Source organism: Erinaceus europaeus, chromosome 4 (genome assembly GCF_950295315.1).
Source record: "Erinaceus europaeus chromosome 4, mEriEur2.1, whole genome shotgun sequence".
In the NCBI taxonomy this organism is placed as follows: Eukaryota; Metazoa; Chordata; class Mammalia; order Eulipotyphla; family Erinaceidae; genus Erinaceus; species Erinaceus europaeus.
Genome location: NC_080165.1, coordinates 43,014,032 through 43,086,120, shown reverse-complemented (window position 1 = coordinate 43,086,120; position 72,089 = coordinate 43,014,032). Strand labels below are relative to the sequence as shown.

General features: G+C 39.2%; 1 long non-coding RNA gene across 1 annotated transcript; it reads right to left on the bottom strand.

Annotated features, from left to right (window-relative positions):
- Positions 1-14,724: 14,724 nt before the first annotated feature.
- Positions 14,725-50,088, bottom strand: LOC132538271 (uncharacterized). The gene is made up of 3 exons (XR_009549670.1): positions 49,827-50,088; positions 47,484-47,536; positions 14,725-14,795 (listed from the first exon to the last, which is right to left on the bottom strand). It is a non-coding gene; the product is annotated as an uncharacterized LOC132538271 (long non-coding RNA).
- Positions 50,089-72,089: the final 22,001 nt, after the last annotated feature.

Genomic DNA, 72,089 nt, shown 5'->3' with positions numbered 1-72,089 from the left:
AAGCTACATTTTTAAAACATATATAATATTGTAAGCCAATGTTACCTTGGTTAAAAAATCATTGAAATTTAAAGAAAAAATCAAATACACTGCACAAAAAGGGAAAGCATTATTTATAACTATCATCTATAAAGCAATACAGAAAACCCACTCTGTAGGTGGCCTTGCTTAGATCACTATCCTTGAGTGAATATGACCTTGCTTGGGTGTGAATTATGGACAAAAAAAAAGGGCAGATGTGGAAACTAAGAAGGCCATTAGCAGCTTCCTTTCCCAAAACAGAAAATAAAAGGCTCTACTTTCAGTCACAATTAGAACCACTGAACTCTGGAGATGTCCACAGCCTCGTTTTCTATGTTCATGATGGCTCCACTTTTTTCCCCCTCTATGGTCTGATTGCTTTCCAATCTAATCCATAGCCTAAAGGGTAGAATGATAAATTCAGAAACACGGGATTAGTGGGAAAGAGTAGGCTATCAGTCTGCAGGGCACTTTCTTTCTAAAAAAGAAATAAGCAGAAAAAGGTGAAAAGGAACACAAGTCATGACAGACACTGTGAAATTTAAAGAACAGAGAAGGTAAAGGGAAGGTTGTGGGGTATGGGAGAGAAAAAGCGTTTCAGGAAAACCAGAGAAATGAGAAGATGATGTCAGCAAGAAGTGTTGCGATGAACCTTTACCCTTGACTGGCTGCTATGTGATATTTAGAACATCAGAGTTAGCAGAAAAGAATCTTGGAACCACAGGACAGAACTATGACAGGTCAGCTCCGGTCAGGAATAAGAGATTAGGGTAACATTCTAGCCCCTTGTCTCATTCACCTGGTTATTTCCAAAGTGGCCGTGTGCACCCTCAGGGCCTGCAACTCTATTTATTTGTAAGAAGTTCTATGGCAATCAAGACAATGTTTGACAAATAACGGCATTCCACAATTATTTATGAAATGAAGTGGGTGATGCATCATTTCAACTCATATTTACATATGGTAATATTTTCAAATAAAGTAGATCTGAGAAAGGTAATTGAGACTGGCCTAACAACATAAGTATGTAGGAGATTTTCTAGCAAAAAAAAAAGTGGCAGGGAGGTGGCTGGGGAGACAGTGTAATGGTTATGCAAAGATACTTTCATATCTGAGGCTCCAAGGCCCCATGTTCAACCCCCAGCATCACCATAAGCCAGATCACCAAGCAGTGGTCTAGTCTCTCATCTCTCCTCTTTCTCTCCTTCTCTCTAAGTCTTTCTCTGTATCTCTCTTATTAAATAATAATAATAGTAACAATAAATTTAATACATATATATCATCACATGTCATCTTAGGCAAAAAAAAAATGTATTGGGAAAGCATGTAATACCAAGTATCTATGACAGAACCATATCCCTATTTTATTATCACTGCTCTCCTGCTTTTTTCCATTGACCCGGTCTTCTATCTGATCCTTGGGTCTCAATGAAGCTAGATCTGATAATCAGTGTACCAAAATATACTGGGCTTAAAGGTAACTTTCAATCCCCTGACCATGATAAACTGAGAAAAAAACAGAGTTGTACAGAATGTTACATCCTGTGGTCCAGGAGGTGGCGCAGTGGCTAAGGCACTAGACTCTCAAGCATGAGGTCCAGAGTTCAATCCCTGGCAGCACATGTACCAGAGTGATGTCTGGTTCTTTCTCTCTCTCCCCTATCTTTCTCATAAATAAATAAATAAAATCTAAAAAAAAAAATGTTACATCCTAAACAGAAGAGAAGGACTCGACAAGAAGGAAGGAAGGAAGGAAGGCAGGAAGGAAGGAAGGAAGGAAGGCAGGAAGGAAGGAAGGAAGGAATAAAGAAGTCTTCAAAAGAGGAAGGAGCAATGTCCTCTTAAGCAAAACATATATTGACAAGAAACATAATGGAAGACTGGGGGAAGGGCCACAAATTCAATTCAACTATGAGAGTCCTTGGAACAAGAAACTGGCTATTGAAAAGGTTATTTTGTAACATTTTGTCTAACTTTACTTGTTTTAATCTTTGCCTTAGGTGACAAAGTTCATTTTACCTGCCATTTTGTTGCTGTTATTCAAATGTCTTGTAATTTAGTGAGGTGAATGACATCGAATTTCATTATTCATTTAGATATTTGAGGTAAAATGTCATTTTGTTTATTGGGTTTTTTCTGTCATTGTTTTTTTATTGCTGGGGCTCCGTGCCTGCACTATGAATCCATTGCTCCTGGAGACCATTTTTTTCCATTTTTGTTGCCGTGTTGTTATTGCTTTTGTTGTTGTTGGATAGGACAGAGAGAAATCTAGAGAGGAGGAGAAGACAGAGAGAAGGAGAGAACTGAAGACCTGCTTCACCGCTTGTAAAGTGACACACACATACACACACACACACACACACACACACACACACACACACACACACACACACACACACACACCCTGCAGGTGGGGAGCTGGGGGCTCAAACTGAGATCCTGTGCCAGTCCTTGCGCTTTGTGCCACGTGTGCTTAACTTGCTGTGCTACCACCCAGCTCCCGTCCTTTTTGTTTTTATACTGCTGACCTCTTTTGTTTGAAATTAAACAGACTGGTAACCTAATTCATGGCCTCCTGACTTTAAAGAAAGCGTGTGCAGCCATTACCTACAACCTAAAGCTGTCAAGAGATTGACTCAACGTTGCCTTCATTCATTCATTAAAATTAGAAGACTAGGGAGTCAGACGGTAGCACAGCTGGTTAAGCACAGGTGGCGCAAACCTCAAGGACCTGCTTAAGAAACCTGTTTCAGACCCTGGCCCCGAGCAAGGGAGTCGCTTCACAGGTGGTGAAACAGGTCTGCAGGTGTCTATCTTTCTCTCTCCCTGTCTTCCCCTCTTCTCTCCATTTCTCTTTGTCCTATCCAACAACGAAATCAATAACAACAACAATAATACCTACAACAATAATAAAAAACAAGGGCAACAAAAAGGAAATAAATAAATATTTTTTAAAAATTAGAAGACTACAACATTTGGTGTAAATTCGCCTGTTATTTACTTTCAGATTTAAGTGGCAATCTAAACCCAAATTTATATACAGGCTTTTCAGGTAAATAGACAAATATTGCATGACCACATGTCTATGAGGTACTTACAGCAGTCAAACTCAGAGACAAAAAATGGGTGATTTCCTGAGGCCATCCAAGGAAAGCATGGGGACTTAATGATCAGAGTCCCAGTTTTTCAAAATACAAAGAGCCCTGAAGATAGATGGTGGTTTTGGCTATATGACAATGAGAATGAACTTAATGCTACTAAACTATACATGTAATGTGGTTAAAATGGTTAAATTTTATATTGTATGTTCCCCACATTCTAAAAACAAATTAAAGAAGCAACAGAAATAGGAGAAAATATTGACATACCTGAGGGTAGACCTCAGCACTAGGAAGCTAGTTTTCACAGTTCTCTCCCAAAAGATAGCCAGAAATAAATAATTAACCCATCCAAGAGTCCTTCCTTTTTACACACTTCTTCAAATTCGTTGTTTGAGGGCTCAGTCTGAGTCTTCTGTATGGGTCAGGTTCCAATGCTCCCACTAATTGGATAGAGTTTAAACACTTCTCATGTTACCTCTGTTCTAACCTCTCCCATTCTTAATAAACCTCATGAGGCAAAGGCACAGGAATGAGCAGGTAGTTACAATTTTAATCTAAGAGTAGCCATAAGTGTGTCTTCACTTGAATAGCCCATATGTGCTCCTTTCTAAAAAACAGCACTCAGCCTGAGCAGCATCAGGATTTCAACTATGCTCTCCTTCTGTACCTTATTAACATTATGTAAATTAGCTGGAAAATGACACATTGATTTTCCTTGAGAGGTTCCAGAGATCAAGTATCAGTGGATGAACCCAGTTAAACTTAATTTACTAATGGGCTTTTAACTTATTTTGAAACAGAAGCTTCAGGGGTAAAATAATTCTCCATTTACCAAAAGAAGTTAAAAGGATATATTTTTCAACTGATTTAAAGAATTTCCATATTGTGAGAAAGTAAACAGAAATTACATGTATATAAATATGCATCGTATATTTTTCTTTAATTGTAATGAAGAGTGAAAATAATCTCAAAGTACAGCCCCAGGTTGAATAAGTTATTGAAAACACCTGGCAGTCATGGATCAAAATAAATGTAACTTATTGAACTTACACAATAGTATCTCTACTGTAAGATTTGAAACAGTTATATATATATATATATATATATATATATATATATATATATATATATATATATATGTATGTATTAGTACTTAAATATCTAGGAAAATTCCTACCAGTGATCTAATATAGCATTCTCCGAATTCTGGTGCCCAAAAATAAATAGGATACATTCACCCCTGGAACTTGCATGATGACAAAAAAATATATTGGACTGGAGAAATAACTCAACCTAACAGAGCACAGAACTTCCACTGTGGGACCCCAGAGGTTAGAGAGTTGATCCTTGGTACCACTTTATGACAAAGTTGAAAGGCGCTCTACTCTGAGTCATAAAAAGCAAATAAATAAATAAATAAATTTAAAATAAAATTGCCTAATTGAATGCTTCAAGTTCTATGGCCTATATTTCAGTTCTGAGCATATATTCCTTTAGTCTAAGCATTTAATGTTTTGAATTTGTAAACTGATTGAATTATGATTTTGGGTTTAAATTGTTAAAGCATTTCTAAAAATAACTTTTTTTTTCAAATATTAAGATACCTACTATATTAGACCAGACAGATCAGAATCACCTAGTCCTCTCAGCTAAGATACCATTATTAGTAGATAGTATTAAATGAAAGAATTCATGGTGAGGTCAACTATATAAAGGTAAACCCTAACTATGGGATTTTCAAAGAAAAGCAAGTTTCCAAGTAACTTAGTTATAATAACAATTACCTATTGCCTTCTTAAACTCTAAGACTGCAGGGAACTTTTCTCATTCTCTTTAAAAACTATATTTCTCCCAGTCTTGAAACATCTGTGACATTGCTTGTATTTCTTGATGCCTCTCCTCTTGATCCCTTACCCTGTTATACTGCCTCTGCTGTCCTCAACTAAATCAGTGCAACCTGTGCCACCATACTATGTTATGCTGCCATTGCCTTTTTGCTTCTGATTGTATCCAGAGATGCTAAGCCTGAGATGTCAACCTTCTAACTCCAAGAATCCACTGAGATCTCCCCTAGCACATAGGACTACCTAGTTCCATTTCAACTGATGTTGGGAAATTGTTGAGGATGTGGTTGAGCTCGGCAGGGCTTGACTTGAGGGGACATCTACATAATCATTGTTTTGCCTGAAAGATCCCCACCCATTCCATTCCTTTGATCTATCTTCTTTCTACCCTCACGGCCCTCCCTGCCTCCAGGGTATTATTATTAATCATACCAGTTAAAACCCTTGTAACAGTTGCTAAGGAAGTTCCTACCTTTCCAGCCCCTTCCATTTTTCTCTGCCCCTTTCCTAACCATGTATGGTATTGTCAAGCCACTTCCATTTCTGACATGGGCCTTCCAGTTGCCGGCCTGGAAGAGTGGGCAGGGAAGCTGACGCCAGCCATTGCAGTTTGCGTCACATACCTTAACCAGGTGTGCTACCACCTGACTCTGGGGCGTTCTGATGAATAAAGATTTGAACGGCCTCACCTCCACAAGCTTGGCTCCTGGGTCATCTCTCTCTCATATCACTAGCCTGACACATCACCATCTTTTTAAATTTTTTTTATTTAAAGTCTACCGTGTCAGATATGAGAAAAGCTGTTCCTGCCCTTTTTTTGTGGGCCACTGACTTGTATGATAGTTTTCCATCCTTTCACTTTGAGTTTGTGTTTGTCTTGTTGCATTAGGTGGGTTTCCTATAGACAGCATATTGTTGGGTTGTGTTTTCTGATCCATCTTCCTACTCTCTGCCTTTTAATAGGTGAAGTCAGGCCATTGACATTTGTTGATATCAATGATTGAAAGTATTTTAATGCCATTATTGCAGATTTTTAGTATGTTCTGATATATGGCATATCTATGGTGGTCTGACTGTTTATAGGAGATCTTTCAGAACTTCTTTCAGGGTAGGTTTGGTGATAGTTGATTCTTTCAACTGTTGCTTATCTGAGAAGGTTTTATGCCTCCATCTAGTCTGAATGACAGTCTAGCAGGATATAGTAGTGTTGGTTGAAAGCCTTTCTCATTGAGCACTCGATAGATATCTTGTCATTCTCTTCTGGCCTGTAGTGTTTGTTTGTGAAGTCTCCTGCTAATCTTATGGGTTTTCCTCTGTAGATGACTCTGTTTTTCTCTTGCAGCCTTCAGGGTCCTTGCTTCATCCTTATTCCATTCCATTCTAAATATAATGTGTCCTGGTGTCTTTAAGTCTGGATTTATTATGTTTGGGACCTTCTGGGCTTCTTGAACCTTTATGTCTTTTATGTTGCCTAGACTAGAGAAGTTCTCAGCTATAATGTCCTGAAGAATGCTTTCTTCCCTTACCCCTAATTCTTCCTCTGGTAAGCCAATAATGCGTATATTATTTATTTTGAAGCTATCCCATAGATCTCTATGGTTGTTTTCAGAATCTCTTAAACTCTTTTTGAGATCTCTTACTTCTTTTTTAGTTGTCTCTAATTCATCCTCAGTCTCAATAATTCTGTCTTCAGCCTCATTTATTCTATTCTCTCTCCCCTCTACTGACTTCTGTAGTTCATCTATTTTGTTACCCTGTTCTGATACTGTTTTAGCTTACTCAGCTAGTTGTGTTCTTACCTCAGTTATTTCAACTTTCAGCTCTCAAATAACCTTGAGATAATTAGTATTTTCTTCCAAGTCTCATTTGTTGTTTCTACATTTCTGATGGCAATTCTTTGAAACTCTTTACTCACTCCTGTGATTATTTCCTTAGCTAATGTTTGGATGTTGACCTCATTATTTTTTGCTTCAACCTTTGGGGGGGGCTTTGAGCTGGACTCTTGTCCTGGCTCATTTCTTCAATATTTCTTCTTATTGGTTTAACCATTCTGTATAGTATGTTATGAGGTCCCTCTCTTGGTCTTTTCAAATTACTGATCACTCTTGCCTGGACTGAGTTGTGTCTAAGTAAGGTACTTAAAGGGTTCACAGTTGTGAAAATTGACAGTTGTTTCAATATTATTTTAATCCCTAAATTGAAGCACAGCAGCTTTAAAAGCCTCTTTTGTTCTTTTTCTTCCCTGTAGGATATAGGAGCTTGAGGGCTTTTAAACTATAATTAGGCTTCTTAGCTTAATTCCTCACTCTGGACCAAGAGATAAATCAGGGTAAAGAGACTTCCACACCCCAAGGATCCAAAGCTCCAGGCTCAACTCAGCTTCTCTGCCAAACCAGGCAGCACTGCTGGACCCTGTGAGTTTCTAAACAAGTCCCATTTACAATCTCTAGTTTCTGAGGCAACTATTCACTATGTTCTCATCAGAACAACAACACGGAAAGGCTCCCACCACACAGCCCCACTGCTAGGCTACTTGGGAGTAGCTCTTCTCCTGAGTTTCCTGGTCAGTTCTCTGTCCCCTGGTTTAGCACAGCCACCCCCTCCAGCCTCTGAGGGCAGTAGCAATGGAGACTCACAGTTGCATTTGGTGAGATATAGAGGAGTCCTCTTTCCCTTCAGCAGTATTTGTTGTTGGTAAAACAGACTGGAGGTGGTGCCTCAACTGGTAAACTGCCAGACTGTTACCAGCTGCTTAGTCTCTCCTTAGGCTCCTCTAGTCCACGAGCCACACATTTGCACTTACCGGTGATTCAGTGGACTCCTGAAGTTGTCCTAGGTGATCTTCTTTGGTATTCCTAGTTGACCCAGAAGAGGAGAAGAGAGACAATTGAATCATTTCTAATAATCAGACCTGTGAATATGTAAGCAACTACCAATACAAATTAACATCCCTCTATAAACACTTATAATTGTTTCATTTATTTTTGCTTTATAAAAATCATGTAAAACAGATTCTTTTAGGATATTTGTGTTTTTTAAGTACAAGTTGTAATAATACTATAAAAAGTTTGTTAATTTATCCTTTCTTAAATAAATAAAAAATAAATTTAAAAAAGTATATCATTTGTGTTGCCTTAAACTTTTATAATCAATAATAATCAATAACCAACTCCATCAGTACCCAGAAAAAAGAGAGAAAAGAAGGAAATTTGGAAGTAGTAATAGGTGTAGGTATAACTTAGAAAGCAGGACCATAGAAAAAAATGGAGAAATATATATAAATATACATAGTTATAAAAATAATAGTCAATCTATATTTGTAACCTTGGGAGAATGGAGAACTACTTTGGTTCCAATGGTGGGACTGGAGACACAGGACTCTGGTGATGCAACCTGTTTGAAATTATACCCCTGTTATCTCATAATTTTGTAAGTCAATTTTAAATCACTAATAAAAACATTTAATGTCATTGAGAATGCCTTATGTAGATGGCAAAATTAGAATTTTATGACTTAATCCTCAAATTTCTCCCAAAGCAACTTTTTACTCAGGTAACATTATCATCTTCCCTCATACTGGTTTCTAGATAGATTTCCTGAAATCTTATTAGCATGGAGGTGCAAAAAGGCTTTTTTTTAAAAAAAAAAAAACCATCATTAACAAGATCCCAGAGAGGTGACTCAGATGGTCAGTGATAGAGTGCATTCTGCAATTCTGAGGTCCTAGATGTCCTAGGTTTGATCATCTATGGCAAATGTCCAGGGTTCTCTTGTCTTTCTCTCTCTCTCTCTTAAATATATATATATATCCCTTATACCATAGCCCTAAATTTTTTTCTTGTCTCATGAGGATGAATTGGGTGCGTTGGGGGGTCACCAAGGAGCTCAAGATATATTCAGTGACTTCTATGGCTTCAGCATATCATTATGTCATTTTGTCATATTTATCAGTGCCACCTTTATCCCAAATGAGAAAATGACTTGACTTGCCCCCTTTTATGTCAAGGACCACTGTAATCCCCCATAGTCCGTTTCCACTTTCTCCTGAACACAGGTCTACATTACATTTCTTATTTTCCTTTTGCAGTTTTAAAGTTTGTTACTGAGTTTCAGCTGAAGACTGTGAGAGGTGATGTACACTTGCTGGCCTACCTCTTGAAAATGCCTGCATGATTCCTTGCTCTTTCTCCTCTAGCCTGACACTTATTCTCCATTGTCCAAGGCAACCTTGGGAGGCACATGTTGAAGATTCTGGGGCCTTTATCATCCTAAATTCCCAGAATGCTACATGGAATAAGGGAAAACACATACACACACACACACACACACACACACACACACACACACACACACACACACACCACCACCACCACCACCACCACCACCAACTCTAATTCTACCACCTTCAATCTCGCTTTTGATTGTTTGTTTTTTACACCTGCATACCTGCTTTACCACTTGTGAATTGATCTCCCTGCAGGTAGGGAGTCAGAGCCAGGTCTCAAACCAGTATCCTTGCTTACACTTTGTACTGTGTGCACTTCAACCCAGTGCACCACCACCCGACCCCCTCAAGAAGTTCTTTAAATCATCAAAATATGAACTATTTGCTTAAACCACTAAAATTCAGGAATTTGTATTTTAGTCAGGGGCAATGAGTTGATTTTTCTTCTAAAATTTTCAGAAGTAAAATATTGTAACTACAATTAACTTTGACTACTCTCTCTCTTCTCTTTTTTTTTCTTTGATTTCCCTCTGATTATGCTTTGCTTTATCCCCAGTGGTATTGTAGTAATCATGAGCATTTTTTGAATCTAGTTAATGGCAGTCTATTTGGATTTATAGGAGTTATTTGTCTAATTCAAAGTGACTTTCAAGTATATGCAAGTTATTGCTAATTGGACCAGTATGGCTTTCTAGGAATTCTTCGACTACCTGTGCCAGCTCACCTGGCATCCAAACTCAAAAAAACAAGGCCAAGAAAAGTAAGAAAAAAATGGTATTAAAGAGATGCCAGATAAAAAGTAAAAATAGAGTTATTTGCTCTAGACTCAGACATATCTGCCAAATTTTTTAAAAATGAAATTATTGTAACTCATTCTAAACAAAATGAGGTTATGTGTTTTTATGTTTAGAGCATTCATTTTATAACCTTTAGATCCCATAAAACTTAAGTCTACTCTTGCAACTGAGCTGCCATACTCTAATGAAACTTTGGTGGTCCTGAGAAGCTACTCTAGTACAGAAACTACTGTCAGTCTATCAACTTCTATCATTTGGTTCTCTCTTCATACCATCAGTTCCCTCTCTCAGGAAGCATGACACAGAATCTCTGAGCCTGGACAGGAAGATGATATAGAGGCATTTCCTCATCTGTGTTCACAATAATCACTCCCAAGCAACATTCCTGGCCTTAGAATAAGCACCTGCATTCTAGCTCTCAAACAGACACAGTGCCAATTGCTGCTCTTGGGGACCAATTGTCAGATTCAATAAAACCACTTATTGTGCCTCCCTAAGCTGGTCAGGCAAGCCTAAACCTGGCCAATGTACCAATTAGGACTCCAGACATGCCCAAACATGTCTAAAGCCACAGCAGCTACCCAACTTAGACACTTGGCTTCCAGTCTTTACTGGAAAAAAAAAAAAAAAGCTTCTAGGGAATGAAATCTCAGTTATTCTTATAAGTTTGTGAGCAAGATTCTTCTCTATACAAAATATAGAAGGGCATCAGTGATTTTTCCAGGGTTATATAACCTATGAGATACAGACTAACTCTGAGATTTGAACTTTGTGCCCTCCAAAGTCTGTGAACCTGCCATTCAGTGTTTCTGTGGTCCTCAATCCTTTGAGATTAAAAAAAAAAAGGCACTTACTACAGAGAGTTGGGCAAGGTAAAAATGTTAAAATATTAACACAACTCTCAAGAATTTTTAGAACATTAAGTATAATATACATAATGTATAAAGACAAATATAGGAAAGGGAGACGGGCACCAGGAATAGATGTGAAACTGGATATTTATTCCTTGATGCACTTGATTTTTTTAAACCAGAACATTGCTCAGTTCTGCTTTTTAAAAAATTTTTTAATATTATTTATTTTCTCTTTTGTTGCTCTTGTTTTTTAGGACAGAGAGAAATGGAGAGAGCAGGGGAAGACAGTGAGGGGGAGAGAAAGACAGACACCTGCAGACCTGCTTCACCACCTGTAAAGCGACTCCCCTGTAACTGGGGAGCCGGGGGCTCGAACTGGGAGCTTTAACGCCAGTCCTTGAGCTTTGTGCCACGTGCGCTTAACCCGCTGCGCTACCACCTGACTCCCAGTTCTGCTTTTCATAATGGTGCATGGGATTGAATCTGGGAATATTTTTAAATTTTTTTAATTTTTTTATATTATCTTTGTTTTGTTTTGATAGAAACAGCCAGAAATCAAGAGAGAACAGGGTGACGGAGAAGGAGAGGCAGAGAGACACCTTCAACACTACTTCACCACCTGCAAAGCTTTCCCACTGTAGGTAGGGACCAGGGACTTGAACCTGGGTCCTCGTGCAAAGCAATGCCTGGGCTCAACCAGGTGCGCCACCACCTGGCCCTGAACCTGGGACTTTATAGCCTGAAGCATGAAGTATTTTGCACAGCCATTATTCTCTCTCCCCATCCAACCCACTCAATTCTTAATTGAAAGGGAACCAAGCAGATGACTCTATAAAGTTTTTTTATTTGAAATATTCATTAGAACTATATAAGTGGGGTGGGGGGCTAGGGGGAGGGCGGTAGCACAGCAGGTTAAGCACACATGGCTCGAGGTGCAAGGACCATCCTAAGAACCCCGGTTGGAGCCTCAGGCTCCCCACCTGCAGGGTGGTTGCTTCACAAGCAGCGAAACAGGTCTGTAGGTGACTATCTTTCTCTCACCCTCTCTGTCTTCCCCTCCTCTCTCCATTTCTTTCTGTCCTATCCAACAACAATAACATCAATGGCAACAATAACAATAACAACAAGGGCAATAAAATGGGAAAAATGGCCTCTAGGAGCAGTGGATTCGCAGTGCAAGCACTGAGCCCCAGCAATAACCCTGTAGGCAAAAAAGAAAGAAAGAAAGAAAGAGAGAGAGAGAGAGAAAGAAAGAAAGAAAGAAAGAAAGAGGGCAACAAAATGGAAAAAAAAAAAGTCCTCCTCCATGTGCAGTGAATTCATAGTGTAGGCACCAAGCCACAGTGATTACCCTGGAGGCAAAAAAAAAAAAAAAAAAAAAAGACTAAGCAGAATGTCAAAGTATATGCTCTTTATTTCCCTACAATTTTCTTACATAGAAATCACCAAATGTGTCAGTGAGTAGAGTGTATACATCCCATGTGTCAGATTCTGGGTTTGATCCCTGGCATAAAGGACTAGCAATAACCAAGATGTACTCCAAACTGTGACATCAGTTCACCCAAATCACATATGAAAGAATGATTCTTGAAACCATCATACAGAGTGTCATAAAGGGAGTATCAGTGAGAGGGACATTTGTATAAACTTTTTTCTTGAAGAAACATTGCTTCCTGAGATTGTTGCTGTCACAGGGATAGCTATTACACATCTCCCTGAAACATATATCAAAATATCTCACCCAGCACGAAATTTCATCTTCTTCCACTATAGGGCACTGAGCCTGCAAACCACTCATAACTCTTCCCCATTGAACCTTTTTGAGTCCTTAGATCTACTGAAATAGATGACAATTTATTAATGCTTCATCTCATTTTATTCTTCATTTTGTTTCTTGAAACTTCACTTATGAGTGATATTAGAGGCTATGCTTTTAAACGAAGAGGTTGAACGATTTTAACTCATTGGACACAAAAAAAACGCAGCAGAGGAGACTGCTTAGTGTTAGGAACACCACTTCATGGGTTTTGGTTAAGGAAAGCAAGCTCCACCCACTCACCCCATTACCTCCTCAAACTAACAGCAAGGATGCAAAAAAAAAAAAAAAAAAACCCTAGATTTCTACATAAGAAAACAGCAAGATCTGGAGAGTTGCTCACTAACAACTCCAAACAGTAAAGTGAAGTATATGAGAAAAGAAAAGAGGGAGAGACATTAGAGGGAAGGACTTTAAACAGGAGTCCAAGGAGAGGCATTATCAGGATCCAGGATCCAAGGTAGAAGAAGGTGACTAAGAAGAATTGTCTTGAGTTAAAAAAAAGGCCACAGTCTGAGAAAACTGACTCAGCTGCAGAACTCAAGCCTTATATATATGAGGTCCCAGGTTTGATATTCAAAACTGTATAAGCCAGAACACCCTTTTGTCTTTCAAGAAATAAATCTTAATTTTTGTTTGTTTCTTTATCATAAAGACAGGAATTGAGATGGAAGGGGGGAGGGAAAGAGAGAGTGAGAGACAAAGATAAATAGATAAAGAGATAGATATTTAGATAGATAGATAGATAGATCTGCAGCACTCATGCCCCACTCATGAAACTTTCACCCTTGGAGGTGGGGCTGGGGCTCCTTGCACTTGTGCACTCAACTTGGTGCCCCACCACCCAGTCCCTGAAATAAATAAATATTAAAGAAAGAAAAGGACACCAAATTTTTTAAATGGGAAAGTACAATTCATTTTAAAGATTTTTCTTACAGAGAAATGTAATGTTGCCAATATTACTGCCCTTTCAGTAAAACTGCCAAAAAGGTACTACTCTCAAAAAAAAAACAAAAAAAAACTGCTCTCAATAGCCCTTGATAACATGTGTTTAAGAGAAGTAGCTGGGAGTTGGGTGGCTCCTGCACTAAAAAGACTCATTGGGGCAGAAGACAGCTTTAAAAGCTAAAAAGAAATGACCAGCTTCATCTTGAGGACTCTGATGAATGAAGCTCCGTAGAAAATTCAAGAAGACTTCTGGGAACGTAGAATAACTGGGCATTAAAAACTGTTTACAGAGCAGAGTGGTGCACTTGATTGAGTGCACAAGTTACAATTCACAAAGACTAGGGTTCAAGCCCTCGGTACCCACCTACAGAGAGGAAGCTTCACAAGTAGCAAATCAGGTCTGCAAGTGCCTCTCTGTGTCTCTCCCTCTCTGTTTTCCCCTCCCTTCTAATTTCTGTCTATCCTATCAAATCTAAGAAAAATAAAATAAAAATAAAGCAAAAAAAACCTGTAGAAATTAAAGATGTCTAAGATGTGTTAGCATAATATAAAAGCATTCAATAATCTTTGAATCTGACCATGAAGTCAGAGAGTTTATGCAAGACCAGAAGCCAAGAGAACTAAAACACAAAGGCAAGGGGCACAGCAAGGCCGAGATTAACTCAGGTAACCTGCCTCCTGGTTCATAGCACTTTCCAGAACACCAGCTGTTATGGGCTGATTTTTATCATGCATGTACACATAACCAAATTTACATGCTGAAGTCCCAGACTCACATTCTCCGCATCAATTCTCTGCCAGGGGCTTCATATGTAAGTGGCAATTCAAAGAAAATACAAAAATGGGTCAACTGGGTAAAGAAAATGCAAAATATATTTTATCCTTACCTCAAAAACAAAATTACTTCCTAGATCATTGCTTCTTTTTTTTTTAAGCCTGCAAACCATATTTTGGTTATCTGATGGGTTCCTGAAATCGTTCTAGTCCTGTCTTGTTGTGGTCCCAGGTGGTCTTCTTTGGTATTCCTCAATCGTTGCTTTTTAAACTTTAACATTTGAAGGAAGACGTAAATTGCAGACCTAAGGAAGTCTGGGATAGGTTCTGAGATTCTGCACTTACAGAAATTTCCGAGGTGATGCTGAAGCTTCTAGTTCATATAACGTTCCTTGAGCAACAAGGTCCTAGAGATCTAGATTTATAACACAAAGATATTAAAAAATGTAAGAAAATAGATCCCTCTCTCCACTATCACTGGTCATCTCCATCAGGAACAGCATAATGGACCTTTTTGTGGGCCTCCTAAAGGACCTTGCCCTCAGTGTGACTCCACAATGGTAGGTACTTCCCCATTCTCTGAAGGGAGGTTGGGCTAAAATCCTCTACTAGGATTTTAGAGTCCAGCACTGGGTGCAGCCTAAAATGTTCCTAGTTATGATCACAGAATACAAGCTCAGATCTACAGGGATGCAGAGGTTACACAGGCTCCTACACTAAATATAGGCCCCAGATCAAATTGATGGGGTTTACAGTTAACAATATTTATATAATTTTCCCAAATTTGGGAACTACTCTATTCACTGATTCAGCCTTCTGGTCCTATTCCCAACTCTAACACCATCTCCCCAGACAATACCTTTGATCCACCTGCATGTTAGCTGTCAGGCCAGGCAAAGAATAGTAAAGTTGTGGTCCCCTTGAAATAGACCTATAATAGATCTACTAGCATTTTCCAAAAGTGAGACACTAAATCTCGTCTGGTCTATTCTTGCCTTTGGGTTCCTGATTATTAAACAATTTGTTCTGCTTTATATCTTAATGCTTTTTCAGCCACCAAGTTGCAGATGATACCATGACTCCAACCTGACTTCCCTAGGCAGGCTACCTCACCAATGTACCCTGGAACCACATGTCTCCAGAACCCTGCCCCACTAGGGAAAGATAGAAACAGGGTAGGAGCATGGATTGACCTGCCAATGCCCATGTTCAGTGGAGATGCAATTACAGAAGCCAGTCCTTCTACCTTCTGCTCCCCATAATGACCCTAGGTCCATGCTCCCAGAGAGATAAATAATAGGGAAGCTTTCAAGGGAGGGAATGGGATACGGAACTTAGGTAGCGGGAATTGTGTGGAATTGTATCCCTCTTATCCTATGGCTTTATCAATATTTTTTATTTTATAAATAATTTTTAAAAAAAATAAATAAAAATGTAGGACAACATTTTTTTAATATTTATTTATTTATTCCCTTTTGTTGCCCTTGTAGTTTTGTTGTTATAATTATTATTGTTATTGATGTCATTGTTGTTGTTGGATAGGACAGAGAGAAATGGAGAGAGGAGGGAAAGACAGAGAGGGGGAGAGAAAGAGACACCTGCAGACCTGCTTCACTGCCTGTGAAGCAACTCCCCTACAGGTGGAGAGCCAGGGGCTCGAACCAGGATCCAAGCCGGTTCTTGCACTTTGCGCCAGGTGCACTTAACCCGCTGTGCTACCGCCGGCCCTGAGGACAACATTTTTAAGACTTGCAGAGGTGTGGAGAGATAGCACAATGACTATGCCAAATATTTTCTTGCCTGAGGACTCAAAGGTCCCAGGTTTGATCCCTAGCACCATGTAAGCCAGAGTTGAGCAGTGCACTAGTAAAATAATAATAATAATGATTATAAAAACAACAACAACAATAATAAGACTTTTAAAAACTTGGCAGTGGCATACCTAGTTAAACATACAAGTTATTGTGCACAAGGATCCCAGTCCCCACCTGTAGGGGGAAATCTTTATATGAGCAGTGGAACAGTCCTGCAGGTATCTATCTTTCTCTCCCCCTCTCTGTCTCCCTTTTCCCCTCTCAATTTCTTTTTTTAAATTAATTAATTTATTTTCCCTTTTGTTGTCCTTGTTGTTTTTTTATTGTTGTTACTTAATTATTATTGTTGTTATTGATGTAGTCATTATTAGATAGGACAGAGAGAAATGGAGGCAGGAGGGGAAGACACAGGGGGAGAGAAAGATAGATACCTCAGATCTGCTTCAGTGTCTGTGAAGCAACTCCCCTGCAGGTGGGGAGCTGGGGCTCCAACCAGGATCCTTGCACCAGTTCTGCTCTGCTTTATTCCAGAATCTTGGGTTCTTTCTGTATGTCACTTTTACATTTAAAGCAAAATAACTCCAAAATAAATGAGAATATTGTATGTTGTCCTAGACTGTATTGTAAAGATGAAAAAACTGATACTATGATGTGAAATGATTTGTTCAAAGTTGCACAGGGTAGTAGTTATAATAGTGGCTTTCTAGCTGTCCATTTGTATGTAAGAAGTGAATGAAAACTTTCAGTGGCATGCTGCAATTCATAAAACAGCAGGACTCATTATTCTGTTTCCTTCTTTTACCTCCTTACTTACTTCACTAGACATAGTCACCTCAGGTTTCATCCATTTTGTCCTAAAAGACACAGCATCATCTTTTAAAATTGCAGGATGGGATTCTACTGAATATATGCTCCATAACTTTTTGTCAAATCATCCGCTTGGTAGACATCTACTCCTTGGCTCTTGTGAATAATGCTGCTATGAACATAAGGTTGCATATGCCCCTTAGAATTAGAATATTCACTTCCTTTGGATATATGCCTAGGAGTGGTACTGTAGAAACATAATGTATCTATTTTTACTTGAGAATACTCAGTACTGCTTTCTATAGCAGTTAACACTAGTTTGTTTGCTTACCCACCAACAGAGTAGCAGAGCCCCTTTTTTTCTCCACTTCCTCATTAGCACTTGTTATTTCTTGCTTTGTTTATGTGAGTTATTGTCACATATGTGAGATGGTATCCTATTGTGGTTTTAATTTGCATTTCTCTAATCATAAGTGGAGACTTTCTTCATCTATCTATGAACCATACATACGTATCTCTCCTTTAGAAAACTGTTGAGATTTTTACTGTTTTGTTGTTATTGTTGAACTGTATGAACTCTATATAAATGTTTGAAATCAACCCCTTGTCATGTTTGTGATATACAGATATCTTCTCCTGACTGGTTGCTAGTGTAACTATTCATCCTTGTGGAGTTTTCTTTTGATGTGTAGAAGCTACTTATTTTAATTCAGTCTCACTTATTTAATCTTGTTTTGGTTTCACTTGCCCATAGGGATGAGCCCCTGAATACATCTTTGATGTCAAGGTCCCAAAGTTCTTTCACTGATTTTTCCCATATGTATATAGCATCCATAGTATAAAACCTATGTTCATTTTTAGTTATTTTTGGTGTATGGGGTAAGTGGTTCTGTAGTATTTATTAATTTATTTATGATTGCCATTAGGATTATTCCTGGGGTTTGGTGCCTACACTATGAAACCACTGTTCTTGGGAGACTTTTTGTTTATTTGTTTTTGCCTTTTCAAATTGAGAAAAATTGAAAGCTAAGGGGGAGAGAGAAAAGAAGAGAGAAAGAGAGACACCTATTGCCATTCTTCTTGTGGGGAGGCCTCTCTCAGGCACAAACTCCCTAGCGTAGCCGCTCTGTTGTACACCAAAGTGGATGCCTGGGAGACTATGCTCTGAGGCAGCAAGAGCAAGTCGACTGGGTCTTTCTCAGTGTTCATAGCTAGAGACACAATAAGAGATCACCAGGGGAATGTCTGACAGACAAATCTGTTTATTGATCAGAGAGGCAAGGCTTTTAAGGGGTTGCAGAAGGAGGTAACTTGTATATACCATATATGGTTAAAGCAAAAAAGGGGCAGATAGAGGTAACGGGTTGGGAAAACTATCAGGTGAATGATCTAAGGAATGAGGAAGCTAGGCTTTGATGTGCATGGATGTAGGGGTTCTTGCATGTCAGGAAGGTGAGGTTTGGTTATCGTCTTATTCAGAAGGACAAGATCAAAGAAGTGAGAAAAGGAGCCTCTGATAGCATCTGTGTAAGCAGGAGAGCCATTTTGGGAATGAGGAAGTAGGGTTATCAATGGCTGGCAGACAGAGAGGTGTCCGGAGGGCAGAGAGAAGATGGGTCAGGTATGATAGCTGCTGGTAGCCTTTGAATAAGCAGACCATTTGGTTTAAAGACAAGGAAGTAAGCTATTGTATTGGGAATTTAGAGTCCCTGTGAGGCAGACAGTCTGACAGGTGAAGCTGAACCTGAAGGCCACTTTTTCTCATGCTCAATCTCTGGTAGAGAGAGGCTGACAGGAAGACTGTGTTCCTCAGGCACCCATCTTTCAATGAGAGGTTCCACCATGCTCAACCACATCCTCACAGTTTCCCTACAACCTATAACACTGCTTTACTTCACTGCTCAGGTTCAGAGACCTGAACCTAGGTCCTTGCACATTAGAATATGTGAGCTCTACTGGATACATCACTACCCAGTCACTAGCTCCAATTTTCAGTTTATGATTGTTCAGTTTTCCCAGCACTATTTATTGAAGAGGTCTTCCTATTCCAACAAATGATTTGGTCCTCAAGTCATATGTTATGTGTCCATAGATGTGTGGGTTTATTACTAGGCTTTCTTTTTTTTTTTTAATTATTTATAAAAAAGAAACATTGAGTAAACCATAGGATAAGAGGGGTACAACTTCACAAAATTCCCACTACCAGAACTCTGTATCCCATCACCTCCTCTGATAGTTTTCCTATTCTTTAATCCTCTGGGAGTATGGACCCAAGGTAGTTGTGGGATGCAAAGGGTGGAAGGTCTGGCTTCTGTAATTGCTTCCACGCTGAACATGGGTGACAGGTTGACAGGTCAATCCATACTCCCAGCCTGTCTCTCTCTTTCCCTAGTGGGGAAGGGCTCTGGGGAAGCAGAGCTCCAGGACACATTGGTGGGGTTGTCTTTCCAGGGAAGTCTGGTCGGCATCATGCTAGCGTCTGGAACCTGGTGGTTGACAAGAGAGTTAACATACAAAGCCAAACAAATTGTTGACCAATCATGGACCTAAAGGCTGGAATAGAGCAGATGAAAAGTTGGGGGGGTCCTCCATTTTGTAGATAGCTAGTAGACATATTTTAGTTAAATTCCAAAGGGCCTGTGGCTATACTAGTTTTCTTTTTCTTTTTTCCCCTGAGCCTGAAATCTGATATGCTTATGGATCCAAGTTATTGTCTGGGGAGATGATGTCATGGTTGGAAAAAAGGACCAGAAAGCTATCCTGTAAAATTAAAGATTTTCACAGGTTTATTAATCCATTATATTTTTCAGTGAGAAATTTTCATCTACTGCCTCTTCTTTCTTTGCTGTTGTTTCTCAAAATCTTGTTTATCCATAAATACATTTTAGATATTTATAATATTTATTTTGCCTATCATGCTTGTGACAAATATTTCCCTCACATACTTTATTTCTTGCTTTTTCTTTTTCTCATTGAATTTTTTTTTCTGAAATACCAACAGTTCTGTGTTTTGCCACTCTATAACAATTTATACAACCATTTCAATGCCATTATGGGCCCAGGCTTTCATTCTCTTAATATTAAATCACAAGAACCTTTTTTTAAGTTTTATATTTTTATAATATTTGTCATTCTTTCTTTATTAGATTTTTATACAGAATATACTTTACCATGCCATCATATTTCACAGTTAAGTAAATTATCTATAGGGAAACAGAGCTCTAAATCTAGTGTATTGACTAATATAACCAGCCATTAAATCCTAGTTGCCTAACTTCCTTTTTTTTTCATTTTTATTTATAAAAAGAAAACACTAACTAAACCCATAGGATAAGAGGGGTACAACTCCACACAATTCCCACCACCAGAACTCCGTATTCCATACCCTCCCCTGATAACTTTCCTATTCTTTTTCCCTCTGAGAATATGGACCCAGGGTCATTATGAGGTGCAGAAAGTGGAAGGTCTGGCTTCTGTAATTGCTTCCCCATTGAACATGGGCATTGACAGGTCGATCCATACTCCTAGCCTGTCTCTTTCTTTCCCTAGTGGGGTGGTTCTGGGGAAGCAGGGCTCCAAAACACATTGATGGTGTCATCTGTCCAGGGAAGTCCAGTTGGCATCATGGTAGCATCTGGAACCTGGTGTCTGACAAAAGAGTTAACATATAGAGCCAAAAAAAATTGTTGACTAATCATGAACCTAAAGGCTGGAAAATTTCAGATGAAGAGTTGGGGAGGTCTCCATTCTGTAGATAGTTAGTAGTCTTATTTTAGTTATATTCCCAAGAGTCCATGACTATACTAGTTTTTTGTTTGTTTATTTTTTTTCCTGAGCCTGACATCTGATATGCAGATGGATCCAAGTTATTGTCTGGGGGAGATGACGTCATGGCTTGAAAAAAGGACTAGAAAGCTGGATCCAGGAAGAGAGTAGCTCCCAAATATGGGAAAGGTGTATAAATATTGTTGAATGTAAACCCCATCCATTTGAACTGATCCGGAGCCCAAATTCAGTTTAGGAGACTATATGACCTCTGCATCCCTATAGATCTGAGCTCACATTCTGTGGTCATGAGTAGGAACGATCCAAGCTGCCCCAATTTCAGGACCCATCTTCCTCACATGGCACATAGAGTATGTTGTTCAGTCTCCCTTTGGAGAATGGAACAACCTCTACCATTATTGATCCATGTTGAGGGCAAGGTCCTATGGGGGTCCACAAAGGGGTCTATTGTGTTGTTCCTGATAGAGATGATCAGTAACAATGGAGAGAGGGATCTGTTTGACATGAAGGCCCTTCATGTATGTTTGGGAATCTCAAGACTCTCCATCTAGGGCCCCAGCTGATGGAGTGGCCTGATAGAGACTAAAGAGTCATCGTTAAAATATGCCAGTCTCTTGCCCTTATTCAGCTTTTGCAGTCTTTACTTTGACAAGGTTAGCTTTGGAGTGAGTGAGGGAAGTATAATAGGAAGTAGGTCAGGAGGGTATCTAAGACTAAATAGACACTATTTCATTAGGAACTTTATGGTGTCTTTTTAGGTCTTCCTACTTTCTTGCTTCATTTATTAACTCACTGCAGACTGTTGTGCACTTTTGCTTTCAGGTATATATTTTGCCCTAGTTTATGGATACGTGTGAGCATATGCCCTATCTCATGGGACCTGGTTTTGGGACTTTGTTAGGAAGTTGAACACCTGAAGTAGAACTAGAGAATCCTGTGAAAGGAAAGGTCTCACCTGAGTAATGAGTCTGAAAGTTTGACATTGCATGCCTGACGTCTCTGGACACAGTCTGAAATGAAGCATGCTGAAGTGGTACTAGTTGCGTTGATTAGGTTGGTATCAGCAGATACAATATCATTTGTTATGAATTAAAAGAGGCATGCAGGAAAGTGAGCCCCACCCTAGAGGTTCCAGGACTGGGGGAAATATAGGCTCTATAGAGGAAGCGGGAGGTTCCTGCTGTCTTAGGGCTTAAGAAGGCATGTTTTGAATCATTTTTCATGGAAAATGGTTGAAGATAGTTCAAGTAAATTCATGTTGATGAAACATTTGGCAACAGAGAGAATCTGCATCTTCTAGGCTGGTACAGATGAGCCTAATTTTCTTTAGATACCTCTATTAAGGACTCAATCTCGGGTAATTCTCCTTCCAGAGTTACTTTAAGCACATTTCTCAAAAACCCACCTTATCTTAAAATTTAGCTATTGGCTGGATAGAAAAGGCCTACTTGCTCCTGTCAACTCTAACTTCCTTCTGTCTTAAAATATTTTGTTTCTTGAGTACTTTTTCTCAAACATCCTGAAAGTTTTGCTCTTCTCTAAACTATACTCTTTTTTTTTTTTAATCATAGTTTTTTGTTCAACATTTCCTAGTTGGGCAGAGGAATGAAAGAATCTGATCTGTATTTCCTTATCGTCTCTCTTGGCTGTTGAGAACAGACTATAGTTACCTGTTACATATACCAAATACCAGAGATGTTCTGTCTCCTTTAGAGGGTCATCTCTAGGTCATTCTTATAAAAGGAGGGCAGTTTTATGTTGAAGTGAATGTGACAGCAAGAGAGCTGGTCTCAAAATGAGATATGAGTCCCAGAGGTCAACTCACCAGGGTGCCTGCAAGTGTCTAGAGAAGTCAAAAAGTGTTTTCAAGGACAGAAATGAAGTAAGTAACCATGGTCCTCCAGAATGAATGCCCCCTACTCAGCAGTCTGTGAACTTGACCTCTCCAAAGACAATGTCTGAAGAGGTCATAACCTGTTCTTTCACCATGGAAGACATGGACCTTTTCCATTTCCCAAAAGAATGTGTGACTGGGGTACAATTCTTCTCCAAGTTCATTGTCCTGTTTTCATTTCATCCCCCTACCACTTTGTATGTGTTGGTGGCATAGAGTGGGGGCAAATTCTGACTAATAGATTTGAGTCTTGTAACCATCTGAAAATGCTAATGAGAAAGAGAAGGACCCCAGGAAGCATCAAAATGCTGACATGATTAGGAACGTATTGAACCTATGCAGAACAGCGCAGCATATTTATCATGCAGTTTTCCTAGCATGCTGAGTCTCCTTGAAGATACATGATATCATAAGTCTTGTGCTTAATGACAATATTATTTACAGATTAAGTTTCCTTTGCTCCATCAACTATGGCTATAAGTTGTGCAAGTTGTATACAGTTTTACTTCGTTTTGCTTTGTTTTCTTTAGAGGTTGTTTCTATAGGAAGTGAAGGAAAAGGGGAAAATCAGTAACTAAGCTTTTCTTGTTTTAGCTTTACTTTATTTTATATAAATTGCTTATTACTTCTCTCTACTATGACAATGGTCAAATCATTTCTACAATCTAAAAAAAAAAAACTGATTCTGTAGAATTGGAAATGGAGGACTTCCAAAACCCAATAAACCAACTGCCTCATTTCATAGGTAAAGAAACTAAAGATCAGTAAAATGAAATAAGTTGCTTAAAATCCATTTCCAGGGAGTTATAGGTTCTCCTTCCCTCCCCTCCACACATGCCCAGTCAGAACACCACCATCTGGATGATTTAAAGACCACCACCCCCAATTATCTATAAATAATAAACAAATAAGTTTATTCATATAAATAAAGCAAGAGAAAAATAAGCAAAACCAAATAAAGGCAAACTTTTGGAGTTAGATTCCATAACTGAAGTTATCAAATAGAATATGGGATGGAAAGTGGACTTCAAGCAATAGACATTGTTGGAGGGATTTTGAGACTTTGGTGGTGAGTATGGCATGTTACATATTTTGAACATGTATGATATTGTACTTTTAAAACTTCTATAGTCTTGCAAGTCAAGGTTACTTCAAAAGCAAATAGATTAAGTTAAATTTAAAAAACTAAAACTGGAAATGTCATATGAGCCAATAATATCACTCCTTGGCATTTATCCAAAGAATATGAAAACACTAATTTGAAAGGCTATATTCTCCTTTATGTACCTAACAGTATTAGTCAAAATAGGCATGAAATCAATCTAAATACCCAATGGCAGATGACTGGATAAAGAAGTTGTGAGGATATATATATATACAGATATATATATATATCCAAATTAGTTACTGTGGCAGCCTAGGTACAGTGGGTCTTACACACACATATAAAGGTGTGAAGCTGAACTCCCAAATTTTTAAGTCCTATAAACCAACAGTAAATCATTAAAAGTATCTCCTAAGAAAGAAGCTATTACTATAGAAGATCATGTTAAGACGTAACTTACATATAATCATAAAGTATGACATTTAAGCTGAGAGAGAGGAGAAAGGGTGAGAGAAAAATGGGTTACCCCAATGAAGAGCATAGGGGAAGGATATCTGAGGTTACAGAATTAGCAAAACCCTGAGGAATAAAAGCACTTGTTCTGCATCCCAATGTCTAACAATAGATGAGTGTATAAGGAAGTTGTGGTGCGTATATGCTATTCAGCTGTAAGAAAAGGTGAGATGTGTTTTGTCACAATGTGGACGGAGCAGAAGGGAATCATACAAAGTGAAATAAGTCAGAAGAAGGACAAGTATTGACTGGTCTCATTCATAGGTGGAGTTTAGAAAATAAAATGGAATTCAGAACTTTCTTTTTTGAAAAATTGTAAAAGTTTTATTTACTTTGGATACAGAGAGAAATCAACAAGGAAGGGAGAAATAGATAAGGAGATGGGCCAGGTGGTGGTACACCTGGTTGAGTACATATGTTGCAATGCACAAGGACCAGGGTTTTAGCCCTCAGTCTCCACTTGCAGAGGGAAAGCTTATCAAGTGGTGAAGTAGTACTGTATGGGTCTCTCTGACTCTCTACCCCTCTATCACCTCCCACACTCTCAATTTCTGGCTGCCTCTATCCAATAAGTAAAGAAAATACAGGAGGAGGAGAGAAACAGAGAACTGCAGCACCGTTTCACTGCTCATGAAGATTTCCCTGCAGATGAGGAGCAGGGGCTTAAATCCAGATTCTTGTGCACTCTAATGTGTCACACAACCAGGTGCACCACTGCCCAGCCCCTGGAGTTAAAGACTTTTAATCCATAATCTGCTTTGTATATCATACTAGCTCATTTGTGAGAATTTTTTTTATTTAAAGAATAAATAAAATGAATAGGGGGCCGGGAGTTAGTGCAGCAGGTTAAACACACATGGCACAAAGCACACCAATCAGTGTAAGGACGCCGGTTCGAGCCCCCGGTGCCCCACCTGCAGGGGAGTCGCTTCACAGGTGGTGAAGCAGTTCTGCAGGTATCTTATCTTTCTCTCCCCCTCTCTGTCTTCCCCTCCTCTCTCCATTTCTCTCTGTCCTATCCCACAACAACAACATCAATAACAACAACAATAATAAATACAACGATAAAACAACAAGGGCAACAAAAGGGGAAAAAAATAGCCTCCAGGAACAGTGGATTCATGGAGCAGGCACCAAGTCCCAGCAATAATCCTGGAGGCAAAAAAAAAGAAAAAAATACTGACCATAATCAGTATTACCACTACATGTGAGCATTCATGTTTGTGATGTCTATTCATGTGTTTGTGAGCATGTATATGTGTTGCACATACATGAGCATATATGTAACCGCTTGTGTATGTTCAAATATGTGTTCGGACAGAACCTGCATTAGCGTTTTCATTAACTTTGGCCACTAGAAAGAGTTTCTAACAGGTTACCCTGCTGGTAAGCATCAGAAGGTAAATGCACCAAAACAAAAGAGAAGGACATAAAATGAACCTCACACAGAGCAAAACTGGTGACTCACTGGCCATAGTATATTATGTTAAAGATACTAATGTCCAGTGATATTATTCACTCCTTGAATTTATCACCATATCCTAGTCATGATTATCTACTGTTTTTTCTCCTCTCTCCTTCTCTTTCTCTCCCTTCTTCACGTCAAAGAATTCAGTTTAATGACTGAATTGAAATCTGCAAAAAATATATACTTCACACAGGGCAGGTGTAGATAGAAAAATGGTTATGCAAAGAGACTCTCATTCCTGAAGCTCCAAAATCTCGGTTCAGTTCCCACACCAACATAAGCCAGAGCTGATCAGTGCTCTGGTAAATAAAAAAATAAAAAATAAAAAACCTCAAACAATGAGCTCGGGCAACAACTAGTCAATGAATGTAGTGAAGGAAAGAGTAGAGAACAGAGAGGAAATGTGTAGGTCTGAGACTATAGATAAAGCAGACACTGACTCCAACCTTGTTGCCATAGGCAGAGAATCTCTACACGGGCTGCTGCCTTCACAAAAATGGAGTTTGCTTCACTCATAGTAATTTTTTGTCAACTCTCCATCTCCGGCCTCAGGCTAAATCCCACAGTGCACATAAAAGGCATGCCAGGACTCGAGGATTCCCCATCCTGGAAACAAACCCAAAGCTGTTGCATCTTGCGGTCAAAGCACAGACCAAAAAATAATGCGGCCTGGTCACCCCCTCTTATTTTGTTCAGGCCACTGGACACAACATTTGCCAGCTCCAAATTCACTTTCTGTCAAAAGACTCAATACACCTATTCAGAGGGTGTCCAGGAATGACCTTTCTTCTGTCCCTCTTGGTACTGCCAGGCAGAGAGCCCAGCAGGCTGTGCTTTGTGAACTGAGCCCCCACCAGGGGAGGATGAGGCCACATGGGGATTCTCCCTCATCTGCATTCAGCTCCCTTGCCTTGCATCCTTGTCCTCTGACACAATGGTGTCCAGTTCCCTGAGAATCCACCTATGCACAGCACTGTGCTGAATGCTAGAGAAATAGGATAAGTGTTTTGACATCATGGCAGATTTTCAAGTAGTAAAGTCCAGAAACCTTGTGTAGATTAAATACCCCAATCATTAGCTAACACTAATAGGCATCTTTCTGAAGGGGGTCTTCTGTCTACAGTGTGTAGGTAAACACTTAGGGCTTTCTGATCTTTCCAGTGTGTGTAGTTGAGGATTGACTAATATCTCATTGTTGTTTGTCTTATGGGCAAAGTTTTCCTTCCTCATTGATATATATATCTCCTCTCACACCCTTTCTCTATTTTGTCCCAATTTTCAGTGCTCAAAATACACCCTTAGGTATGGTTAGGAGGTGACAGCATATGATTTCCATGTGAAGATGCATCTTTATCCACAGTCATAAAAACATACACAAACACACACGTGTTAGAATTTTTCCATGATAGTATTGCTGTATTTTTACTTACAAAAATAGTGAACATCTTGTTACCTGTTTTCTCACTTAATAATGCATTGTGAACGATCACCCTAGAGAAAAAAAAACGTGGTTCTAACTCGTTCTTTTTTGATAGATGAATTATGTGTACTTCAATTTATTCATAACCTCGCTATAAGAGTCATTGTGCTTACCAATATAAGTGATGTTGCCTGAAAGACCTGTCCATAAGTCCTTAAATGTTGTTTTTACTTTTTAAAAAAAAAACTTTTTTAAATATTATATTCCCTTTTGTTGCCCTTTTTATTGTTGTTGTAGTTATCACTGTTGTCGTCATTGTCAGACAGGACAGAGAGAAATGGAGAGAGGAGGGGAAGACAGAGATGGGGAGAGAAAGATAGATACCTGCAGACTTGATTCGCCTCGCCGCCTGTGAAGTGACTCCCCTGCAGGTGGAGAGCTGGGGGCTGGAACCCGGATTCTTACACTGGTCCTTGCACTTCGCGCCACATGCACTTAACCCACTGTGCTACCACCCAACTCCCCCAGTTTTTACTTCTAAAGGATAGTTTCAAGGAGTGGGATTCCTAGGTCAAAATCTGTTAAAACAGATTTTGCTAGATTGTTTTCCAAAAAGACAACCATTTCTACAAACAGTGAGAATGTCTCCCTTGCATATCCTTTCTATCCAGCACTGCATTTTATTGTCCATTATTTATTTTTGTCAAACAGTTAAGTGAAAAAGTAATTCAGCTACACTGGCACATCAATTTGCATCTTCCTAATTACTAGGAAAGCTGCTCATCTTTTCACAGCATTATTGGGCATTTGGGTTTTTTTCTTCTACAAATTGCCTACTGCTATCCATCTTTCTATTGACATGTTAAATCTTTTTATCTTTATTTATTGAATAGAGACAGCCAGAAATTGAGCAGGAGAGACAGAGAGACACCGGTAACACTGCTTCACCGCTTATGAAGCTCCCCCTCAGCAAACGGAGACTGGGGGCTATAACCTGGGTCCTTGCACATTTTAACATGTGCACTCAACCAAGTGTGCCACCACCCAGCCCCTTCACATGCTAAATGTTTCTTTAAGGATTTATATATGATGGATTTTAATTGTTAGAATTTTCTTTTTTAAATTTATTTTTTATTTAAGAAAGGACTAATTAACAAAACCATAGGGTAGGAGGGGTACAATTCCACACAATTCCCACCACCCCATCTCCATTTCCCACCCCCTCCCCTGATAGCTTTCCCATTCTCTATCCCTCTGGGAGCATGAACCCAGGGTCATTGTGGGTTGCAGAAGGTAGAAGGTCTGGCTTCTGTAATTGCTTCCCCGCTGAACATGGGCGTTGACTGGTCAGTCCATACTCCCAGTCTGCCTCTCTCTTTCCCTAGTAGGTTGGGTCTCTGGGGAAGCGGAGCTCCAGGACACATTGGTGGGGTCTTCAGTCTAGGAAAGCCTGGCCGGCATCCTGATGACATCTGGAACCTGGTGACTGAAAAGAGAGTTAACATACAAAACCAAACAAATTGTTGAGCAATCATGGACCCAAAGCTTGGAATAGTGGAGAAGAAATGTTAGGGGGGTACTCACTGCAAACTCTAGTGTACTTCTGCTTTCAGGTATATATTTTGCAGTAGTTTACGGATATGTGTGAACATATGCTCTCTCTCACAGAAACTGGTGTATATCTAGGTTTTGGGACTTTGTTAGAAAGTGAACCACCTGAGATGAAATTAGAGTATACTATGAAAGGAAAGGTCTCACCCGAGTAATGAAGTTGAAGGGTTGTCATTCCACACGTGAAGTCTCTGGACACAGTCTGAAGTGAAGCATGTTGAGGTGGCAATCGTTGTGTTGGTTAGGTTGTGATTGGCAGATGCAATATTATTTGATATGGATTGGGAAAGACATACGGGAAAGTGCGCCCTTTCCAAGGGTTCCAGGACTGGGGGAAGTAGGGGCTCTATAGTGGAGATGTGAGGTTCCTGCTGTCTTAGGGTTCAAAAAGACAATCAATAGTTAATGTTATCATCACATTATTTGGTAATTGGGTTAACTTTGAAAAGTCCTTTTGTTAGGGTTTGCTGTACAGTACCCAGTATCTTGTATATAGCTGTGCTGTTATAATTTTCATAGTGTGTAATTTGTCAATTGTCTTCCTTTTGTCTTTTAAGTAAATATGACCTTACATATGCTGATCTTTTATTGTTGCCTTTAAAATTATTGTTTGACGGGAGTCAGCCATTAAAACAGTGGGTTAAGCACACGTGTCACACAGCACAAGGACAGGCCTAAGGATCCGGGTTGAAGCCCCTGGCTTTCCACCTGTAGGGGAGTCGCTTCACAGTAGTGAAGCAAGTCTGCAGGTGTCTGTCTTTCTCTCCCCCCTCTGTCGTCCCCTCCTCTTTCCATTTCTCTCTGACCTATCCAACAACGATGACATCAGTAACAACAATGAAAAAAAAAAACAAGGGCAACAAAAGGGGGAAATAAATAAATAAATATTTAAAATTTTAAATATGTACTTAAAAAATTATTGTTTGGAGTGTCGGGCAGTAGCGCAGCGGGTTAAGCACACGTGGTGCAAAGTACAAGGACCAGCAGAAGAATCGCGGTTCCAGCCCCTGGCTCCCCACCTGCAGGGGCATGAGTCGTTTCACAAGCAGTGAAGTAGGTCTGTAGGTGTCTGCAGGTGTCTGTCTTTCTCTTCCCCTCTCTGTCTTCCCCTCCTCTCTCCACTTCTCTCTGTCCTATCCAACAACATCAATAACAACGAAAATAATAACTACAACAATTAAAAAACAAGGGAAACTAAAAGGGAATAAATAAATAATTTTTTAAATTATTTTTGACATAAAAGCTCTCTACCTACCTTAAACTATCTAACAATAATACTATTATTATTATTAGTCGCCACCAGGGTTAACACTGGGATTCAATACCTAAATACCACTATTCCTAGTGGAGGTATATATACATATATACATATATACATATATATATATATATATATATATATATATAGAGAGAGAGAGAGAGAGAGAGAGAGAGAAACAAAGAAGAGATGCCTGCAGTAGAGTGCCACAGTTTGAGTCTTCCTTTCTGCAGGTCAAAACTAAGGGTATGAACTTGGATCCTCAAGCATGATTATGTTGTAGGGAAAACAGGTTAGATTCATGGAAAGTCCCAGGAACACCAGTTTACTCCCTGTATACTCCAGCCATAGTACCATCTTGGAAAGAATTACAAATGGCTCCAGGATCAGGTGTGCAAAATATAAACTTTTTTATTACAAATATATGAGGTAGAAGTCATGCAGAAATACTATTAAGATGCAAAGAAAGCTTGTGGATACAGAACCCAAGAGGGCCTGCCTCTTGCATTTTTCCTTCTCATAAATCCTCTTCACACCTGGGGCTAGCTTCCCATTAGTCTGCCTCTTCTTTTTCTAGCGTTTGCCATTAGTCTGCTGAGGTCACCTGTCTTTCTTATTGGGTTACTGTTTCTCAGGTGTGGTTACTTTTCTAAAATTCCTCCTACAGTGGAAAAAAAAAAAGTGTTTCCTTTGTGCACTAAAAAAATCTATCCCGTTACTTCCCTAATGCTTACCTTTAAGTTCTTCCCCACTGGCATGGGGAAACATGATAAAACAAAACAAAGTGACCATATCCCAGCTAATAAAGCCTCCAGGCTTCCCATCCCTCAGAATTTTATGTGCTCTTTTGTGTAAGCCAGTTGAGTGTGCTCTTCTGTGTCAGCCACCAACCAGTATCTTTCTAAAGAATTTGCCCTATGACTAGTGACAAAGTTCACCTGGGAAGGTGACTACATTGCCAATCATGTATCCCAGGTTTGCATCCATGGTAGACCACAAAGAAATATTTAACACTAAGTAAAGCAATATATATATATATATATATATATATATATATATATATATATATATATATATATGGTATATATATGTGGTATATATGATATATATATATATATACCTTCCTCTCTCTCTCTCTCCTCTCTTTCTCTCTGTTTGTGTGTAAATATTGACCCAGAGTGGTGAAGCTCCAGCAGCAACAGCAACAAAAATTAATAATAAAATATTTTTGCTTATAATACTTAAAACTACTCTATTTTTTACATGGACTTTTTTTCTCTAAAAAGGAGAGGAACAACTTCATTTTCTTCTTGATAGATAAAAATTTTGCCAACACTCTCCTTCAGTTGCTAAACTGAAGTACCACCGTCACGTACTTAATTAGCTTTTATCTCTGTTCCATTTCACTGATCCATTTGTCTTTTCTCTTGCCAATACCACAGTGTCTGGGTAGCTGCGAATGATTTGAATTTTTTAAATATTCACTAAGCTTCAGATTCTCATCCTCTTCTCCATGATTTTCTTGGCTAAATATAAAGTGTGATTGGCATTCCTAAACCGCATTCTTCTTATGGCCTACTCCTGTCAAACTGAAGATAAAGTATCACACAAAATGCCTTACTTTTTAGCTGGAAAGAAGCATCATGTCACAAAGTAAGATATAAAGTCTAGAGTCTTAGAAATGAAAGTCATCATAAAAATCTCTGGGTTGATTGCCATCCATCCATTATGTAAAATTTCAAATCTTAGGTCCAAATTTATCATTTAAGCTTTAGTTCTATTAGAAAAATTGGAGAACACACAATGAGTAGGACTATGTCACTGACCACACAGCAAGTAGAGTGCTGTGAAGATTTCAGTCAAACAAAGGAGGCAGGAGGATGGCAGAAGTCAAGATCATAATGGAATTAAGTTTGGGGAGATTTTGCAAGGAGACGATTGATGAGAAAGCTACCGTGGTGTGGTTTCCACCAGTAAGTATCTCGTAAGAACTTTTGACAAGTCATTCAATTTGGACACAAATCTCTTCACATACAAAAGAAGGTGGTATCATTCCTTTGTTTTCAAATGGATGCATTGTGCCTAAAAACATTGGTCATTGAATTGCCCAAGATGATTGCAAAGCCAAGTTTAGCCTCTCATTGAATTATATTGAAGTTTTAATTACTTCTTTAATTTCTTCATATTTAAGATGGCAATACGAACTGAACCAACATATATAAAATAATTTCCATAGTGCCTGGTAAATAGCGGGTGATAAGTGTTAGTTATTACCATTGCTATTATGATGTGTTTCAATTATTGTTTCCCCTAAATTATTACTTTTTTGTTTCATAGGAAGAATAAGACTAAGGCAACTGGTATTATTAAACCTACTTTTACTTTGTTCAAAAGGACTGAACCTTAGCAGGGCTATTTATCTGACAAATGAGGTTCTTTGACTTTTGACAAGAACAACCTGAATGCCAATGAACTGAAAGATAATAAATATCACTTCCAGGTCTACTGTGTCTTTATCATTCCCAGTTGTCCACCCATGATGAAGGCCTAAAATATCCTGGACTATTATTTAGAATAATCATACTGACAGTATAATTCACCCAATGACAGGAACTCTGAACAGTCTTTGAATTTTAAATTTAACACGATGGGCTAGAATAATGCTTTGAAATTTTATGACAAGCAAAAATGCCCATATATACAGTGAAAAGACCATCAACAGCAACCACAACACATCTATAGAAATCACTGTCAATACTGGTCTACACACACACACACACACACACACACACACACACACGGAAAGATGAAAAGTAGAGACTGGGTGGTGGCACACCTGGTTGAGCCCACATGCTACAATGCATATGGACCCAGGTTCGAACACCCAGTTCCCACCTGCAGGGAAAGAGCTTCACAAATGGTGAAGCAGGGCTGCAGGTGTCTCTGTCTTCCCCCTCTCTGTCTCCCCTTCACTCTCAGTTTCTCACTGTCTCTACCCAATAAATAAATAAAGATAATAAAAATAAATAAATGAAAAGTAAAAAAACAATAGATCAGGTAGGGAGATAGCATAATAGTAGAATAAAGGACTTGCAAGCATAAGGTCATGAATTTAACACCAGGAACCTCATATACCAGAATGATATTCTGGTTTTCTCTTTCTTTCACTTAAATCTAAAAAAAACTCTCGTTAAAATACCAGAAGACAGAATCCAACCCAGTGACATACACAGGAATTGATAGCAGGTGAAGTGACTTGTCTTAACTATTCATCAATTAAGTAGTAGAACAGAAATTTGAACCCAGCCTCTAGGCCTCCCTCATCTTCATATACTCATTATTCTGCCTCTTCCTTTAGTTTTTACTTAGAATCAACCATCTCCTTCTCAGCTGCTTCATTCCAGATTGTAGTGAGCTATTTCCATAGATATAATCAATACCTATGCAGTTGTTTTTAGTTCTCATAGTATAGATACACATAGAACAGCTTGCACGTCTTTTTTTTTTTTTTTTGCTTAGATAGGTGTCCTTTTTCTTTCTACTTTTAAAGAGTCGTATACAAAAAAAATGCACAGAAAAATACTTTCAACTTTCCAACAAAAACACAGTAAGTGGTTTTACACTGATAACTTTAACTACAGTTTCCAAATATGAAATTCTACATTTTTATGTCCAAAATTTCCACTGGTCTGAACACATTCCAAAAATTCTGAGCTTTGAGAATGGTAGTCAAAACTAAAATTTTGGTTTATACTGTTTGTATTCAGTGTGACTCACTTAAACTTAAAAATAAATCCTTTCCAGTCATTGTCCCATACATACATACATACATACATACATACATACATACATACATACATAAATACATAAATGCAGTGGTCCCATACCTAACACCTGGTGTTGATAGGAGGGGACATACCTGCTTTGTTTGTGAACTTGATTTTTGCAACTCAGCTACAGACTTAGTGACATCCAGTACAGACACAGTGATGTCTAGGCTTTCTTTATGCAAGAAAGACATTCCTTTTTAATTTCTCTTTTATTTCTAATATATTTTCAGACTAAAGATAGATGCTGGTACATGTTTCAATTAATAAATAATAATGACTCAGAACTGTTCTTTCTGTCACCCATCCCATAGTTATTGCCTCTTATGGTTAGGATTTTCATCTTTGCTACCATCTGGATCTTTAGTCCTTTGATAATGGGGGGGTTGAATTATTCTTTTTGGGGGAGGATAACTTTCTTTTTTTTTAATTTATATTTATAAAAAGGAAACACTGACAAAAACCATAGGATAAAAGGGGTACAACTCCACACAATCCCCACCACCAGAACTCTGTATCCCATCCCCTCCCTGATAGCTTTCCTATTCTTTATCCCTCTGGGAGTATGGACCAGGATCATTATGGGGTGCAGAAGGTGGAAAGTCTGGTTTCTGTAATTGTTTCCCCGTTGAACATGGGTGTTGGCAAGTCGATCCATACTCCCAGCCTGTCTGTCTCTCTTTCCCAAGTGGGGCAGGGATCTGGGGAAGAGGGGCTCCAGGACACCTTGGTGGGGTCATCTGCCTAGAGAGGTCCGGTTGGCATCATGGTAGCATCTGGAACCTGGTGGCTGAAAAAAGAGTTAATTTATGAAGCCAAACAAATTGTTGACTAATCATGAACCTAAAGGCTGGAATATTGCAGATGAAGAATTTGGGTCTCTGTTTTGTAGATAACTAGTAGGCCTATTTTAGTTATATTCAAAAGGGCCCATGACTATTACTATTTTTTCCTGAGCCTGACCTCTGATATGCAGGTGTGGGAATGGGGCTGGATGAGGTTTACAGTTAGTGGTATTTATATACTTTTCCCATATTTGAAAGCTACTCTCTGCCCTAATCCAGTCAATTCTGATACCATATTCTCAGACAATATAAAAATATTGTCTACCTACATGTTAGCTATCAGATTCAGGTAAAAATTACCAAAGTCAGGAGCATACACAAAATAAGCTTTTGGGAGTAGGGCAGTAGAGCAGCGAGTTAAGCACAAATGGCACAAAGCACAAGGATCCCAGTTCAAGCCACCGGCTCCTCACCTGCAGGAGAGTCGCTTCACAAGTGGTGAAGCAGGTCTGCAGTTGTCTATCTTTCTCTCCCCCGCTGTCTTCCCCTCGTCTCTCCATTTCTCTCTGTCCTATCCAACAATGATGGCATCAATAACAACAACAATAACTACAACAATAAAAAACAAGAGCAACAAATGGAATAAATAAATAAATATTTAAAAAATAGGCTTTCTACCTCCTTCCCACCTGAAGACCCCTAATTACATCTGCTATCACTACCTTTGGGTGTCTGCTTATTAAACAAATTGTTCTGCTTTTCATCTTACCACCTTTCAGCCACCAAGCTACAGACACTACTATGATTTCATCCTGACTTCCCTAGGCAGAGGACCTCACCAATGTGTCCTGAAGTCTCACCTTCCCAGAGACCTACTCCATGAGGGAAAGATAGAAACAGGCTGGGGGTATGGATCTACCTCCCAACATCTATGTCCAGCAGGAAGGCAATTACAGAAGCCAGACCTTCCACCTTCTGCACCCCATAAAAAATTTTGGTCCACACTCCTGGAGGGATAAAGAAGCCATTCCAGTTGTGGGACACTCTGGTAGTGGAAACTGTATGGAATTGTACCCCTGTTATGTTGCAACTTGTTAACCTTTATTAAATCGCTAATAAAAATAAAATCCAAAAAGAAAAAAAATGACTCGTGATCATAAAAGTAGTAAACAAATCAATTTATTGATTTATTTTTATAAGACTTGAAAGTGACACTTCAAATTTAAATTTTAAGTACAATATATCGTACCAAATTAATGTGAATGCATGCATACTATATTAATAAGGCCCAGTCAGTATTCTTCCTTCTAATCATGAAATATTCTCTATAGAATTTCTAAAATGTCCAACTTGGACTTGAGTTCTTCTAGTGACAAAAAGTTCACTATCTCATTATTTGTCATTATTTTATTGAGTTAGCCTTTACTTTCTTTTGGTACTACCTATGAATAAAAACTGCACACAATCTTATAAAAACTTTTGTATGAGTGGTACCAAATCGGAAAACAGCATTATACCTAATGATAAAAATTCAATGGGTCTACTTAAACTAATTTGTTATAATGTCTTAGAAGATCAGAGTGAGATCTACAACACTCAACAAAACTTCAAAAATGCCCACAAAGATCCACCAAATACTTTATTCACCCTAGAATGTGACATCTCTGATTTGTTTTGCTCTATGGTTATAGTTTCCAGTATCTTTTCATAGATCATATTCTTTTTCCATTATTTTGGCAGAATAATATATAGGTAGATAAATAGATAGCTAGATATAGATGATGATGATAAATAATGAGATAGATAAGTAGATACATAGGTAGATAGATTCCTATTAGGTAAATAATTGCTCAATGAAAGTGATACTTTTAAAGTTACCTAAAATGTAATCAGTAATTGCTTATACAGTTGTAATTAAATTATGTGTGATGATTAATTTTGCATGTCAAAGTGTTGCATGTCAAAAGAGTTGGACCATGATTCCCGGATAGATAACTGAACATAAGTCTGAATATTTCACTGAGGGTATTTTGGGATAAGATGTATAGTTAATCAGTGAAAAATGAATAAAGCAGTTTGCCTCCCTAACACAGGTGGGCCTCATCTAATCAGTTGAAGGTCTGAATAAATCAAAAGCTTGATTTCCCCTGAGCAAAATTAATATTCTACCAACATATTAAGATTAGGCTACAACTGTAACAGCGGATTGCCTTTGGCCACATAGTACAACTCTTTCCCGAATCTCCAGTCCTCTTCCATCAGAGGGAAGGACTTGCCAACCTTCACAGTCACATGAGTCAGTTCCTTATAAATTTGCCTCCCCAATCTCTCTCACTGTCTTCCTATTCTTGCTTTACTCCTCTTTCTTTTTGTTCTGTCTTTTTCCAATTGGTTCTATTTTTCTGGAGAGCCCTGACTCATTCAACTATGAGTTAGTTCCAAATCCAGATGGTGCTAGTAACAAAAAAATGACTAAAACAGAGGGTCTGCCGTCAGAAGCCCAAGGTCCAGTGGAAGAACAGATAAAGCATTTGGTAGAGTCAGTGTTGCAAGTACTACTCTGGCAAGTGATAATGATCCCAAGAAGGATTAGTCAGTTTGGGTGGTAGAAAATTAGGTTACCTAGAGAAAAAAAGCAACTTAATTTCTGTTCCTTTCCTCCTTTTTGTTAGAGGGCAAAAGAAGCAGTTATCTTTAATGCCTGGAACCCATACTTCAAAACCTAGATTCACCTGTCATGTTTTGAGCTTCTCTCCTACCTGTCCATAAGAACACCGTATATGATGACAATGGGACCCAACTACTGAACCCAGAGGATTTTATCACATAAGAGCACTTCTATAAATACCAAGCCAGAGTAAAGTGAATGAACCACTGAATACATTCCTTTTTCTGTTCTGTTTTTATTCAAAGGTAGTTCAAAAATTGTATTAACTGCCACATACTTATATTTATAGAAATCCATTTCATAATAAATCCATGCTATATTTATGAAGTTCATTTTTTAAATGTATACATATAGAAATTGTTATAGGAACAATTTATTAATTTTTGAATGGAGACAAATGACATATTTATTCATTACTTTTTTACTTTATGAAAGATTCAAAATGAAAAACTATCAATTTTCTTTTGTCATAATGCTCTTATAAAAAATCTACATGTATGTTAGATGTAAAATGTACACATCCCATGTGCTTTCATAGGTTACTAATTACAACATCCTATACCTTTCGTTTTATTTTATTTGTTTATTTTTACAAGAGCATGGCTCAGCTCTTGTAAAAATAAACAAATAAAATAAAATAAATAGGGGTTTGAACCTGCTAACCTCAGAACCTGAGTAATAAAAGTCTTTTCTGAACCACCATGCTATGCCTTCACATCTCTAGAGACAATTTTGCTTAAAAGTCTCTTTTCAGTCTCCACAATACACACGTTTACCCAAATGAATATTAAGTTTAGTTTGGCAGTCCTGGGATTTGAGGCAGAGTGACAAAATTGAAATGAAATATCTGAAATGAATTGAGGTAGTATCATAAAAGCAGAAGTCTGAAATGAGTGCAGCCCAGAATGTTCCCAGCTATTGCCATAGACTGTGAGCTTAGAGTAACAGGGACTTAAGAGGTTACATAGGCTCCTGTGCTAAATGTGCATATATATGGGCCCAGGGTCAGATCAGCGGTATAAACACTTAATTGTATTTATAGACTTTCTTATAGTTTGGAAGTTACTCTCTGCCATAATCCAGCTTTCTAGCCTTATTCTCAATTCTGATACCTCTTTCTAGACAATATTTTAGTCCACCTTCATGTTAGCTATCACACTCAAGCAAAAATTATTAAAATCATGGGCCCCTAGGAACATACATAAAATAGACTTCTTAACTTCTTTTACCCTAAGATCTTTATTCTCATCTGCTCTATTCATACTCTTTGGTTACTGTTTACTAAACATTTTGTCCTGCTTTCTATCTTACTGCCTTTCAGTAACCAAGTTGCAGATGCTACTATAATTCCATTCTGACTTGCCTGGGCAGAAGACCTCACCACTGTGTACCAGGACCTCACCTCCCCAGAACCCTACCCCAAGAGGGAGAGACAGAAACAGGCTAGTGTTATGGATCGACTTGCCAGTGTTCATGTCCAGCAAAGATGCAATTACAGAAGCCAGACCTTCCACCTTCTATACCCCATAATGTCCCTTGGTCCATAATTCCAGAGGAATAAAGAATAGGAAAGCTATCAGGGGAGGAGATGGGATACAGAGCCCTGGTAGTGGGAATTGTGTGGAGTTGTACCCTCTTATCCTATGGTTTTGTGTTGGATAGTATGCCAGCTCCCCCTGGCTTCTGCTTAACCATATGCCTATATAGGGATAGATTTAATCCCATTCAAAGCTTTGGTCTATTTACATAAATCACTTTTACATTTACATAAAGCACCACACTCCCTCCAGGGCATTGGTGGTTTAGTGGTAGAATTCTCACCTGCTCCACCCCCTCTCCTTGTCACACCCTGATCCTCTCCTTGTCACACCCTGATCTTCCACCAGTCACTTTTTGCTCCACCCTCTCTATATCACATCCTGTTTCCACCCTACTTGGAGAGTATAAAAACAGCTGCTCTTCTAATTAAAGACACTTGGAAATTGCTTTCCAGCTCCGAGAGTTCCAGAGTGTATCTCCTGCGAAGTTAGTGTGGCACGAGTTCCTGATCCCTCTCCCACGCAGCAGCCTAGATTGGCTCCAGTTGAGTTCTCTCCAACCCAGAGAGCACTAGCTCGGGAAGAAGCACCCTCAGGCTATCCCGGCAGTTTTGTAAATGTTTCCTTTTTATAAATCAAAATTAATTAATTAATTAATTAATTAATTAATTAATTAAACTGCTTTTAGTTTCCCTTTCAGATCTTCTTAGTCAACTTCTGTTGATGAGTGGGATCATCCCATACTCATCTTTATCTTTCTGACTTAGCTCACTTAACATAATTCCTTCTAGCTCTGTCCAAGATGGGTCAGAGAAGGTGGGTTCATTGTTCTTGACAGCTGCATAGTATTCCATTGTGTATATATACCACAGCTTTCTCAGCCACTCATCTGTTGTTGGGCACCTGGGTTGCTTCCAGGTTTTAGCTATTATGAATTGTGCTGCTATGAACATAGGAGTACACACCTCTTTTTGGTTGGGTGTTATGGAGTCCTTGGGATATAACCCCAGGAGAAGAATTACTGGATCATATGGAAGGTCCATGTCTAGCCTTCTGAGAGTTTTCCAGACTGCTCTCCACAGAGGCTGGACCAATTTACATTCCCACCAGCAATGTAAAAGGGTTCCTCTGTCCCCACATCCTCTCCAGCATTTGTTGCTGCTGTCCTTTTTTTTTTTTTTTTAATTTTTTTTTTTTTAAGACTTATTTATTTCCTTTTTGTTGCCCTTGTTGTTTCCATTGTTGTTGTAGTTATTGTTATTGATGAGGTTGTTGTTTTTGTTGGATAGGACAGAAAGAAATGGAGAGAGGAGGGGAAGACAGAGAGGGGGAGAGAAAGATAGACACCTGCAGACCTGCTTCACCGCTTGTGAAGCGACTCCCCTGCAGGTGGGGAGCCGGGGGCTGGAACCAGCTGCTGTCCTTTTTGATGTATGCCATTCTTACAGGAGTGAGGTGGTATCTTAGTGTTGTCTTAATTTGCATTTCTTTGACAATCAGTGACCTAGAGCAGTTTTTCATATGTTTGTTAGCCTTTTGGATCTCCTCTGACCACTTAGGAAGAAAGTTAGGCAACTGTAAGGGACAAGACCTTATACAAAAAGGCAGGGAGAAAACAAATTAGGAAATCTTTGCATTGTAGACAACAACCTGAAAACTAGAACATGATCATCTGCAAGATTTACAAGTATCAGAGCATTCCTGATCATGATCAGAGTAGTGAACGTTGTACACGGGATGAAAGATTAAATGGATTGTTGTAGCTAGAAAAGAAAATGCAGGGAAATGGCATAAAACTAGTCTTGAGGCACCTAAGGAGATAAGTATCTATTTACAGACTGGAAAAAAAAAGGGGGGATTAAAAAGAAATAAATATATCCTGAAGTGTGAGACATTAGGATTGCCAATCAGAAAACCTAATTTCATCAGTACTTGGTCATTTGAAACCTGTTTGGGTTGGTCCTTTGGTTTTGTTTATTTTGATGATAGAATTTTGAAAATCACCCAAGGGGAAAAAGAAGACTGGGTGACATATGCTCAAAGACATTAAAATTAATGTGAATTGAAAGTAATGTCGTAACTAGTGACCCAGTCGGGGCTTAATACCACACTCTGACGGATGAGGCAGACTGGCATAGTGGAGAGGGACATTAGAGATAAGAAAATTCCAACATATTCTTGTGTCTAAGCTAGTAGTACATTTACATGGGAAGCTTTGGAGGCAATCTCCACCTTGCCTTCCAGCACTCATGGTGCCCATCTTCCACTTATGCAAGAACAGGTGAAGTATATTTCATGTGAAAGTAGATTTTCCACTGCTTGAATGTGTCCAGGAGGTGGCTAGGTGCTCAGAAAACAGTCCAGACTTGGATCAGACAGATCTAGTCGCAGATCCTTGCTCTTCTTCTTTTTTTTTTAATTTAAAAAAGGAGATATTAACATAAGCGGAGGATAAGAGGGGTAAAACTCCACACAATTCCCACCACCAGATCTCCGTATCCCATCCCCTCCCCTGATAGCTTTCCAATACTTTAACCCTCTAGGAGTATAGACCCAAGGTCATTGTGAGATGCAGAAGGTAGAAGGTCTGGCTTCTGTAATTGCTTCCCTGCTGAACATGGGCATTGACTTGTCCATCCATACTCCCAGTCTGCCTCTCTCTTTCCCTAGTAGGGTGGATCTCTGGGGAAGTAGAGATCCAGGACACATTGGTGGGGTCATCTGTCCAGGGAAGTCTGGTTGGCATCATGCTGGCATCTGGAACCTGGTGGCTGAAAAGAGAGTTAACATACAAAGCCAAACAAATTGTTGACCAGTCATGGACCCATGGGCTGGAATAGTACAGATGAAGTATTGGGGGGTACTCACTGCAGACTACTGTGTACTTTTGCTTTCAGGTATATATTTTGCCCTATTTTATGGATATGTGTGAACATATGCTCTATCTCATGGGACCTGGTCTATATCTAGGTTTCGGGACATTGTTAGGAAGTGAACCGCCTAGAATGGAATTAGAGAATACTACGAAAGGAAAGGTATCACCTTAGTAATGAAGCCGAAGGGTTGTCATTCCATACCTGAAATCTCTGGACACAGTCTGAATTGAATCATGCTGATACTTGTTGCCTTGATTAGGTTGGGATCAACAGATACAATATTGTTTGGTATGAATTGAAAGAAGCATGCAGGTAAGTGCTCCCCACCCTAAGGTTCCAAGACTGGGGGAAATATAGACTCCATAGTGGAAATGTTAGGTTCCTGCTGTCTTAGGGTTCAAGAAGACAATAGTTATTGTTATAATCATATTATTTGGTAATTGGGTTAACTTTGAAAAACCACTTTGTTAGGATTTGCTGTATAATACCCAACCTCACCATAATTTATGGCCTTTGACATTATTTGTATATAGCTGTGCCATCGGTTGCTTCTGTTCTCCCTGGTCTAGGCTTTTGAGAGAGTCACCATATCAAAGACTCAGCCTATGTATTAAAAAGACTCAGTCTGTGCTTTAAAAAGTTTGAGACATACAATCTATTTTCCCCTCTCCTATTAATTAACTAGTGATTTATATGACTACAAATTAGTAGGAGTGTACATAAACACCATTCCCACCACCAAAAGACTATGTCCCATCCCACCTACCCACCCCCACCCTCCTGCCACCCTGGAAAGCTGAATATCCACCCTCCCTCTCACCCCAGGGTTTCTACTTTGGTCCCCTACTCCAGATTTAGTGAAATCCTGCTTTTAGTTCCTCTTTCTGTTCTTCTTTCTCAACTTCTGTTAATGAGTGGGTCATCCAATACTCATCTTTATCTTTCTGACTTAGCTCACTTAACATAATTCCTTCTAGCTCTGTCCAAGATGGGTCAGAGAAGGTGGGTTCATTGTTCTTAATAGCTGCATAGTATTCCATTGTGTATACATACTACAGCTTTCTCAGCCACTCATCTGTTGTTGGGCACCTGGGTTGCTTCCAGGTTTTAGCTATTACAAATCATGCTGCTATGAACGTAGATGTACACCTGCTCTTCCTTTTGGTTGAATGGCTTTGATAAGTTAGTATAACTTCTCTGGGCCCCATTCTCCTCAATTTTAAAATGGGAAGGCAACACTAACCTTGTTAGCATGTGAGAACTGCATGAGACTAAACATAGAAGTCGGCCATTTAGAGTGCACTCACATTAACAACCTCTCCTTATCCTTTCCCAAACTCTTTTAAGTCGCCCTTGGGGTCATCATGGTATGGGAAACTGTTCAAGTAGAAAGCAGTGTCTCTTAGTATCTTCATTTGAATCTTGAAAGTAGGAGTCAAATATCTGACTACTACTTTGTCAAACAAGGGAAATGTGGGGGAAGGGTCAATATTTCTTTTCTTTATTTATAAAATGGAAATATTTACAAGACCATAGGATAAAAAGAGTACAATAATTCCACACAATCCCTACCACCAGAAATCCATATCTCATCCCATTCCCTGAAAGTTTTCCTATTCTCTGGCCCTCTGGAAGCATGGATTTAGGATTATTATGGGGTACAGAAGGTAGAAGGTCTGGTTTCTGTAATTGCTTCTCCGCTGAACATGGGTGTTAGCAGATCAGGGATCAATATTTCTTACTAAAGGCAATAATTCATGCAAAGTAGATGAGATTAGAGAGAGAGTCATTTAGAATCTCTTTTTTGGTTTAAAACAATGACCCACTGGCATTAAAAACTACTTATTCCAGAAGAAAATGGCTTCACTTAATTTCTAAGCTGCCCACCTGGAGTATCAGAAGTAATTGACAGAAAGTGAGTCTAGAAATTTATTTCACCTGTCCTTGGGTATACATGGGAGGTTGCTCAATTTCAGCTTCACAGCCATCTTTGCCCCTAAACATGTTTTTGTGAGTTTTCACATAAAACCAGGAAACTTAATCATGGATATAGGTACTTTCATAACATAATTTTACAGATGAGCCATAGCAATACTTAAGCTGCTTACCCATACCTGGTATCTCTCTCTAAATAAGTCTTTTGTATCTACCACTGTCTGTCACAGCTATCTCTAAAGCTGGTTTGCTGGTTCCTCCAGTCTAGATGTTCACTAAATCTTTTTTTTAAAGACAGGTGTCATTTAAATTTTTTTCTTTTATTTGATAGGATAGAGTAAATGGAAATGGGAGAAGGAAGGTAGAGGAGAGAGAGAGTGTGTGTGTCGCCTGTAGCACAGCTTCACACCTTGTGAAGTGTGAAGCCCACCCCCCCACCTGTGGGGACTGAGTGCGTGAACCCAGGTCCTTGTGCACAGTAATATGAGTACTCAACCAGGTGCACCACTGCCCAGCCCCTATTTTTAAAATCTTAGTAAATTTATTCCTCCTGTCAGGTGGTAGTGCACTCAGTTAAGTGTTCACCACCTGGTGTAAACCAGGTTAGAGAAGGATACTGACAAGGACCCAGGATGGAGCTCCCACTCCCTCATCATCAGGGACACGCTTCACAAGCAGTGAAGAAGGTTTGCAGTGTCTTTCTCTCCCATTATCTCTCAATTTCTCTCTGTCCTATCTAATGAAAAGAAAAAAAAAAAAAGCTGCAAGAAGCAGTAGATTCATAGTGCCAGCCAGCACTGAGCCCCAGCAACCGTAGGCAAAAGAAAGCGTAAAGTTGATTCCTCAGTCAGGTAAGAATTTCACATACCTTCTGAGTTGAGGTCCCTTTCTAAATGGAATTTTATACTTTTGCTTCTGTGGTTAACACTAAATAGGACAAAATACATTTACATAATCTCAAAAGTATCTAAGTCTAGTTTATATTAATGTGCACTCAGTCTGTGAAAAACATACGGTGTATATGGGAGTCTCAGCTTTCCTTGCAGCAATTTTGAATTTTCCTGAGGGACTGTTTCTATTGGCCAACAACCCAACATAAAGTACAAATAATGGTGAAATTACTATACATTCTCTAAAAATATAGTGTGTAATCAGCAGAAATGAATATTCCTGACAGTATGTGTCTTCAAACAGCATGGTCTCCATTGAAGTGTCTGAAGTATTTAACAACAGTGCTCTGGGTATGGGGAATAGTATTAATACTGCCTCTTTCTTTGCATTGCGAGTATTGCATATGTTTTTAGGTTAATGGACATAGAAAGCTTTTTTAAAAAATTAAATATGATTCATTATATTTTCCCCTATCCGAAGTGTCTGCAAAATACTCTCACCCCAACCCAGGTCTTTTGTTGTTATCCTACAGCAGGATCCCAAAGCTCCCCCCTCTTCTTCTCCTCCTTTCCCAGAGTCCTTTACTTTGGTGCAGTTCACCACACCCAGCCTATTTTTGTGTTTCCTTTTCTGTCCTTGTTTCTTTTTTACTTTTTTCTGTATTAGGAAGAATTAATGGTCTACAGTCAACAGTAAAATATAGTAGTTGGTACATGTGTAACATTTCTCATTTTTTAAAAAATTATTTTATTTATTTATGAATGAGAGGAATAGGAAAGAACCAGAGAGCACTCTGGTATATGTGCTGCTGGGGATTGAACTCAGGACCTCATGTTTGAAAATCCAACACTTTATCTACTGTGCCACCTGTCAGACCACTTAGTTAATCTCTTTATTTTTTTTTACCACTCTGATAAACTTTACCACTCCTGATAAATTATCAGTAGATTCACAGTGATGTTAACCTGACATGAGCTCAGTGTCTCAACCTGGTTTCAATTTGACTCATAGTATCAGTGTTTCTAGGCAGCCTGATTTGGTTTAGATGTTTATTTTAAATTTGGTTCTTTAGAGCACTGTGGGATGAACATTTTTCCCCCAAAGGAAATAAATAATGTTAGTTTCAAGGGACTTCACACTTTCCAGTAAAGCATTCTCTAGAATACAAGAGATGATAAGGTAAGGTTACATTTTGTAGACCTCTTTCCTTGCCTCTCTGGAAAGACATTGTGAGATATGCTTTACATATACTCTCTCCTAAGATTACAAAATCCTAGGTGACCTGGCACCAGTGTGTTTCTCTCCTGAATTTTCCAGCAAATCCTGCCTTGCTCTCTGTGATCCAGCCATACTTGTCTTCAGTCATCCCATTGTGCATACAATGCTCCCTCCTACCTCAGGGCCACTGCACATACTTCTCCCTTTATCTGCAATGTCCTTTCTTCTTCTGTTTCATGCTGGTAATTTCATGTTTCATGTCCTCCAGGAAGTTTTCTCTGAACTCCTTGGTGAGGGTTCTGTTTATTTGTCTGAGTGCTGTGACCAAGTCATGTTCACATGGAGAAAACTTACTGAGGAGTATTTGTCAAATATGCACACTTTCTAAACATTTATTATTTTGTTCAGATTCTGAGAAAACTGTTCTGGGAATTAACCTTACCCTGTTTCTCAACTAGGAGTACTGTGACTTAAATATCAGGATCAGAAGTCAGTTGTATTTTTTTTCTCTCCCTCCTTCCTTATTTTCTCTCATATTTCACTATTTTTCTCTGTAGAAACATGTTCTTGAATGCATGCACACAGTGTTCTCTCAATCGCTCATTATGATCACCTATTTGATAAATGTATCCAAATTTAGCACCGCTTGTGCCAGTTCAGATTTGCCAAAACTCAGGATATTATTTTTCTCTTTTATAAAAGGCATTTCTTGCAAAAATTTAAGTAACTCACTTTCTTTCCTCACTTCTCCTAGTCCCTCCACACACACACATACACACACACACACATACACACACACACACACACACACACACACACACACACACACTCCATCAAAAACCAGCAACTAGGTAGATAATTCTAAAATGTCAGTTCTCCTATGCTGTATAATGAATGTATCCCTCCCAGTTTCACATGTTGAAGGCCTCCCTCCCACAGTGATTACATCTGGAGGTGGGGCCCCCAGGAAATAATTAGATTTAGATGTTATCATGAGGTGTCCCTATGGAGAAAAAAGAAGGGGGGGAGAGAGCTCAAAACTACACACACACACACACACACACACACACACACACACACACACACACACACACACACCACTCTGCCAGATGAGGACACAGTGAGAAATCAGTCATCAACAAACCAGAAATGTTCTCACCAGCAGTTTTCAGATCTATTTTCTAGTACCACTTCTAGTGCCAAAGACATCCCCTTTCTGAAATCTTCAATGACTTTCCATTTTTCTTAGAATATATTTCAAGTCCTTTGTCACATCTGACAAATTCTGTGAGAATTGGCCCTTGCTTCCATCTCCAGTTTCATTTCATGGTACCGCCCCCACCCCCACAGTCCTCCTACTCTTGTCTCCTTCTTCCTCACTGGTCTCCGGGTCTTATTATTTACTCTGTCTGAACCTTAGAACTTGATATAATGGCCACATTCTTTCCTTCTAGTCACAACACAGAAGGTATATCAGTCATAACTTCCTTAGTCACTCCTAAATGTCTATCCCATAATGCAGTGTTATTACTATTTTTAAGCAGAAAGATAAAGAGAGAGAGAGAGCACAGTAGTAAAGTTTTCTTCAACTCATTGGGGATCAGGCTCAAACTTAAGTTGCACACATGCAAAGTATCCAAATGAGCTATTTCACCAACACTCCAGTGTTATTTTCTGAACAGCACTCACCACTAGTTGACATTTTCCTTTCCTTTCCTTTTTTCCTCCAATTTTATCAGGATCTAATAAAAAAACAGAAATTGTAATTGTATATATTGAGATGATATGATTTGATGTATTGATATTTACCTTGTTGTCTATTTGTGTTGTGCATGCCTCTTCTGGTGAAATGGTAGCTAAGACCTTCTTTGTCTTACACCCTCCACCAAGTGTCCTTCTGATCTAGAGATGCATCTAGCCTACAATAGCTACATGGCTAAAATTTACTGAAATAACAAGTGACTGATTAAATATCATGCATCAGGGGAAGTGACTCATTCAGCAGAATGAGAGATTTTCATGAGTGAGGCCTCAGGTTCATTTCCTGGTAACACATATGACCAAGCAGTGCTCCATTCTAGTTGTTTTCCTTTTTACTTTCTCCCCCTCTCCCCCCCCTCACACACACACACACACACACACACACACACGTGCACACACATGCACAAGAAAATAAGTAAGTCTCAAAAGCTAAAAATGTAATCATTCCCACTTTATTATTCCCTCTGCTTTTTCTCTGTAATCAAATCCCACCCCCACCCCCCACCCCCCGTGCCCACTTTTCCAAATGATGCCTTATGTCTCAGTTTATGTTCTAATATCTACCCTTCCCAGTCCCTCCCAATCCTGGTCTTTGTCTCACTCCTGCTAGCTCTACCCAAGGGTCCTCCCTCCTATTCTCAGCCCCCAGAGAACTAACTCCTGCCAGCAAAGGTACACAGGGCCCTCCACAACTTCCTGTACATTGCACCCCACCCATCAGTCCCACCCCTTCCTAACGCCCACCACCTGCCTGTGCTTCCACATGCCACCTGCCTTAGTATCCCTCCACAGCAGAACCCCACCCACCAGCCTGCAGGCTCCTCACAGCCTGGCATCAATTGGGTGTGACTGGAAGTCTGATCTGTTGAGTTCTGATTCTGGGGACTAGGAGGTCCAAGTGGGGTCAAGTCCAAACCCAGGTTCATGTGTTTAATGTGATAACCCTCACCCTCCCCCAAATTCCTTTTTTGCTCACTGTCACTTCCATCACAAAAGCTCCATCTTTTCTTCTGGACTGTGACAAAAGCCCACTCACAGGCTTGACTTTTCCTGTTATCTACTTTTTCTCAGTCATTATTGTCTTATTTAATTACTAAAAGAGATAAGCTATTAAAAATGTTACTGATTGGTGGTGAGTAGAGTGATACACCCATTATAATAATCCAGTGACAAAAAATAGAATTTGTTTAAAAATAAATTTTAGGGTAAAGGGGTAACTCAGCCTGTTAGAGTACAGAACTCACATGCTTGAGGCCCAAGAGGTTGCAGGTTCTGTTCCTCTGATTGCAGAGAGGAACAGTGCTCTGATCTTCTCTCTCCTTTCCTCTCTCATTCTCTCTCATAATAAAGTAACGAATCTTTAAAAAAAAATATTTGGGGCAGTGGCATACCTGGTCAAGTACACAGGTTACCATGGGCAAGGATGCAGGTTTGAGTCCCTGATCCCCACCTTCAGGAAGAGAAGCTTCACAAGTTTTACAGAAGTAGTGTAGGCATCTCTCTGTCCCCTCCCTCTCTATCTTCCCCACCCCTCTCAATTTCTCTCTATCACACCAAATAAAGAAAAAAGGAGGGGCGGTTCAGAAGGTGGCACAGTGGATAAGGCATTGGACTTTCAAGCATGAGGTCCTGAGTTCAATCCCCGGCAGCACATGTACCAGAGTAATGTCTGGTTCTTTCTCTCCTCCTTTCTCATTAATAAATAAAATATTAAAAGAAAAAAGGAGGGGAAAAAATGACCATCAGGAGCAACGGATTCAACATGCAGGCACAGAGCCCCAGTGATAACCCTGGTGGCAAATAAATAATATAAAAACATTTTATTTTCATTTTATTAAACACATAGTTTGTGTACTGTAAGTCAAACTGGAAAGATTACAATCCAAGTGGTGCCCCCTTGCCTCTGTAGGCCTTATACTCTGGGAGGAGGGATGAAACAAGTGTATTAGGAGTTGGTTTACAAGATGATGGCAAGGTGGTACAACAGAAGAGAAGTGCAAACATGATAAAAACAGAAGCTAAAGAGATCCCAGAGAGGATGATAGATCAGCACATAACTTCCAGCATAGTAAAACATGCCTAGTTCTTGCCTAAAGTATCTGCTCAATTAACACATCTGGGATGATTACATGACACCTCTTCTTTTACATAAGAGGAAACTGAGACTCTCAATTTGTAAGATTTGTAAAAACTCATAAACTGATGAGTGTGTGATCAGAGTGCACATCTGCCTCCCTGCCAGGTGTCTTTTATCTACACAGCACGACTGACCTCAGTCTTCTCTTCTTCCAGCTAATGAGGCCAATCTGTTTTCATCTTTCCTTTGGTGCAATTCTTTGTATAGCTTCTTAAACTACTTCTATAATGGGGCGCCTTTGGCATGAAAATAAACTTTTCCCATGTTCAAAAAGTTGTTTATCAAAACACAAAGCATGTTGGTTTTTTTTTTTTTTTTTAGAATGCTGTATTGGACTATTACATATAAAATCAACATCACCATCTACACTGTCACCTCGTCGCAAAGAACTTACATACTTTAATGTCTGTCCTTCCATGGAGTTTTCCTCTTTCAGCATTTTATTTTAATGTAGTATTTTTCAAATGTGGCATTTTTTTTAAAAAAAAGTTTCATATCTCTGCAACATACTATTTGATATATATTGTGAGCTTTCAAAGCACACACAAATATGTTTGTGTGCTATTTGTTTTGTTATGGTAAAATAGACATGACATGAAATTTATCATTTTAAGCATTTTCAAGTGAACAATGAATCCAGTACACTGACAATTTTGTACAATCATTACTACCACCATCTCCAGAACTGTCTCATTTTCACAGAAATACACGCATTAAAAAATAATTCTCAATTCCTTGTTTTCCTACTCCTTACAACTATGCTTCTACCTTTCTTCCATTAGTGCCAAAGAATAAGCATAAGGTCTTGAACATGTGGGATATTTCTAAGTGATTCTTCTATATACTTTATAAGAGTAAAAGGGAGAGTGAGAGAAGGTTAAAGGAACAGCCAGACAAGAACATCAACCCCACCCCCATTCATGGTGTCTACTTGGTGTTGTCAATAGTGCTCCCATGTGGTACTGGGGATTGAACACAGGTCTCATGCATAGTAAGATGTGTGCTTCATTCACTGAGCTACTGTCCACATTCTCTATTTTCTGCTTTTATGAATTGGACTAAACTTTCTAAAGATAAAGATAGAAAGAGGGTAGTGACCTCTCTCTGGATGAGAAGAGACTTCTATTGTTAGATCTTGAACCCTGTCCTCTCGGTAAGGCCAGGACAATAGTCCCCAGAGAAGGGACGTGATTTTTGATCTCAGCATAAAGGCCATGAGTAAGGTCACAAGAGTTTACAAAGAAACATTTAAGTTGAGGATCTGGCATCATTTCATGCCTTTTTAAACTCATGCCCTAGAAATTCTTTAGTATCTTGGAGAAATCAGAGACTGGGGAACAGAAGAGGATACCGAAGGATTTAAATACATTTCCAGGGCCTGTATGGACAAGCAGAGGGACATACAGACACACAGGCATCTTGTCAAGGGAAGCATTTGGGCTCCTTTCATTGAATGGTCAAAGCTAGCTATACTACTGTCAGGTTCTGGCTCTGACTCAATGGTAGAATCAAATATATTAACAAGGGAGAAATCCAGAATATGAGTAAGGTTACCAGGGAGGTCAGAACCTTAGAGATTAGAATCTGCAGCAAAGTAAAGTTAAAATAACAGGAAACAAGGTCAAAAATGAGAAGACCCAGTTTGGGCTTCTAAATTGGGATCATTTACACAGGAAATTAGAGAAATAAAAAACTTAGTAGGCAGTAGGATTCAAGGTCATTAACTGAGACCTATTCAGTGCAGAGAAGCGGATTGCTAATGCTGTACTGGAGTTTCCAACATTCCTGGCTATTGTCTCTAGAGTGTCTTCTTTCACTCAACAAGTAGTCATTTCCATGGATTTACCTACTCTTCTAAATGGAAGGACAGTAATACCCCTGAGGTCACTTCAAGGAGCTGTAAGATAGGACATAACATTTGTTCCTTATTTCCTTAGTGGCATGAGTAGAACACATAGAAAATTAAGATGGTTCTACCCCCACACAAGATAGACCTGTACCACCCACCAAAACAAGGGGAAAAAAACTGAAAGTGGTTATGGAGGCAATAGATCCTAGAAAAAAGCTAAGAGAGAATTAGGAGGTCTTGTGCGGTAGATGTGATTCTCAAATAGCCCCAAAGTCCCACCTCTTGATATGCATTTCTTGTATAATTCTATTGTCTTGAGTATGGGTAGGATCTGTAAATATCACCATAAAAGGGTGGGTCACCCTGGATGGGCTTGAGGAGGGTATTAAAGAAACATTAAAGGATCATTCTCTCATAGATCTGGCAGAAGCTAATGGGACCACTTTAAAAGGAAATGCAGGAAACCTCTGGGAAGTGAGAGTATTCTCTTACCACAGCCCAGCTGGATAACAAGGTTCTTAGTCTTAAATCATAACGAAGAGGATTCTGACAAAAACTTGCAAGAGCTTAGAAGACCTGGACCCCAGATGAGATCAGAAATCCAGTCAACACTTTGATTTCATTCTATGAGACCTTGAACAGAGAAATTAATCATTTTGACCCCCCCCCAAGAAAATGTGACTAAACACACACACACACACACACACACACACACACACACACACACACACCTTTTCCCTACATGGTAGGGGACATTAGCAATAGGTATAATCTGAACGTTGAGCTTCTTGAGTTTACTATATGTGATGCGGGGCAAAAGTGGACACTTCATACACTAAGACCTACAGGAGACCTCAAAGAGTAAGTACCTCAGCCAATCCTTGGAGAGGTTACTTAAGTGACTTGTTAAAAGCCATGGAGTTAATCCATGATGAATAATGTGATAAAACTTAAATGTGCCTTTACCTGAAAGTAACTCAGCTATAAAAAAAATGAGTCAAGATATAAAGCAGAACAAAATGTTTAATAATCAGGAACCAAAGAGTAAGAATGTAGCAGATGAGATTTGGAGTCTCCATTTAGGAAAAAGCTAGGAAGTCTATTTTAGTTATATTCCAAGGGGCCCATAACTTTACTAATTTTTGCCTAAGCCCAACAGCTAGTGTGCCGGTGGGCTAAAGGTATTGTCTGGAGAGATTGGTGGTAGAGTAGGAAATAGGACTAGAAAGCTGGATCAGGGCAGACGGTACCCAAATATGGAAAAAATATATACATACCATTAACTATAAATCTCATCCATCTGATCTGGGGCCCATGACTTTTTATATTCAACACAGAAGCCTGTATAACTTCTATATTCCTTTAGGTCTGAGCTCACATTCCATGCTCATAATTAGAAACATTCTAGGCTGCACTCATTTTGAGATCAGTCTTCCTTGAATGGCAGAATATGTTGACCCAGACTCCCTTCAGAGAGTGGAACAGCCCCCACCACTGTTGTTCCAAACTGAGGGCAAAGTCCTGTAGAGGCCTACAAGAGGGTCCTCAATGCTGTTACTAGTGGAGATTACCAACAGTGGTGGAGAAAGGGATCTGTTAGAGGTTCCTGCCCATCATATTTATGTGGGAATCCCAGGATTCTCTGACTAGAGTCCCAGATGATGGCCTGGTAGTGACCATCATTAAAGTGTGCTGGTCTCTTGCCCTTACCCAGCTTTTGTAGTCCTTATTTTATCTGGCACAGATGGACTTAAAGTGATTGAGGGAAGTGAAATAGGAAGCAGGTGGAGAGGATATCTAAGTAAAAAATATTTGATCAAGTACTTTATGGTGTCTTTTTAGGTCTTTCTACTTGCTTGCTATACTTATTGTGTCACTGCAAACTATTTTGCACTTTTACTTTAAGGTACCTATTTTCCCCTAACTTATGGATACATGCTTTTCAGCCACCAAATTGCAAATGCTGCCATGACACCAACCTGACTTCTCTGGGCAGACAACCTCACCAATATGTCCTGGAACCCCACCTCCCCAGACCCCTGCCCTACTAGGGAAAGAAAGAGACAGTCTGGGAGAATAGGTCAACCTGTCAAAGCCCATGTTATGCAAAGAAGCAATTACAGAAGCCAGACCTTCCACCTTCTGCATCCTATAATGACCATGGAGCCATACTCCCAGAAAAATAAAGAATAGGATAGCTTCCCATGGAGGGGAGGGGATATACAACTCTGGTGGTGGGAATTGTGTGGAATTGTACCCCTCTTATCCTTTGGTCTTGTCAATTATGATTAAATTGGTTTAAAAGAAAGAAGAGAGAAAGAAAGAAAGAAAGAAAGAAAGAGGGAAAAAAAAGAAAAAACCAAAAAGAGAGAGGAAAATAATTCACCAAGACCAAGTGGGATTCGCCTCTGGGAAACCAGAATGGTTTGACATCTGCATGCCAGTCAGTGTAATTCATCATACCAATAAAAATAAAAATTAAAAAAAAATTTTAAAAACATGAATCAAGAATTTAGAGTATTAGAAATTGGCAGAAGTCTTAAAATGTCAGCCCTCCATTTTAGACAGTGAGAAACTGAAGCACAGAGAGACCAGGGAAATTGTGGTGTTCTTTTCAATTAACATGACCATGTCAAAGCACCAGAGGCAGCCATATAACAACAACCACATGCTTACAACCACCCTTCTGAAAGGAAATTAGTGTCTGTCCATTACTTTGCCTTCCAGTGGTCCCCAAATTAATAAACAAGTAAAATGTAAAGGAGACACATGAGTTTCCCTGACAGCCAGCCAGATTGCCCTCAGCTCACACAGGACCCAGTTGTGTGGCCTCTAAAAGGACCCAGACTTTATTCTTTACATAAAGCATCAGCAAAAATAATAATAATAATAATTAAAATAAATCCAGAAAGCATCAATCTTTTTTTTCCCAGAAGCTTAGAAACAAAAGAAAATATTGCAGACTTTCTAGTCAAGGGAGAACCTTTTGCAGAGGTTGATGAGTGTCAGTCAGATATAGGGTGCATGTGTGTGTAAGCTTGTGTATGTGTGTGCAACCGAAGAGCCTGTCAGAGCCTCATTTTCCAGGATGCAAGTCTCCCCTAACTGATAACACTCTAAATAACAGGTGAGTGACTCCTGGCAGGAAGGAGATTGTCTGACCTCATTGTTTGCCTCCCCGCCCCCCTTTGTTCTTCACAAATAAAGGTTTTTTAATAAACTGAAAGGTCCTCCGCTCTTGCCTGATGATAAAATGAAAGGAACCAGTGAGGTATGGTACAACGTGGCAGCAAAAAAGGAGAAGCTCATCAGAAAATAACAAAGGTGCAAGTTAAAGATAAGGCAGCTGTCAGAGATTAATCCTGCCTGCCTGATTGTTTTCTTTAATACCAAAGCCTGCAATAGCAAGCGATAAGTTTGCTGAGTAATTTGGTTTTGGGTGAGGAAATAAAATTCAGGTAGGCCCCATAATTGATTTCCCTTTCTTTACTTTTCTAAACATTAAACAACAACAACAACAACAACAACAACAAAAAGCCCTGCTTTAGCACCACGCTTTCTTTTCCAGCTGCACTGCCCAGACTGTCCGGTTGACCAAGCCTACATTCTTTAGCCCCAAACCTGCCAAAAGAAGGGCAGGACTGAGAAAGAAAGAGTCCTTTTCCCAGCAACCTTAGGGGACAAATCACAGAACATTCTGAAATTCCTCTGTAGGCTGAATTAAACCCCTCACCCCAAGTGATGTTGAAATTCTAACTCCCAATACCTCAAACGTTGGGCTTATTTGGAAATAAGGTCTTTGCAGAGGAAGTTAAGTTAAGAAAGTCTTTAAGGTGGAACCTAATCCAGTAGAACTCATGTCCACATTAAAAGAAGAAATCTGGATACAAATACATGTAAGAACAAGGAGAAAGCTCACCTGGATAGTGGGTTGCTTTACCCTAGCTCCCACTCCATTGAAGGAAACGTCGGTGCTGTGATCTCTTTCAATCTCTGCATCTCCGTCTGTATAGTTTGAAAACTGAAAAAGGCAATGGCAGACATTAGAGAATTGCTTCTATAAGGAAAAAATGGCAGATTTGACCAGACACACAACCAGAAACAAGGAGAGAGAAGGAAATAGATCCTCCCTGAGTCTACAGAGAAAAAAAAAAAACAAAAAAAAAACGGAGTCGGGCGGTAGCGCAGCGGATTAAGCGCATATGGCGCCAACCACAAGGACCCGCGTAAGGATTCCGGTTGTAGGCCCTGGCTCCCCACTTGCAGGGGAGTTGATTCACAGGCGGTGAAGCCGGTCTGCAGGTGTCTTTCTCACCCCATCTCTAACTTCCCCTCCTCTCTCCATTTCTCTCTGTCCTATCCAGCAACAACAACAATAATAACTACAACAATAAAACAAGGGCAACGAAAGGGAATAAGTAAATAAATAAATAAATATTTTTAAAAACTTTAAAAATAAAAAAGTCATAATAAAAAAAAAAACCCTCAGGACACCTGACATCAAGCTGCAGGCCTCCATAACTGTAAGTCAATCAATTTGTGTTGTTTGAGCCACCTAGTTAGTGGTATTTCAGCAGGACATCCATAGAGAGCTAACATAATGTCTGCTTTTGATATGCAATGAAAGAAGGACCTCTCATCTCTAACTCATGTCACATTATTCCAAGCTTAGCTCACCACATTCCCCCAACTACCAGTTTCTTAAAGCACTAGGTACAATACTGAAGAAAACATTTAAGCACATGTAAAATGTACCCCTTCCTCTGTGTATATGTAAAAGATTACAATGCTTACCCTCCAGCACTTAACCAGGGGGATTTATGCACATGGGTGCTCATAAGGGCATACTTGTCACTTTCACACACTAAGCCAGCCCCCTTCTATTGTCCATGACTGGTGAAAACACAGAGCACACATCCAGAGACAGCCCCAGAGAATGATTTCAGTGGGGGAGAGTGATCTGGAAGTCTTGAATGCCAAACAAAATGCTGTCACTCCAACTCCTCATAGTCTGGTTTTTTAAAACTCACTTTATCTCTTCTAGACTAGTGATCTTCACATCTGAAGGCAAATTTGAAAGTATAGGAATGAGTCACCTGGGAATCTTGTTAACATGAGGACTTAGGCTGAGTAAATATCTGGTAGGGCCAGAGAGGCTGCATTTCTGACACATAGTAAAGCCATGGGCCATGCCTGAGATATAGGACAGAGATCATTGTAATGCGTAGGTTCAGGAGCAGACCTGGGGATGATGTCTTGGGAAATAGGGTCCCTATGATTGCCCAGAGGCAAAGCTTTAGATTGCCATGCATCTGCGGACTCAGAGTCTTTGGCTGGGAAAACCTCCAAGAGGTTGAGAGGGGAAAACACAAAGAGAAACATCTGTGAAGGTGAAACTGGGGGGCATGAGGGAGGTCTCACATGAAAAAGTGCAGCACACACACACACACACACACACACACACACACACACACGAGGGCACATGTTTGAAGGCAGTGCCAGCACTAGCAGTCTTATTTATTGTGACAAAATGAACAGCCCCCAGGTTGCTCATCCAGCAGCTAATTTCTCATCTTATCTATTATGTGAATGAGATGGGAAAACAGTTTCCTGTTTCTCTCAGATACCACTAACATGAAAGATCCAGCAAATTCCCTGAAAAGCTGTGCAGTCACATCATTCAGCAGCACACTGGTTTCAAGGGGAGGAACTGATGCTGCTGGGGCTGCACCTAGAGCAAGAAACAGGGAGAAGTTCTTTTGTTATTGTTCCTCTGTTAACTCCACCTTGAGAAATTGTTAAGGAAAAAATAGGTGTGTTTCAGTTGTTCTATTTTAACAGTGAGTATTTCTTTTTTTTATTTTTTACTTATAAAAAGGAAACATTGATAAAACCATAGGATAAGAGGGGTACAACTTTGCACAATTCCCACCACCAGAACTCTGTATCCCATCCACTCCACTGATAGCTTTCCTATTCTTTAACCCTCTGGGAGTATGGACCCAAGATCATTGTGGGATGCAAAAGGTGGAAGGTCTGGCTTCTGTAATTGCTTCCCCTCTGAACATGGGCGTTGACAGGTCTATCCATACTCCCAGCCTGTCTCTCTCCTTCCCTAGTGGGGAAGGGCTCGGGAAGTGAAGCTCCAAGACATCTCCCTAGACACTGGCATATCAGAATTCAGGCTCAGGAGCAAAAAGAAAAAGAAAAAGAAAACTAGTATAGCCACAGACTGCTTAGAATTTAACTAAAATATGCCTACTTGCTATCTACAAAATGGGGGACCCCCCAACTCTTCATCTGCACTATTCCAGCCCTTGGGTCCATGATTGGTCAACAATTTGTTTGGCTTTGTATGTTAACTCTCTTGTCAACCACCAGGTTCCAGATGCTAGCATAGTGCCGACCAGACTTCTCTGGACAGACGACCCCAATAGTGGGTATTTCTTAAAGCACCAAGAGAGTGTTATGATTTGATTTGAGGAGTGACCTTTCGTAGTTCATCCTTAAGTTGACTGTGTGATGAGAAGTATTCACACCAAGGAAACCAACAAGCAACCATTAACTCCTCCTCCAATCTACCCCTCTTACCCACTCAGTGATCCCCTACAAATCTTCTTCCAAAAACCCCATCAATTGCCAAACTTACCCTAGAAGCAGTTAATACTCCTGATTTGGATATACTTAAGAGTGTCTGGGGGAATCACAGATCTTCGTGAAATTTGTTTTAATAAGTGACAACGAAATTGAAACCCAGAGTGGTAGAAAACTGTGTCCATGTTCACTCAGTAAGTAAATACTGAGTTGTTATTACTGTGGGGTTTTTGCTTTGTTTTGTTTTGGTTTTTTATCCAAGAAGTAATCAAGGTCTGGCAGGGATACTAGTCTTAGACAGGAAGTAAAGTGAGGGGGGAAGTCTAAAGTCTAAAGTGAGGGGGGGAGTCTAATTAGCACACTCCCAAATTCCTCCTAAATCAGGAGGTTCCACTTTAATCTGGAAATAAAGCACATCTTAAAATAAGTGGGTTTTCAGTAACCATGTAGGGGAGAGGAGAGTACAAAATGTAAGCCAGATCTCAGACAGACAGATTGATGTTACAATGACTGTTATAAAAATGGATAAATTAAGTAAATATTACATGACTCAGCAATGCCACTCCTAGGCATTTATCTGTAGGATAGATAGGAAGACATTAATTTGGACCAGGTGGTGGCACATAGTTAAGCATGTACATAGTACTATGCACAAGGACTGGAGTTAGAGCCCCTTAACCCCACTCCCAAACTGTGGGGGCAGGGGCAGGTCTACAAGTGTCTATTTTCCTCTCTCCCTTTCCTTCTCAATTTCTCTCTGTCCTATTAAATTAAAAAACTCTTTTTTAACTTTTATTTATAAAAATAAAACACTGACAAAAACCATAGGATATGAGGGGTGCAACTCCACACAGTTCCCACCATCAGAACTCCATATCCCATCCCCTCCCCTGATAGCTTTCCTATTCTTTATCCCTCTGGGAGTATGGACCCAGGGTCATTATGGGGTGCAGAAGGTGGAAGGTCTAGCTTCTGTAATTGCTTCCCTGATGAACATGGGCATTGACAGGTCAATCCATACTCCCAGCCTGTCTCTTTCTTTCCCTAGTGGGGCAAGGATCTGGGGAAGCAGGGCTCCAGGACACATTGGTGGGGTCGTCCAGTGAAGTCTGGTTGGCACCGTGGGAGCATCTGGAACCTGGTGGCTGAAAAGAGAGTTAACATGGGGAGTCGGGTGGTAGCACAGCAGGTTAAGTGCAGGTGGCACGAAGCGCAAGGACCGGCGTAAGGATCTGGGTTCGAGCCCTGGCTCCCCACCTGTAGGAGGGTCGCTTCACAGGCGGTGAAGCAGGTCTGCAGGTGTCTGTCTTCCTCTCCCCTCTCTGTCTTCCCCTCCTCTCTCCATTTCTCTCTGTCCTATCCAACAACAATGACATCAACAACAGCAATAATAACTATAACAACAACAAGGGCAACAAAAGGAAAAATAAATAATAAAAAAAATTTATAATAAAAAAAGAGTTAACATGTAGAGCCAAACAAATTGTTGACTTATCATGAACCTAAAGGCTGGAATAGTTCAGATGAAGATTTAGGGGGTCTCTGTAGATAGTAGGCCTATTTTAGTTGTATTCCAAAGGACCCATGAAATATACTAGCTTGTTGTTGTTGTTTTTTTCTGATCATATCCATCTGATATGATGGTGGAACCAAGTTATTATCTGGGGAGATAATGTCATGGCTGCAAAAAGGACCAGAAAGTTGGATCAGGGAAAAGAGTAGCTCCCAAATATGGGAAAGGTATATAAATATAGTAAACCCCATCCATTTGAACTGATCCCTAGCCCATATTCAGTTTAGGAGACTATATGACCTCTGCATCCCTGTAGATCTGAGCTCACATTCTGTGGTCATGAGTAGAAACATTCCAAGCTGCCCCAATTTTAGGACCCACTTCCTAAAGATGGAACATAGAGTATGTTATCCAGCCTCCCTTTAGAAGATGAAACATTCTCTGCCATTGTTGATCCACATTGAGAGCAAGGTCCTATGGGGCCCCACAAAGGGGTCTATTTTGTTGTTCCTGATAGAGATGGCTGGTAACAATGGAGAGAGGGATTTATTCAAGGTCTAGGCCAATCATGTCTCTTTGGGAATCTCAGGACTCCCCAAATAGGGCCCCAGCTGATGGGGTGGCCTGTTAGTGACTAAAAAGGCATAGTTAGGAAGTGAACCACCTGAAATGGAATTAGAGAATTCTATGAAAGGTAAGATCTCACCTGAGTAATGAGGTTGAAGAGTTGGTGTCCCATGCCTGACGTCTCTGGACACAGTCTGAAGTGAAGTATGCTGAGGTGGTACTCATTGCATTGATTAGGTTGGTATCAGCAGGTGCAATAGCATCTAGTATGAATTGAGAGAATCATGCAGGAAAGTGAGCCCTGCCCTAGAGGTTTCAAGTCTGGGGGAAATATAGGCTCTGTAGAGGAAGTGGGAGGTTCCTGCTCTCTTAGGGTTTAAGAAGGCAATCGATAGTTATTGCTGTAATCAAATTATCTGGCAATTGGGTTAACTTTGAAAATCCCTTTGTTAGGATTTGCTATATCATACACAACATCACCAAATTTATGTCATTTGACATTAATTGTATATAGCTGTGTCTTATAGAGTAATGCCACATGCCAATAACCATACTATAAACCACCAACCTCCCCAATAAAATGGTAAAAAAAAAAACTTTTTTATTTATTTAATAAAAAATACCTGCTTAGTGAATGGGGGGATACCAGAGCACTGCTGTTATATGTTGGGCAGTGCCTTATCAAAGCCAAGCATGCCATATGTAAACCATATGCTCTTCTGCCATCTCCCCAGGCTTTGAAATTAACTCTTACTGGACAAAATGAATGGTAGTTGAGGGGATTATTCTAAGTGAAGCAGGTCAGGAAGTAAAAGGCCAGATGACTTTACTTATATGTTGAATACAATTAACTAAAGCAAACAAGAAAGAAAGAGAGAAAGGAGAGAAAGAATGAAGGAAGGAAGGAAGGAAGGAAGGAAGGAAGGGAAGAAGGAAGAGAAAACTAACTCTTAAACTCAGTGAAGATGATGGCAGCTTCCTTGGGAAGAAGAGGGGGAAAACAGAAATGGTAGACACATCTCTTTTGGTAGTGAGATAGCACTGGAACTTTGGTGATGGGTGAAGATGTGGCATAGAATTCTAGTGGTGTAATGTTATGCTCCTGAAATTCTGTGTTATCTGAAATATCTGTATAAGATAAAGCAATAGGAAGAGTTACACATCACAACTTTGTTAAGATCCAGGCATTGTCCAGAAAAGATCGTGTAGATGAGGAAGTGAAAGTCAGAGAGGTCTGATCCTTCTCACCTTAATTGGCTTGGAACAAATCACAGGCAATTTCAATGATCTATCTTGTGAACATGAATATTTTGAGCTCTACTCAAATGAGTTCAAAAATCTAGTAAAAGCATGTGCATATGTATAATCAGCTAACTACAGCGATGACCCAATATGCCTTGCATCTTTCACAAAAGTAATCCTATTTCCCCTAACAGAAATCAGAGGGAAGTCCTCCCAGACTTATTGAAGGAAATATTAGGCTAGTATTTGGGGAAGTTCATATAGGTCTAGCCATGAATTTGTTCACTAACTCGCTTGATTTTCTGTCTTGTTTCTATATGTTTGTTTTTTTTTTTTAACTGGGGGGAAATGTTTTTGTTTAGACCAGCTCTCTATATTCTGATGAGTCTATGTGCATTTGAGCCAGAGTGAGGAAATGACTTTGAAGTCCCAGTATATTTGAAGAGAAAGAGGTAGTATATAATATGGGATGTCATAGAACTAGGTCCTAAAAGGTCTGGCACAGCCATATGGCTTCAGGAAAATTATTTACTCTCTAAGCCTCAGTTTGCTCATTTGTAAAAGAAAAAATAGAACAGTTCATCTATGGAATCTTTCTGAGTTTTCAAGAGTTCAGTATATACACATTCTTTACAGAGATTCTGATACATATGCACAAAATCAGTAGGTATAATTAGTACTGATTCGATTTCAACTCCTTGGTCTTTCTAAGGAATATTTTAAGTTAGTAGAAGACTGATAAAGATTTGAACAAAAGCCTTCTCCTTGTAAAGAACTAATGTCATGGTTTATAAATAATTTTCCTGGCTGTGGAAGACGATTATCTCTGTCCCCTTCAGGCAAGCTTCATTTAATCTACTACAATGGTTTCCTTTAAAATGTGAGAAAGGAGAACAACGACAAAAATTATACTAGGAAACATGAAGAAGCATGAAAATCAAACAGGCATTAACTGATAGGGAAAAAGTAGCAAAAACTAGATTAAAATTATGCATAAGACCATCTAGATAAATACCAGAGTGAAAAAAAAAAAACAGCTAATTGAAGAATGAGAGTTTTCTTAACCAGTGCTAGCTGAGTAAAAATATAATTATCTTTGATTTGTGAAGATTGCTACAATATGACTCATTTACCAAAACAGTTACTAGCAGAATTACATTTGTTACTGTGAGAAGACCACGTGGGAGTAAGGGATGTAAGAAATACCAAGTATGTCTCTACTTTCTCAGTGGCACCTTAGAGGAGAATTTTATCTATTCATCTGCAGTTTTCTGGTGTATTATTGTCTTCAGCAGGATCTTTGCTGATTACTGGGAGAGATCTTCCATAAAGGTGGTTAATGCTGGTGTAATCATTCTGATCCAGTTCCTGAGAGGATCTCAACTTTATTGGCCTGGACACAGCATCATCTGGACCTCTGCCCTTGTGACAAGTAACAGCATATCATCTTTCTACAAATAACTTCACAGTTCCTCCACATATGAAAACCTCTCTCCTTAAGATAGGCTGGGAGTATGAATCAAGCTGCCAATGCCCATGTTCAGGAGAGTAGCAGTTACAAAAGCTAGATTTTCCACCGTCTGCACCCCACAATGATCCTGGGTCCATACTCCCAGAGGGTAAAGAATAGGGAAGCTATCAAGAGAGGGGATTGGATATGGAGCTCTGGGGGTGGGCATTGTGTGAAATGTCCTATAGTCTTGTCAACATTTTTATTTTACAAATAAAAAAATTTCTCCTCAGATATTACATACGACCCTAGAAATTGGAAGACAGTCCTTGTTGATTAGTTGTCTGGTTACTATAGGAAGGAGAAAACAGCATGTTTCTCTCCAGACGTATTCTCTTTAACACTAACATGGTAGCCTCAGTGTTCCTCTCCAGAGGACTTCAACAGTCTGTGTGTACAATGGTATGAAGACTTGTAGGTCAATGCACTAAAACAGGTGGGAAGACACTGGGTATGGGGTATTATTCTCAGGAGCAAAGCGGACTTTCAAGCTATTCTGTAATAAACTTGGGACAGACATGATGCTAAAATTTGTATATGTGTAAGTGAAGAATCACTCCATAAAAAAACAGAATAAGTGGTAGAGAAAGAAATAAAAAGCTGTATTTCTCACACAGTGAAAGAGCACTGCAAGGGAAAATGTCCAGAAAATGCAGCAACAAACAATTCTGCAAGTACCAGAGTAATGAAAATAAATACAGCCTACAAGCCTAATGAAAAACATTTCAGAGCAGGTTGAGACCCTAACTGATACAAATGAGATCATTATCTTCCCTGGGCTCTCCTGTTCAGTGTAGGACAAGAACTGTGCAAATAGAAGGAGATGACCAGAGCTATAATGGTAAAAATTATAACCCCACACCAGACCAGGGTCTCTTAATATGAATAGCCATTTTCATCTCCAGTCCCAAAGTCACTTGAGGATCCAAAGAGAATCTAGTATAATGAGAGTTATCTGTCCTTATCCTAGGATAATTAATGAATTAAGAGGCAATCACATCTCTTTCCTCCTGATGTGCATGAATGTGCAAGTATTTCCTTAAAGCCTAGAAGCTAAAAATGATTCCAGAAATGATTCTCACTCAGACTGAGACCAACTACACTATTTATTATTTATTGAGTTCTTCTAATGTGCTATACAATTCACTAAGTTCTTCACATGTAATATTTTGTTTAGCTACATCTACAGGCTTAGGAGGTAGGTATTATCAATAATCCCATTTTAAAGAAGAGGTTAACTGAGACTCAGAGAAGTTGCTAGAGGCCAAATAGTAAGTGACAAATCAGCAATTAATAGATAAAGCCAAATTTTCTGGGTTGTTTTGATGGTCAAACTCAGAAGGAAATTGAAAAAGATAAAAAGGAATAGATATGTAGGGACAAACAATGGGGAGAACTGTTCTGTGCAAAGGAAGAACCTGGTTAAGAACCCAGAGGCAGAAAAGAGCTTGGGAGATCAGAGGATCTTTCTTGCATCATTGCTGAATGACCACCTTTCCCAAAACTGTGACTTAAAAAAAAAACCTGTTAGCCATTGCTTATGGTTTTTTAACTTGTGTAGGACTGAGTTAGGGATAGAGAATATATCACTGTTCTATGTACTATCAGTCATGGCAAATCAACAATAGTTGGAAAGTTTGAATCTTCTTTCCTTTAATGTTGCCACCAAAATATCGTTGAGGCTAGTTGACTGCATGATCAATCCATCACTCCCCGTGACCATTTTCCCCTTTATTTTCCTTTATCTTTTATTATATATGAGAGAAATGATAAGGGGTGGGGTGATATAGAGAAAAAAGAAAAAAGAGAGACACCTACAGCATTACTTTACCACTCAAGAAGATTTCTCCTTGCAGGTGGAGAGCAGAAACCTTGAAACCTAGGTCCATGTGCTTGGTAGCATATGTGCTCAGCAGAGTGTGTCAATTCCTAGCCCCAGGAAGTTCATTTCTAACATGATTTATTCACATGGCAGGGAAGTTGAGACTGACTGTCAAATAGGAACTCAGCGAGTACCGTCAGTTGGGAACGTTAATGTCCCTTAACAAGTTTTCTTCACAATACTGCTTAGGAAAAGCACTAGAAGGGAAGCACTAGAAGCTTCCACTCCTATCAAATACAAGAGACACCAACACAGAGTTACTCCCACCGGATTCTACTGGTCAACAAAGTCACAAATGAAGCCTTGTTTCAGTAGAATGAATAGAAAAGAATAAAAAGCCAGTGTGGTGGGAGCATAAATTAAGGGTAGAAAAGTAAGGAAGGGGTCAGGTCTTGTGATGGTGGGAGAAAGAGTTTTCAAGTTAGTATTGACCATTTGAAAGAGTTTGGATTTCACTCTAAAAATATTACAAAACTCTTACTTCTTTTTTCACCCTTGCTCTTATCTCAACTGCAGAAGACTAAGAAAAGTTGGTACTCGTGAAGTTGTATTTAATGCTTATAAAAACTAATCTTTAAGATTTTTGATATGACAAAACTATGTATAAACTGGAAGGGGTGGACTATGCCTCACAAACCCCACTTCAAACCAGAGGATTACTAAACTTGATCTCATCCCAGAAAACAGGTATTTACAGAAAGAAATCTGTTCATCATAAAGGTTATTTGGCAGAAGAGTCCCTTCTTCTGTCTTCAAGGCAAGTTTCATTTCAAATGATGGCAAGAGCCAACAGAGATAAAAGTCAACAGAAGGTAGTTACCCAAAGATATTTTTTTTAAAAATATTAACACAATATCCATTCCTTCAAAAACAGAAGACAGGGAGCCAGGTGGTGGTGCACCTGGTTGAGCACATGTATTACAATGTACAAGGACCCGGGTTCAAGCTCCCGGTCCCCACCTGCAGGGGGAAAGCTTTATGAGTGGTGAAGCAGGGCTGCAGGTGTCTCTCTCCCTCTGTATCACCCCCTTCCCTCTTGATTTCTGACTGTCTCTATCCAATAAACAAAGAAATTTAAAACTTTAAGAAAAGAAAATGTTTTTAAAAAGTATAAGTACTACTTTAAAAAAAAACAGAAGACAGAATATACAGATAGTATAATACTGACTAAACAGAAACTGCAATTTTAGAAATATTTGTAGATATATTTATGATATGATGATATCATGATATTACTTTTAGGATACCTTAACATCTCTTCCTGCCAGTTATTCCTGAAGTTGTCTGATTGATGACTTTTAAATATTCGGATTGTATAGATCTTTCCCAGCATTAATTTTCTGTGATAGCTGCTGAAACTGTAGTCTTGTCATTTTATTGCTATGAAAACTAAAATGTAGAGCAGTGAAGTGACTACTCCCTAAACAGTAGAAGAACTGGAAGTAATACCCAATATCTTTTCCTATCTGTTTAATGATACTTTCTCACTAACCTAGAGTGGTCTCGATCCACACTGATCTATTTTCCATTTATAGCTATTGATAGGCTAGCCTTAGGAATCTATAATCATGAGCACCTACAAATATATTTGATTCTGTTAATTGAATTACAAGAGTAATGAGTAGAAAACTTAGAACTTTTTATGTTTTTTTGAGAACAAAGTAAGTCCAATGTAGCACATCCTCCAATGAGTACTGTATCAATGAAAGAAAGGCCTGACTTTGTAAAGGAGAGAGACGAAAACTAGTCAAGAAGTTACATATGATAATCCATATCATATGGCCTTCTATTAAATATTTTATATGAAATGTATATTGTCTGAAATGCTTCCCCCACTTTAATTTTCCTTCTCTTATAACAGTGTTGACCGCCTTATATTTACTTCTACATATGTACATCTCCTTTTCTTTACTAAATCCTAAAAGCAGAAGTTGTGTCTTAAATATGTATGTATCTTCCATGGAGCATATCAATAGCTGCTCACTGAAGGAAAAAAAAGAAAAAAGCCTTAGAATTCCATCATTTGCATTTTGAGACTGACATCCACTAGAACCAGGCCTGTCCACTAGTTAAATTCTAGGATAGAACATAATGGAATGAATTGCAGATTCAAATCTACAGCCATTCTCATGGTCTAGAATAGCCAAGCAACTGAAAACTTGTGCTTTATTAAAAGAGAAAACAAAAATAGATACAAATTTCTCATTTAGTTTCTGCTGTTAATTCAAGAAAGAAGATAAATGTATTTATCATCAGACCAGAAAGACTACCTACATAAGAAAGAAAACTGCTAAGTGAAAGATACTTATTTTGATTTTATGGGAAACTCCTTTGTGGTAAGCTTATACTCAGGGAAAATCTGTTTATTGTAAAGTAAATGGAAAGTCCCAAATAATTATCAAGCATTCTTCATGCCTAAAGAAAGAAAGTCAATAACAGTATTCCAATGTGTGTTGTATCTAAACTAAACTACAAAAGTAGCTTTTTACCATTGCATGCAAATGATGTCTGGAAAACAGCCTAGTTTACATAATTACACAGCTGTGGGCAGTCTGGCTTCCAAAATTCAGGATGCATCTTGATAGCGTGTGTCAGACCCATAAAAGGGTTAATTTTGCAAACAGCCACTTTCACTTACAGATGGAGACAGAGTACCATCATCAATGTTTAATAAATCAATAGGCATTTATTCCTATGATATAAAGTTTACATTATCTTCCATCTGGAGCAAGTAGAGGAATAAGGAAGGAAATCTGTCAAAAGCAAAATTACTTCTTGTTAGCTTTGCCCCTGTAATTTCAGTTCAGCTTAGTCCATGTTAATCTTTTTTATGACTTAAATAAAGCAATAGAAAGTGATTATACGTTAACCCTCATGTGAATTTCTCACCCGCTTTAATCTAAACCCAACAATTTAGACCATATTCTGGGATGGGCTGTCAAATCTCTGTCCCATAACATGATCAAATAATTGGCCAGTTACTTTGTAAGTTCTATTTCTTTACCTAGTCTGTGATAAACCTTGTGGTTCCAGATTTCTCACCCCCTATTTGTAGCTCTGTGTTCTGTTTTAATTCCACCTAAGTCTATTAGGCAATATTGAACAATTTAATAGGTATGGATGTTAGGTTCAGATAGACCCACATTTGAATTCCAATTTCATATAACTGCCTGTATGAGTCCCTAAGCTAATGTTAAGGTTAACTCAGTTTCTTTATCTATAAAATGGTTGTACTAATGTCAGTCTCTTAAGGTTGTTATGAAGATTAAATGCAATGGCATTTATGTAATGCCTGGTACATACAAGCCATTTAGTTCTTGCCAATGTCTTTTCCTTATCCTCAAATGGTAGCACATGTTTTCTATGCATTTAGAACAGCGTTAGTGTTGTTGTTTGTTTCATTAACTAGACCGTGGCTCATTAATTCACACGGTCAGAGCACCGTGCAGGAGAAGTAATTTGTAAGAAAGCCATTACTGAAAAGACTAGGAAAAAATGGAAGGTCACCTATGCAAAATTCAGTTGATGACCAGGGAATATTATTATTTTTATTGTCTGGATACATTAGTCCTTCGTTTTAATTTACTGTTATTTAAATTTGATAGTTACCATAACTGGGAAGTGGGGAAGTGGTTAATGAAAAGCCAAGCCCTCTTAACAAGGTAGATAACAAAGAGGAAGAAACATTGTCAATGTGCAGGTGCTATCAAAAATGAGTGCTATTCCCACTCATATCATCTATAATTTCTAAGTAAAGAGAGAAGTACGTAAGAATTTATAAATCTTACTGTGTTACTAGGCTATTCCCAGTCATTCCTGCAGCTACCGAAGTTTCCCAGAGGAACAGTCTCCAGGTCTGCAGTTTCAGTGACAATCATCTTTATGTGCAGAAAATCTCCAGGTATAAAATAAAGAGTGGCTGCCATGATGTCTAAGTTTCCATATCAATGTCATCAATTTGAAATACAGAGACATCCCTTCTCATTGTAGCAACTTCTATTTAGTTCAGGGTAACATGGACAGCCATAGACTGTAGCATAAAAAGCAGTAGTTGCTAATGAATAATGAATCAAAGTTCATTCCTAAACCAGGCCATCAAATGGAAAGACTAGTGTAATTTCTCAACTCAAACAATTGTTCACCCACTTGCTCTCCTTCTTGCTTACTGTATGCCCTACTCTTATGTTCACAAGGCTACTAAACCACTGAGCAAACCTATCACACATAACAAGTTCAACCTGCTTCTGTAGTCTAACCTAGACTTTGCATCACAGTCAAATATTCCTCTATAGTAAAGTTGTTGTAAGCGTATATTCTGAATATTCTGAGTTCTTACATCATGAGAATCCTACAAGTTTATCCACTGTGCATGCTCACAAGATTAACTCAAACTTATCAGTGGTTTTATTTCTGATTACTCCTCCTGCAAAGCGAAAAAGCCCAACAGAGAGTTACTATGGCTGGCCATCAGGATAGAGAGTGCAAGAAATATCATATTGATATAACAGATGACACGCAATGCTTTGACAAGTGGAGAAAAGCCATACTTGTCAGGTAAAGAAGGGACTACAAAAGCTGGAAAAGGGCAAGAGACTGACTCACTTAATGACATTTTTTTTTTTTGGTCACTATTGGGCTACCCTATCATCGGGAGCTCTAGTTAGGGAATCCTTGAATTCCCCATAAACTCAATGGACCTTGAACTCTAACAGATTCCTTTCTCCGGCATCACTGGCCACTTCCATCAGGAGCATCACTATAAGCCCTCTTGTAGGCTTCTTCAGGACTGGACCCTCACTTTGAACTAGCAATGGTAGGAACTGCTCCACTCTCCAAGAGAAGCTGGGTCATGCTACTCTACCACTCAAGGAAGACTGGTCCTGAACTGAGTACAACCTAGAATGTTTCCAGTTGTATCCATAGAATGCAAACACAGGCTGACAGGTACTTAGAGGTTACATAGACTCCTATGCTAAATATGAATATATATGTGATCTGGGTCAGATTGAAGAGGTAAACAATTAATTATGGGGGTGCTGGGCAGTGGCACACCTGGTTAAGTGTACATAGTATGAAGCACAAGGATCTGCACCAGGATCCCAGGATCCCAGTTCAAGCCCCCGGCTCCCTACCTGCAGGGAGCTTTTTATTGCTTTTTAGCCACCAAGTTTTGGATGCTAACATGATTTCACTCTGAACTCCCTGGGGAGACAACCTCACCAATGTGTCCCAAAAGTTTACCCCACTAGGAAAAGATAGAAACAGGCTGGGGGTATGGATTGACCTACCAACTTCCATGTCCAGGGGAGAAGCAATTAGAGAAGCCAGACCTTCCATTACTGCACCTCATAAAGAATTTTGGTCCATACCTTTAGAGGGATAAATGTTAGAGGAAGATGACCAAAGGACTCTGAACTCCAATTCCAACAGGACCAAGAGAGAAAAAAGTGGGGAGAAGGGCATTCAGAAGTAGTAGATGTGACTTAGAAAGGAAGATAAGGCAGGATGATAGAGAAAAAAATGGATATATATGTGTGTGTGTGTATATATATATATATATATATAGTAGTTATAGAAGTAATAGTCAACCCATATCTGTGATCTTGGGATCTGAAGTTTCCAATAGAGAGAATGGGAGCACAAAGTTCTGATGGTGGGAAAGGTGTGGAATTATACCCCCTGTTATCTCATAATTTTGTAATAAATATTAAGTCATTTATAAAAATATATCACATTGTATAGTTTTTCAGTGTCTATACAGATTCTCCACCTTCAGGTTACACAAAGGTTCCTGGATCTTAAGTAGCATAAATCCTTAGAAAGACCTGTCAGATCAAGAGACATTGGGTGACACAGAATACAACTGATGTCTTCAAGGTTCCAGTTATTTAGGATATGGAAGCTCATTTGTTTCTACCTCTTTGTGAGAATTATAAAATCTTTAACAAACTGGAAGTTACCTGCCACTTAGTACCTTAGGAAAACATCCTTTATGGTCAACTGCCACTGGGAGTATATGCTTCCCACTACATATGAAATGTATTTATCCCCTTCCTCTCTTCAGTCTAAAGTGAAAGATATTCCATCTCCCTGTCTCAATGCACACAAGAGAATTCCTAAAGAGATAGTTCATCCAATAGAGTATGTACTTCAGCATACCTAAGGCCCTGTGTTCAGGACCCACTACCACATGAGAACACTATGGACTAAGGGAATGTATGTGATAGAAAAGTGATGACACAGTAGACACAGTTTCTCTCCTCTCTCTGTTTCCCCCTCCTCCTTTTCCTATCTCTCTAAAATAAAGAATGAAAAATTAGTCAGGGGAAACATCATAATGGTTCTCAAAAGACTTTCACACCTTAGGTTCCAAAGTCACAGGTTTAATCCTTTGCACTACTCTAAGTTAGAACTGAGCATTGCTCTGATCTCTCTCTCTCTCTCTCTTTCTCTCTGTGTGTGTGTATCTCATAAAAATAATACAAAAAACTAACAGCAGCCTCAAGACTAAGTGAACACAAATTGCTCAACATCACCAAAAAAAAAGGAGAAAGAAAGAAGGAAAGGAAGAGAGAAAGAAAGGAGGAAAGAAAAAAATAAAGAAAGAAAGAGAAAGGAGAAAAAAGAGGTGGGCTGGGGAGACAGCCTAATAGTTACACAAGTGACTTTCAAACCTGAGATTCAATCCACCACCACCACCATCAGCTTTGGGTCCATCCTCCCAGAGAGATAAAGAACAAGGAAAATTCCAGAGAGGGAAACAGCATAATGATTATGCAAACAGACTCTCATGCCTGAGGCTCCTAAATCCCAGGTTCCACCCCCCACACCACCATAAACCAAAGCTGAGCAGTGCTCTGGTGTTTCCCTGTGTGTTTGTCTCTCTCTGCATCTCTCTAAAAAAAATTAAATAAATAAAATTAAAAAAAAAAAAAAAGAACAGGGAAATTTCCAATGGAGAAGATGGGACACAGAACTCTGGGGGTGGGAACTGTGTGGAATCATACCCCTGCTATCTTACAATCTTGTTGATCATTGTTTAAGCACAATTTAAGTAAATAAATAAATACTTAGAAGACAAAAAAAAAGAAAGGAAGGAAGAAAGAAAGAAAACAGCTTTGGGACCTGGTAATTGCACACCTGATTAAGCACACATGATACAATATTCAAAAACCCAGGTTCAAACCCCTAGTCCCCATTTACACAGAGAAAGCTTCACTAACAGTGAAACAATGTTTCA